The 72,089-nt window shown below is 39.6% G+C and overlaps 3 protein-coding genes across 9 annotated transcripts; 1 reads left to right on the top strand and 2 right to left on the bottom strand.

Annotated features, from left to right (window-relative positions):
* Positions 1-2,536: 2,536 nt before the first annotated feature.
* On the top strand, positions 2,537-10,934 carry LOC104606429 (phragmoplastin DRP1E-like). Its single transcript, XM_010271618.3, has 15 exons — positions 2,537-3,023; positions 3,134-3,197; positions 3,311-3,418; positions 4,183-4,284; positions 5,618-5,668; positions 5,775-5,836; positions 7,032-7,122; positions 7,210-7,274; positions 7,503-7,697; positions 7,783-7,902; positions 7,990-8,060; positions 8,515-8,740; positions 8,922-8,972; positions 9,215-9,583; positions 10,644-10,934. The coding sequence occupies exons 1-15, from the start codon at positions 2,886-2,888 to the stop codon at positions 10,770-10,772; spliced, it is 1,842 nt and encodes a 613-aa protein (XP_010269920.1). The 5' UTR covers positions 2,537-2,885; the 3' UTR covers positions 10,773-10,934.
* Positions 10,935-16,138: 5,204 nt separating this feature from the next.
* Positions 16,139-18,712, bottom strand: LOC104606428 (2-deoxyglucose-6-phosphatase-like). 6 transcript variants are annotated; one of them, XM_010271616.3, is made up of 6 exons: positions 18,521-18,712; positions 18,298-18,430; positions 17,162-17,273; positions 16,928-17,082; positions 16,575-16,836; positions 16,139-16,467 (listed from the first exon to the last, which is right to left on the bottom strand). In XM_010271616.3, the coding sequence occupies exons 2-6, from the start codon at positions 18,330-18,332 to the stop codon at positions 16,276-16,278; spliced, it is 756 nt and encodes a 251-aa protein (XP_010269918.1). In that variant the 5' UTR covers positions 18,333-18,430; positions 18,521-18,712; the 3' UTR covers positions 16,139-16,275. The 6 variants fall into 6 exon arrangements, with proteins under 6 accessions (XP_010269918.1, XP_010269917.1, XP_088745407.1 ...); XM_010271615.3 differs by having other exon boundaries at positions 18,531-18,712; XM_088889281.1 differs by having other exon boundaries at positions 17,162-18,187; positions 18,298-18,524.
* A 20,908-nt stretch (positions 18,713-39,620) lies between these two features.
* On the bottom strand, positions 39,621-71,657 carry LOC104606427 (zinc finger protein BRUTUS-like). Of its 2 annotated transcripts, XM_010271613.3 has the most exons (14): positions 71,149-71,657; positions 55,138-55,347; positions 52,181-52,375; positions 51,733-52,097; positions 48,080-48,305; positions 47,642-47,810; positions 46,325-47,536; positions 45,976-46,147; positions 45,648-45,869; positions 45,433-45,570; positions 42,164-42,398; positions 41,953-42,012; positions 39,993-40,064; positions 39,621-39,896 (listed from the first exon to the last, which is right to left on the bottom strand). In XM_010271613.3, exons 1-14 carry the CDS (start codon positions 71,440-71,442, stop codon positions 39,756-39,758), a joined length of 3,711 nt encoding a protein of 1,236 aa, XP_010269915.1. In that variant the 5' UTR covers positions 71,443-71,657; the 3' UTR covers positions 39,621-39,755. The 2 variants fall into 2 exon arrangements, with proteins under 2 accessions (XP_010269915.1, XP_088746725.1); XM_088890599.1 differs by lacking the exons at positions 39,621-39,896; positions 39,993-40,064; positions 41,953-42,012; positions 42,164-42,398 and adding an exon at positions 42,581-42,720.
* Between the last annotated feature and the right edge of the window lie 432 nt (positions 71,658-72,089).

Raw genomic sequence — 72,089 nt, 5'->3', positions numbered from 1 at the left:
ACCTTCTCTTTCCTTGGCGTTACTAACTTAACCATTAGAGTCTATGCCCCTGGGATATCACCTGGGGCCTCTGATGTTTCTTCTAGTTGTAGGTCTCCCTTAGTATCTGAGGTGACAAGTTGCCTAGTTGAGGTGACACTCTAAGACAACGTAACACCCTACTCCAACAACTTTCCATCTTCACCCTTGTGGCCAATTTTAACATCAACAAGTTTCAAATTAAGGAGAAATGTTGGATCTTTAAGAAAAGTAGACTACAAGCCCTTTCCATTTGAAAATATCTTACCTTTCTCTATAAATAGAGACCCAAATTAAGTAAGAGAGGACCTTGAAATATTCCCAACCTTTATAGAGTTTCCATTTGCATTTTCTCACAAGAAATCTCCTAGCCTTGAGCCTTGAGCTTCAAATCCACTCTACTGTGTTCCACTTACCCTCTATTGACAATTTCAAAAATCTCTTGACATTGAGGGGATATACATCACTTTCCTAGTTCACTTGAAAGGTTGACTAAAAGCACACCACACACTCAAGAGCTTGTTCAAACACCATTTCAATTTGGTTCAACTACTAGTAATTCCTTGTCAAGGTTACATATGAGAGGTAAGCTTCTCATTCTATCTTTTGGCTCACCAAGTTTGTAGTTCTTTGGTTTATTCCAATTCCGAGTTGCTTGAAGTTCCAAAAACTTGGGGAAGTTGCATTCCTAACTTCTTCCAAACCTAGATAAAGAGGTAGAGAGGCAACGGTCTTAAGGAGCCAACCATGAGCTTCTTGGAGCTCACAATATGTATATATGATATTTTGTTTATTATATATTTTATATATAAAATATTATGTAAGCCTAGAACCCAAGCCAAGATTGGGCCTAGGTAATAGCCCTTATCATAGGTGTAAAAGCTCAACCCATGATCAATTAATCCCTAGATAATAGATGTCAAGTTATTGGCCTAATCAAGTTCGGGTATTGTCTCTCCCAGCTAAATTTGCTTTAACACACAAGGTGCCCACTAGTTAGTTGATGGATTCGAGCTGAGCTGAGCTCGAATAACTAAAAATCCATGAGGCTCAAGCTTGATTCGAGCTAGAGACTTGAGCTCGACTATGAGCCAAGCTTCCTATAAAAAAGTTATACATATAAAAAAAATTTATTTTCCATACAAAAAAATTAAGAATTATAAAAATTATTTAATATCATACATATAAAAAATAAAAATATTATTTTACATATAATAAAAATTATTCATTATTAATATGTATGTATGTATTGTAAGTGAGGTCGATTAAACTCATGAGCCTAATGAGCCAAGCCTTATTGGGCTTGAGCCTGGCTCGATTAGCAAATGAGGCTATATATTGGGCTTAGGCTCAACTTAAGCTCAGTTTAGACTAGGGGTGGAGCTAGGGGGACTTGGGGGGCCGTGCCCCCTGGCTTGAAAAACAACACACTAATATACCTTTGTGCCAAGTGAAATTGAGGAGAGATAAGGTTTGCCCCCCCCTCTCCCGCCCTATGGTTTGGGTAAGTATAATAATTTATTATTTATATAGATATATTTTTGCATACTTTTGGATTATCAAGGGTCAAACGGGTGGAGCTCTCTTGATTTTTAAATATCTTCCATTTTTAATGTTTTTTATATAATTGATTAATTAGAGGAATTCAAGAGTATTTTTATTTTAGTTTTTCTAATTTTTATTGTCATTTTGTCATTGTGTTCAAATTGAAATTGATTCAGTAAATTAGAAGTTGGAACACCAAAAGGAAAAAGTTTTACATTTGAGGTACTAAGTATACAACTTACAAATTCTTGTTTTTTATTTTTGAATTTTTTGTTTTATTTATATATAGTTGCCTTTTTTTTCATTATATTTCCTTTATATGATCACTTAGATGAGAATGAATAGGAATGAGGGTGGGGCATTTTTAATTAATGGGTCCCATGTGATCAACAAAAGTCTCAAATGGGATTGACACAGAAAAACATACCATTCCCTCACGAGCTTATGCACCTCTTGCGCTAGGTGGGCAATTTTCCCACCTATCGCACTATGCATCTGTCCCTATCTTATTGCTTAGTGCCCATTTGTTAGGGATGATAATTTCAATCCGACCTACATAATCCTGGTTTGAAAATTCTAGTCTTGGCCTAAGTTTTGTGTTCAGGCCTAGCCCTAGTTTAGGCTCGTGGTATGTGGCTATGAGTCTGAATTTGTTTCTCACACTGCGCGCCTCACACCAATCTCATAGCATGTTTTGGCTGTATATCGGAACATCTGCCATCTTTTAATTTATTATTCATGCGGATGGGGAGATGTTTCCGTGGGATGTGGCTATTTTATGACAGTGATATATTATATATTTTATATTAATCATTATAATTGTTAATATTTTATGAATATGCTATTTTAATTGCTAAAATTTTTACTATGAAAATTTTATTAGCTTTTGACCCAAAAAATATCTCAACTCTATTCCTGATTTTTCACAAGTCGATTCAAAATTGGGATGGGGCTACGCCGCTAGGATACTCCGTTGTCGTGTAGCTGTATGATGCATGGAGCAAAAATTCTCTCTTACATACTAATACCAAATCCAACGGTCAAAAAACGGCTTCACTTTCAAAATTTCAAATTCAACCCGAAGAAAACGCGAGAAGATATCATATAGGGCAGCTGGAACACTGCTCGCGTGGCGCATTGTAGACGGCCGATATACATTTTTTGTTTTTCTCCAAAACAAACGGGTAAGAACGAACCTTCCGGTTTTCGTCTTCGTCCTAGTCCTCTCTCTTTCTCTCGCTTGCTTGTTCTGTTGTTCGCATTCCATCTTCCGCTTGAATCACAGATTTTGCAGACAAGAAGTTAGGATTAGGGTTTCGAAGATGACCACCATGGAGAGCTTGATCGGCTTGGTGAACAGAATCCAGAGGGCTTGTACAGTCCTCGGCGACCATGGTGGTGATAATGCTTTGCCAACTCTTTGGGAAGCTCTTCCTTCAGTTGCCGTTGTCGGAGGACAGGTTTTCTTCTTGGCCGATCTTAGTTCGGCACCCGATCTATTTCATTGTCGGTCTTGGTTTTATCCATCAGTTCTAATTTTGATTTTGATTGTGATTCCATCTGAGAGCAGAGTTCTGGAAAATCTTCAGTTCTTGAGAGCATCGTTGGGCGTGATTTTCTTCCCAGGGGATCTGGTGAAGATTCTGAAACTTTGATTTCATTTCTTCTGTATATGTGTTTTTTCTCCGATGTTCTGGTATTAAGTGGTTGTTTCTGATTTGATTTGGTAATGTTGTGGTGTTTGCAGGAATCGTGACGAGGCGCCCTTTGGTCTTGCAGCTACACAAGACGGAGGAGGGGCAGGTGGAGTACGCTGAATTTCTTCACTTGCCAAAGAGGAGATTTACAGATTTTTGTACGTTGTTCTGATGATTATTGCACTCAGTATTATTGGTATATTTGTATACCTTTCGGTGTGTTATCTCCTATGAGTTTGTAGTGGCTATTAGTATTTTTTTTGGCTATGGATTAAGGGGATTTTGCTCCATTTTTTTTTTAATTAAAGAATATTTTCTTAAATAAAGTAGGAAGTGTGATCATCATCATCATCATCATCATATCCCAACTATATAGGGTGGGCTACATGAATCCTGTCAGTCCATTCTGCTTAAAGCCATATTCATTGTTAAATTCTTAGCTAAAAATCATTTTTTACTACTACTACTACTACCCATGTCCTTTTGGGTCTACCCCTTGCCCTTCTAGTCCTTTCAACTTGTAACAAATGGCCTCTTTTTCAGGGTGCTGTTGATGGTCTTCTAGGCACATGAGTGATGACCTAAGTTCTTCCTATGAATGACTTTATTTCTGATCCTACACTTTCTAGTTTTTTCCACTCATCAATCTCAGTATAGGCATTTCTGTTACACTCATTTTCTGGAAGATAAGCTTGTTGGAGTAGATGAAGATCCTACAGTACATGGCAAAAAAAGATGCCAGCATGTTGTACTTGTAAAAGTTGTATGGGTTGCATCTCTACATGTGTCTTGGCAGCAATTGCTACAAAGTATTTTAAGTTTGCTTATCTTGTCATTTGAGGGACTGGTCCAAGCTTACCGTTTTCACACTGATATTGTAACAGGGTTGAATTAAGCTTTGACATCCTGTTTACTATTGCAGCCATGGTTCGCAAGGAAATTCAGGACGAAACTGATCGGATGACTGGGAAGACAAAACAGATTTCTCCAGTTCCTATTCATCTCAGTATTTATTCTCCAAATGGTATGTATATTTTATATGCCAATTTCTTGATGTGATGCCAAGAAATATATAGCTTGGGGACATTTATCATCTCAACCATGTTCATTTTTTATTGTCTAAAGTAATATAATCCAAAACCTTACTATAGTGGACATTTATCATTTCTTTTTGTCTGTAAGAGGATGGTGTTACATAAGTATTCTACTTGAAGGATCAAGTAGAATATTCCAGAATGAGATTAAACATGTGTGCTAATGTGCTAATCAGTTAAGAATATTTCAGAATAAGAGTAAAATGGGAAAGAAAAAGACGATTATGGAATTTGCCTCACCCAAAATATATAAATATTCCATATCCATTTTATGGGATCTTCTTCAACCCATTAGGGAGAGGGAAACCCGCTTATTCTCTCTCCATCTCTTCTCTTTCTCCCTTCTCTCTCCTCCTCTGGTTTCTGACTGCTGTTGCTTTGGATCTTCAGAGTAGACCATCAGTGCCAACTCCACAACTCTTACAGAAGCATTTATTTGTCAATTTTTTCTTGCGGGGTCATACAATAATTTGAGCCTTCATAAATGTCAATTTTTTAACATTTTCAACTGCCAACATCGCAGCTCATGGAGGCCTTTGTGCCTGTTTGGGAGGGCTTTCACACAGCTGACTTCTAGTGTTGTATGAACCAAGAAACCTAGAAAATCATGAAGCCATATTCGGTAAAAATCTGGAAAACTGAAAATAGGCTTACATGGGCCAAATCAATTTTCCAATGAAACCATCATAGGTAGCTTCTCGGAAGTGGCTCTCTAATGCAGCTCAATCAGCAAGTAAACCTCCCAAACTGGCTTTTTAAATACATGAACTTCATGTTTTGCTTTGAACTTCAGTGGGGTCAATTGACCCACTCAAATACACATATCTCTTCCCCTGTTTTACAAAGGTTACCATATTTTGGAATCTAGATTTTATCCAAATTCAGATTCTGATAAGAATCTGAGGTGTTTGGTCCTGATTCTACATCTAGATTCTATAACCTAGTTTGATTCTACAGTCCAGCTGCAACTGGTGTATGGGACTTTGTTAGCAATGGATTTTGGAACAGTGATCAGAAAATAATCCAAGTTTTAGGAAATTTTGAAGGGTTAGACTTTAGATCCCTAAATCCAATCATATTTTAGGCACTATCAAACAGAGGTGACAGAGTTATATACCTAGTTCATAAATACATTGCCTTTAAATTTGTCCAGCTTGTGGACAAAAATCTAATGTGTTTTGTAACCTTCTTTGAGCCATTTTCTTTCCCATAGCATGTCAAGTTCCGCACTTACACTGCTTCGTTGTTAACCTTGTTTGGCAGTGGTCAACTTAACACTAATAGATTTACCGGGATTGACAAAGGTTGCTGTAGGTACGCTCTTTTTCTTATTTAATTGCCTTCTCCTTCCAGTGAAATTCTTCACAATATTAAGCTTCATATTTTACATTTACAAAATTCATAAATTTTCTCTTTGCAGAGGGCCAACCAGAGAGTATTGTTCAAGACATTGAAAACATGGTTCGCTCTTATGTTGAGAAGGTAAAAATTAAAGCACTTTCATTTTGTCGAAGAAGGTGGAAAAGCTATCGTCTTGTAATAATAACTTAATTGATTACATTAAATCTTTGTGTTTGTGTGTTTCCCTTGTCATAAGGTTACCATATGGTCAGGTTAGGTTGTTTCTGCTTTGACACTGATTAATTCACTTCACAAAGCAAGAATGGAAGATCATACATGAATACACACAAAGAGAAAAGGAAAAGATAGGAAGAAAAACCTTAATGCCACTTTTTGTGATGTAACTGATAGAAAACAACCTTATTTGTAGAAATAACCAGTGAATAATTAAACAATGCTTAGAAGGAGATATTCTACTTGGCTGCATCATAGATCTAATTGCTTTCATGTAGATCTTGGCATGAATTGGTTTCTTTATGATTTCTATTTTATACTGAAGTATGAGGATTTTTCTCTATATACAATATTCCATACTCAAATTCTATTTTTGCCATTATATTTCTCAGTGCAATTTCTGTATAAAAATTTGTACATATTGTTCAACAACATGAAAACTCATATCTACTATGATTGCAGTATGTCAAAATAGTGTTGCTGCTGTGCTTTTGTAATATTTAGACTGTGTTTGAATTTCGGTTTAAATAGGAATGCAAAATGAATGGAAAAAAATGTGTATTAGAATGAGTAGCCCCTGTCTCCCTTTTTATTGATTTGAAAATCTGCTAAAATGGAAGAGAAACTGAAGCAAAAGTTCTGCTACTCCTCCAAATTTTTGTGGTCCTTTTTTGTGAGTTAAAAAAATTGGGAAAGTACATTACTTTACCCGTTCCAAAAAAAAAAAAAAAGAAATTGGGAAAATAGTGTGGATTTGCATTTCCTTTTCTATCCTGCATTGCCATTTCAGCCCCAATTTGGTCACACAGTGTTGACTGACTTCCGTTCCATTGGCCATTGGGGCTATCCAGGGCAGGGATATGAACTTGGATGAAGTTTCCTTAATTGGTCATTGATGTGTTTTTGGATATTTGCCCACATGGCAAATGTTTTATATTATTTTGAATACTTTGATAAACTTGGAAATCTCAATCAGATTTTATAGACTGAAAATTTATACTGAGATTTGAGTTCTTTGTCCACATCATTGTTAGACATGTTCAATTCTACAACAGATTTTTGTGCTGCACCTAATTATCAGGCTGTTTTATTTTATTTGTAGCCTAACTCCATCATACTAGCAATATCTCCAGCAAATCAAGATATAGCAACATCTGATGCTATCAAACTTGCTAGAGAAGTTGATCCATCAGGTATTTCTTCTTGCATTTCCAGTAGGATTAATTAACCATTTTTATATCTCTGTTATCAATCATTTCTGGTCTCATCCTTTTACTTAGGTGATAGGACATTTGGGGTTTTGACAAAGCTAGATTTGATGGACAAGGGAACAAATGCATTGGATGTAAGTTCATACATTATATAAAGCTTATTTTAACTTTGAACAAGCAATGCTTGGGACTTAGCATTTTTACTTTTCATCATCAGTAGTTGTTCTAGTTAATGTTTCCAGTCTGTTTTCTCTTAAATGTAGAATTTGCATTCTGTTGGTCCCGGTCCAATTGTTCTAGTTAATGTATCAATGCTCCTGAGTATTGTACTTTTGCTCTAATTCATCCTTTCTTCTTTGAAGGTTCTTGAAGGAAGATCTTATCGCCTACAACAACCTTGGGTTGGAATTGTGAATCGTTCACAAGCTGATATTAATAAAAATGTGGACATGATTGTTGCCCGACGGAAGGAACGCGAATATTTTGCATCTAGCCCTGACTACTCCCACTTGGCGAGTAAGATGGGTTCAGAATATCTTGCAAAGCTCCTCTCAAGGGTACTACTTCTTCTATTTTACTTGAATCTGTATTGCTGATTGTTTCCAATAACAAGTTCATTTTCATATGTGGTTATGGTTTCAGCACTTGGAGTCTGTAATTAGGGCACGCATTCCAAGTATCACATCCTTGATTAACAAAACAATTGACGAACTTGAATCAGAGATGGATCACCTTGGTAGGCCTATTGCCGTTGATGCAGGGGTGAGGAACTTATATCTATCTTATTATGCACAAATAGGATATAATCTGGTCCAAATTCATAACAAGAATCTTTGTTTGTGATTTCAGGCTCAGTTGTATACCATCTTAGAACTTTGTCGTGCATTTGACCGGATATTCAAGGAGCATCTTGATGGAGGGTAAGGAGTTTTATAATTAGATTTCTTGTACAAAGGCAAAATGTTTCAGTTTGGACTTCTACTAGCTAAATATTGGAAATAACCTTTAATTGGTTTCACCTTATGGAGGGTAAGGAGTTCTATAACATAGATGAATGCTGGAATTGGTTCATCAATATTTTTCAATGAAAGATAGTTTTTTCTTATATTGCTAAAATCAATATGGCCTTCTAGTTGGACTTGTTCTTGATGATGTGGATGAACCTACATGGCCTTCTAGAGTAATGAGTGCTTCTCTTGATGCATGGACTCATTTTATTTGCACCTGCACTATTACATGAATTCTTATATTGCTTTCTTGAAGACTCCAGACTAGATGAGGTTCTGGTTTTATTAAGATTAATTTTATGTGGAGATATTTTCAGATAAAACACCGTGAAGATTGATTCTTTGAATTTCATTTTCTTAATTTCAGGCGACCTGGTGGTGATCGAATATATGGAGTTTTTGACAACCAGCTCCCTGCTGCTTTGCGAAAACTTCCATTTGATAGACACTTGTCTCTGCAGAATGTCAAGAAGGTTGTTTCAGAAGCAGATGGTTACCAACCCCACTTAATTGCTCCAGAACAAGGATACCGCCGCCTTATTGAGGGGGCCCTAAATTATTTTAGAGGTCCAGCTGAAGCATCAGTTGATGCTGTAAGTATTAACGTCTTAGTGTTGATGCCTATGTTATCATGATTTTTACTACTGGTTTGCTCTTCTGATTTCTTATGGATCGAAGGCCTGTTGTCTCACTGGATAAGGGTTACATATGCTCTACTGGATTGTTCTTGGAGTCATTGTATGTGGAAGTCATTGTATAAATTGTATTGTGCAGGTCCACTTTGTCTTGAAGGAGCTTGTGAGAAAGTCAATTGGAGAAACTCAGGTGAGATGCTTTTGGGACCTACTAGCTGCAAGTAATTTTTTTTTGACAAGTTACTAGCTGCAAGTAATTTTTTTTGACAAGTTACTAGCTGCAAGTAATTTTTTTTTGACTAGTTACTAGCTGCAAGTAATTTTTTTGACAAGTTACTAGCTGCAAGTAATTTCTTTTGACAAGTTATTACCTGCAAGTAATTAGTATATTAGGGGAACCACTGCTATATGTATGTTTTTTCAATGGGACAGGAATTGAAGCGCTTTCCAACACTTCAAGCTGAAATAGCACATGCTGCCAATGAAGCTCTAGAAAGATTCCGGGATGAGAGTAAGAAGACAACAATAAGATTGGTGGATATGGAGGCATCATACCTAACTGTAGATTTCTTTCGAAAACTCCCCCAAGAAGTGGAGAAGGGAGGAAATCCAGCTGCTTCAACTATGGACCGGTATACAGAGGGCCACTTCAGGAGAATAGGGTCAAATGTTTCCTCCTATGTAAATATGGTGTCTGAGACACTCAGGCACTCCATTCCAAAGGCAGTGGTTCATTGTCAGGTTCGGGAAGCCAAGAGATCATTACTTGATTACTTCTATGCACAAGTGGGGAAGAAAGAGGTACCATTTAGTCACTAAGCCTGCACTCTTTCTCTTGCTAGCTGTCAATATTATATTTAATTTGCTTTTATTTAATTTTAGAGGTGGCAGCCCAATGCATCCAACATGGTTTTGGTATTTGCCTCTCTCCATGTTGGTCACAGTGCCAATGTCCTCCTGCCATCTTTCATACTCGTCCTTGTTTATTTTTTAAGGTCTGGATCTATAGAATGGAATGGCAAAACAAGATTCATGTAGCTTGACCTCATGTGGGATGGGATTGAGAGTTGAGACTCGAGAGCCTGTGGTGTTGGAAATATGTAGAGGGCAGTCTCATGGTTTATACAAGATACATGTTGGAACTATATGTGTTCTAGATCTTGTCGTCATGGCAGAAAATGATATTGGAGCAGGGTTCAGACAAGATACCTTTCTCATTATAGATGACCTTGTAGCTATCTGAAAGCAGGTCCAGGCCTCCAGGAGTAATCACAACATTACTCCATGTTCCTTGAAATTCAAGCAACGATAGAGGATTAGAGATTCTCCAGAAAACCTTGGATTGGTTCAATCATGGTTTAAAGTATCGATCATGGTTTAACATATCGGGCGTATCGTATCGTATCTTTTGAAAAAGATACGCTTCGAAACGCCTGTTTCCAGGTGTTTTGGAACCCTAACTTTTTTTAATAATAAAAAACATGTTTTTAGCTTCCCAAAAAACTAAAATTTGAAAAAAAAAACTAAAAAAAATAGTGTTTCGGGCGTTTCTAAGTACTGACACGATACTGCCGTACGTATCATATTGATACTTTGAACCTTGCTATCGATATGATGTCTTGTGATACGTGACCCCAATTTATCCATTTAGAGTTGTAACTATTGACCTAACCTACCTGGACCCACCTGCTCAGATTTTTCAGATTTCTGACAGTTTTACCAGTTGCATCATTTGGGAATTTCAATTTCTGTTCCTTTGTATTGTCTGAACCTAGCCTAAGAGTAGTCTGGATTGGGTTGGACAAAGTCTGGATTCCATTTCGATTCTCCTTGTATCTTTAAGACCTCGTTTCTTTTGCAGGGCAAGCAGCTTTCACAATTGTTGGATGAAGACCCAGCATTGATGGAGCGGAGACAGCAATGTGGCAAGAGGCTTGAGTTGTACAAGTCTGCAAGGGATGAAATTGATTCTGTTTCCTGGGCTCGATGAGATCTTTAGATGTTTATAGATGCCTTGTATGCAATTTTGTATGAAATTTTGTTTGGACTGGAGCACTAGGTTTGCTGTCATTTTATTCCATTTATAGGCTTGTATATTGTGAAATTTATTTCTCTTATAGTATATATTAGATAGGTTTGCATATTTGTGAAATTTATTTCTCTTAATAGTATATATTAGATGGCATCAACTAAGCATTAGATTTTTGTTTCTATTTACAAGGCTGGAAGGCACGAAAAATGGGTTGATATGATATCAGATTGAAGTCCCACGGAGCGCACCCAACGTTCCCAATACTCGGCTGGGGTGGTCTGTGGGGTGCTGATGCGAATTCGGTTGATTCGAGTTTATCACATTTTATTTTTTGGTTTTTCTCATTACACAAGTTACACCTTTTCCGGCACTGGTATAAATGCCAATGCGTCCCCACAAAATTCCCATCTCCGTTTTCATTAAGGCTCTGTTTGGTTTGTGGAATGATTTAGGTGGGATGGGAAAAGATGGGATGGAATGGGATGAAAAAGTGTGAAGTTCTCATTTTCCATTATTTGGTTTATGAGAAAATTATTGAAAGATAACACGACAAATCAGAGTTGAAAATAAAACCATTTAGCTCCAAAAAAGTAATTGTCCCTCTAAAAAGTTTCAAACTCATTGAATCCATAATTTTTCACATGACAACGGACCATTGTTATCCATGAAATGGCATTTGTGAGAAGGCACTTTAACCCACTTTGTCCTATAGTATCATGATTCATAAATTCTTTTTCTTCCTGTAATGATTTCAAGTGCCCATAGGCTCCAAATTAGATGATAGGGGAGCGAAGGTGTTTGACAGGGAATTTGGTCGAACATATGGTGGGTGATTGCAATTTTTCATGTTTAGAGGAGATTTAAAGCTGGGCTTCAACACTATGCCAAAGTTGGGATTCGTTTATTGGTTTCTGGGCCTTGAACATTGTATCTGTTACAGTTGAAGGGCATCTATTTGTTCTATAGTTGGATAAATTCTGAAAATAATTATCAGAATGAGTTGAGTGCATTTGGAAATAATTTATGAAAATCACAATTTTAATCGAAGGGATGATAGTGGTGTTTGGAAACATTTGGTGGAAATCATTGTATTAGGAGAAGTAAAATGGAAGAAGGAAATCAAACGCTGAAGAGAGAGAGAGAGAGAGAGAGAGAGAGCATTGGCATTGGTTGTCGGAAACCATGGCAGCCAAGCCCACTGTGATTGCAGCATAGGAAGCGGAGACAACCATCTATCTGAAAATGTCACCGGAAGCTTGGACGTTGCTATTGGGCATAGGAGGTGGAGAAGACAGACAACAAACTCTTTTAACAAGCAAGCCCTATAGTCTTTCCCTTTATTTTTTCAGTGCGACCTCAAATCCCAGTTTTTGAGAAAGTACATCCCCCTATTTTCCCATCCCATTTTCGTGTCTCACAAAACAAAATATTCCACTTTCCCACTTCTCTCTAGCAAATCAAAAAGAGCCTAAGGTCCTAAAGACTGAGTTTACATCCCCACCTTATATTGGGAATATCTCCTGACCTGATAACAAGTACTGGAGATGATGATACATCATTATGAGATGTTCCCAATACAAGGTGGGATGTGCTGTGGGGCATTGTCACTAAAATTCATTTTATTTTTAATTTCTATCTCATTTTAATATTTTTAAATAAAATAGTTACAATTTATATTATCAAGTAGGGATCCATGTGAGGTGGAGATCAAGGACTCCAGGCGGGGAATGTTTTCCCCAAGTCCTTGTCCTCACATGTCCCTGTTGATTGGAATGGAAATTTTTCCATCCCTATCCTTGTGGAATATCAAATCCATGTCTACCCTATTGATTCAGGGGGGATCTGTAAAATGGGGAAAACTTTGATTTTGAGGTGGTGACAACTGACAAGATTGAGATGGGGGATTCTTTGTAAGCAAAAATGTATACATTGTAAAAGCATGGGAATGCAGCCCTACATTGGAAACTTCTTTCCATGAACTTTAATACATACAACGGGAGATATTTCCAATGGATGACTGGTATTTTTTTATTTTTTACTTATTTTTTCTTTTGTTCCAAGAAGTTAGACAATAGGGGTAGCTCATCCCCCAAACCTATAAACCCCCCAATGCAGGTGCAGACAGGATTCGATTCTAAGTCTCCACTACAACCAGCAGAAGACCTTACCAACAAGTCAGTTGGTACCTTGCAATGTGTGACTGTATAGAGTTTTTGCTTGTAAGAGATCCAGTCTCCCTTGTGTTGGTTTTGGGTTGACAGTCCTAATTCCACTATCTATTTCCAATCCTTGATACACCGTTTAGGGGTGCAATTTAGGCGTGGGTTGGGCTTTTGTCAAAATACGAATGGACCTGGCCCAACCCCGAAGCAGTGTAAAATATTAACTCCATCGTTTAGAAAATCAGATCAGATTGGTTGATCAGACCGGTTGAACCATAACTCAGTTCCCATGCAGTTTGGTCATACCCCCAAAATTAGAAAATTAGTTAATTTTTATTTTTTATGCATAAATCCAAACTTTAGGAGGCCATAGCTTTATGCCCGATTATGATGAATTTTTTATTTTGAGTAACTTTTTAAGATTTACGTGTTCAAAAGCACCTTGTCTCACTATTTTTGTCAAAAAAATGTCTTTTTTGGCCTTAAATCTTAATTTTTATTGCAGAAAGTCTTTTTTGGCCTCACTATTTTGTTCCAAGGCACCAATTATCGTTATCAAGGGATTTTTGCTATTGCCATTCTTGCTTTCCTAGATAGTTGGATCCTTGCTCTTTGGTGACTTGGAGACTCTTCCAAGGGTTGAATGGATAGGGTTTCGTTCAAATCTTCTAACTTAACCCTGTATCTGAATTACATATAAAATTAGACATTTAATTTAATTTAATTTAATTTATTATATTATATTGTATTCATTCAAGACAGTCAAAACCAATCCCAATCCAATAATAATTGGAACAAAACTTAAAACCAGAAGAATTGACCCGACAAGACAGAACATGGAACCAGAACCAAAATAATCGATTTGGTTTTGTCTAGTAGACCCGACACATTGACAACCCACAGCTTAATTCATTCTAGAAAACTCCTTAAGAACTAACTTTCCCTAAACTCGATTTGGTTTTGAGTAATGCCACATCAGTAAGCTTATTATTTTATTATTTGTCTAATAAAACCATTAACAACATCTCTAATGTTATCTGATTTTTCCTTAAAGTGGACTAATCATCATAATTTGAGGGCAAAATTAGCATTTTTTAAGGGATTTTTAAACTGCACTCTATCTCAGAATTTTGATTTGAATTGCAGAACTATAGTAATTCAAAATTATAAACACCTCCACCTATAACCACCCATATCCGCCTGTGAATTGACATCAATTCCGAACTGGCACCTACCCCCAACTGTACGGTGGAGCTAGGATTTATGGGGTGGACTGAACAATAAAAACCCATTTTTTCAATTATTTAGGATCTAAAGTGGTTTTCTTTCAAAATTAAAGGGTTGTTAGAGCCAAAAAAAATCATTTCAAAAAGCTGTTAAGTGTTAAGGCATCACATCTGGGTGAATGGAGCACATCCATTTTAAAAACCGACCCATAGGCCAAACCAATTTTGCCTCTAGGTCACGGGTCACCACTTCGACCAAATGGGTTAGATGGGTCAGACTGACATGTCAGCCTATATATATATATATGTGTGTAGGTATGTACAAACATGCATTTATCAATACATAATATATAATTATATTTTATATGTAATATATGAAATATTTTATATTTAATTTATGTATTTTAATTAAGTTTTAAATTTTTTTATTTGTAAAAAATATTAAAAATTGTAATTTGAAGCCAAAAAAAGGTATTTTTTGGAAAAAATAACAGGAGAAGGAGCCTATGGCTTCTTATGACACAGGTTTTGAAAAGTTACCCAAAATGAAAAAAAAAATCACCTTAGTCCAACATCCGAGTGCAAACTTATAGCCTCCTGAAATTTGTATAAACAGTAGTATGCAAACTGCGACCAAGTCACCAGGTTGAATGGGGCAATAGTCCAACCATCCGGGTCAGACAATTTTTTGACCAAGTCAACAGTTTTTGACATTCTCTAGGTTTTACTCAAACTAGACCCTAAATCTTGATTAAATGACGGTTCAAGCGGTTCAACCAGCCGGGTCAACTACAGGTTGAAAAGATTGTCTTACACTACTGATTCTAAGCCCGAATAAGGGTCATAAGGAGGGTTGTATGTATCAGGTTAGCAGTTGGCATTAAAACTTTAAACTCTTATAAACAAAACCCTAATTTGTCATGGTGAAACAGGGTTCATGTAGCCAGCCCATATAGTTGGAACAAGGCTCAGGTGATGATTTTAATCTATTAGAAATATAGTGAATAAGGTATCTTGTGAAAAAATGATGGAAGAAAATCTGTAAGTCTTTCAAGTATGCAAGATGGCAGAGTATAATGAGAAGCATATAATAAAATAATGAAAAGATGGAAGGGAAATACCCGGAAGTATCAAATGTCTTCTAGCTATTGCATCTTATGCAAGAAACTGGAAATTTTTAGGTGGTTTCGGATCAACTCCACTCTGTAGAATCAGTATTTGAAGGCTGACTTCTTTGAGTAAAACATGCTTCTTTTGCCAAGCCAACTTCCATTTAGCTCCAAAGGATCAATTCAAAGGGCAAGTTTTCAGCAGAAAAAGAAAAAAAAAAAAAGAGAGGAGAAAGTAATCTTATCAATTCTTTCATACCCAAATTTGAGTCTCAGTCTCAGGAGTCAGGAGCACAAAAGTCACCAGAATTGTTTCTCAAGCATGTCAAACAATGCCTTAGTTTGCCCTAGCTAGGTCGTTCAAATGCAAATTCTATTGCTTAACTGCCAGTCTCTTGGCTGAAATACAGAAAACTATAATGGATGACAATATTGTCCCATTGGTTCCAAAGATAAGAGGACAGATTGGCAACCAACATGAGATCAACTTTAAACACTCAACCACAATGAGTGTAACACTACAATAGCATAGAGAAAGTTTCGGGGAAACATACCTCACCACATTCAAAGCTTATATTCTATTTTCCCCTGTTTTCTCTTCTGTATTTGTTGTTGTCGTCTTTCTTGTTATAATTAATATTAATATTATTATGATAATAAAATTGTTATTATTATCATCAAAATTAACATAATATATTTATTACCACTAATATTATTGTTTTCTTTTGGGGAAGATGGACAGGGTATTTTATACCTGTAAGCCACCCATACCCCCCAAAACAAGCAGAATCACTATAATCAAATGTCAAATCTTTCAACCTAAATCAGGATGTGAATAACTAATCTTTTAGAATCATCTGGAGTAGAAAAAACTAAGACCTCATTTCCAGCTTAGTCATTGGTTTAAACTAATTAGGTTTTCTGTAAGATACTATGACATAGTTTTACACTGACCATATCCCTTTCATGCAGTAATATCTGCTCCTATTACCTCTCTCTCCAAATCCGACAGTGCAGACCACAATTTTGGGTCCTCAAAATCCTTAATAAGAAAAGTCGCCCATGCTTTGCTCAGTAACTCTTCAGGATTTCTGGTAGTTAAGCCAACAACTGGCATCCCTGCTGCAACCCCAGCTTTTATACCTGAGACAGAATCCTTGAAAAAAGAAAGACAAAAAACATAGAGGGTCAAGGAACCAAAGAAATGAGGGATCCCAAGAAACATGAACTTCTGAAAATTTTTTAACCTTACGCAGAACAAACCTCAAACACAAAACTGTGGTTGGGTGATGCTTTGAGTGCTTTGAGAGCCTCCAGGTAAGGATCAGGAAATGGTTTTGCTCGTTCACATTCACTTCCAACCACAAGAGTTTCAAAGAAATCAGACAGGCCCAGAATTGAGATCATGAGCTCAGCATTTGGTCTTGGAGCATTAGTCACTGCCGCCCGCTTCAAACCACGATCTTTAATCCATTTGCAAAGCTTGTTAAGGCCACTTACAGGCTTTAATTGTTCTGACGCCAATCTTCAACATTTATAATTTATGAGCATTGGAATCCAAAGTTACAATAACAGACGAAGGAGAAATTAGTAACTGTATGATAAAATATGGTTACCGGCGAAACATTGCTTCCTTATCATCCATAAATTTTAGACTCTTCTTGAGATCCCAATCAGGGAAGAGAATGTGACAGATATCCTCATTATGTTTGCCACTGATATTCTCAATGAAGAACTCCTCACTGATGGGGACACCATCATTAAAACCTACCTGTCAGACACTCACAATATTATTTCTAGCATAAGATGAAAAGTACAAGTTTACATCAGAAATCATGCAGGGACTGTACCTCTTGCAGCATTTCACGAAAAGCAAAGTAATGAAGAGGATCTGAATCACATAATGTTCCATCAATATCAAATAGTATTGCTTTAAGAGGAGCAACACTGGGGAGAGAGCATCTGTTTTTCCCACATGAGAATAATATCTGATATTTACAAGTTTTCTGTTCTATATGGAGTGGTTAATCAGATAATAGAACATGATATTTTGATCGATAATACTGACAGATGTTGCAGAGGCTGTGTATATATAGTTGGACGAAAAACAAACTCGGCAAAAAAATTCTCATGTGCCAGCCTAAGGCTAGAAGCAGGTAAACTCATAAGAAGGGTAGAGTCCAAATTTTAGTTGAGTTTTCCCAATAAAAACCTGAAATGAAATGATTAAGATCAAATGAGGTGCACAGACCTCTATCCCCTCTTATGATGGTAAGCCAACATATTATGCTTGTAATGGATGGAAAACCAGAAAAATTCAAACTGATCAACCTGGACCTGAATCGTCCTCCAATGATCCAATCCACCTTGAGTTCAGTTTAAAAATAGAATGTACATTACTCAGTCATTAAGAAAAGAAAATGTCTCGGAATCCAAAGGTTTGTCCAATGTCCCAACCACCTCATAACTCAATTTAGAAAGATTAGATGATTTAACCTCTAAGGTTACGCTTTCCATCAAAAGAGCCCCAGCAACGAGTGAATCACAGAATAGAATTAATAAAAAAAGGCAAAAAAGGAATGACAAAGTTTCCACAGACAAGCCACCATCTCTCAGAAACAGAATACAGATTGGTTTGATTCAGGACGGAACAAAGGGATTTTGGTTTACTTAGCTGAAAACAGAAGAAACACAACATGTTGCATTTCTTTTCTAAACTAATGGCTTGTAAGAGAAGTACACAGAAAAAATAGAGCATGCAAAAGAGGAAATTTCAAGAAAATAAGTCCAATGATGGAAGCTCAAATGGATTTTGTCCAGACACAGAGACAAACGTAGGATTTTCAGAACAAAATCCATCAAAGGGCAGAAATGAGCTGCAATTCAACATTAGCAATAAAAATTATTCTTGAGAGGAGATCAAGTTTATAATTCAACCACCAATTAAGAGTAAAAGAAAGAACAACAAGCGAAGAAAGAAGGTTACTTGTCTGCTTGGTGAGAATCTGTTGAAATGGTCATTTTAGGCACCGAGATTTTGTCTGCAAATTTGTGTCCTCTGAATGGGTTCTTGAGAGGAGATCAAGGGAATGACGATAATGACGGAGACGAATACAAGACTGAGTGCATATTAAGAGAAGAACAGAATTATAGATATAAAGAAAGCGAATCTAAAAAAGTAAGAAGTGTGAGATTCGTGGAACCTTAACTCAAACTCACACTGTCTTTCTTCATTTAATATTCGAATTTCTTTTCTTTTGATGTGTGGAATTGAATTTTATCCTGGAAAATGGAAATTGTTGGGCTCGTGTCGCATGGCTTTTCCTCTGTCGTACACACCCACTGTCATTTGAAGAAAGCGCTTTCAAGCCCACTTCCCACAAATGGAAACTCCAAAGTAGTAGGAAAAGAAGGAAAAGACTTGGGTGTTGGAGTGATATATAGATTTCGGAAAAATACGGACAGGTGCAGTGCAGATTTTTAAATTCCACTGCAGAGCTATAAATATTTAAAATGTCAAAATCCTCCCACTTTATATATCAATGCGCGCCCCTAAATTAGCATCAAATTCCAAACAGGCATCTACCTCAACAATACTTTGGGCCTAAAAATTCTAACCCTGGGCTGAACATTATTCTCTTAAAGATTTTCCCTTTTTCTTTGAGAAAAGTATGGACAGGCCCAATGTAGATTTCTAATTTCCACTACAGATCTATAAACATTCAAAATGTCAACAACCCACAATCTATGTATTAATGCCGCCTGTGAATTGGCATCAATTCTGAGCTAGCACCTACCCCAGCAGTCCTTTAAGCCTAAAAATTCTGACCCTGGGCTGAACCGTCATTCTCCCTTTTTCTTTTAAAAAACAAAGTCCTTTAAGCCTAAAAATTCTGACCCTGGGCTGAACCGTCATTCTCCCTTTTTCTTTTAAAAAACAAAAGATTATCATATAAATCATGTGATTGATACACTACAAGTTGTCAATCCTCGCTGTCAACAAGTTTCAAAAATAAAATAAATGTTCTTGAAAAGTGCACCGTTAAGTTTTAATGTAAGGGATAACTGTAATCCACCTCAGAAATTTGAAATTGCAGCCCCTTCCTAGTCTATTAGTACCCTCCCCTCCTATAAACCGCATCTTGACCATGGATTTGACATCAATTCACAGTCAGATTCAGTCCACCTTTAGAAATCTTAGTTCCACCCTAGGGGTGGATTGAATGGTAAAACCCCTTAATGTAATGGGCAAACTTGGTTCCGTTTAATTAAAAAAATGTCACCACAACAGTGCTACATAGTGCTTGCAATTTTGCTTACGAAACCATTCTTTAGTTTCAATGTTTATGAAAAAATGCCTTGATTTATGTGTAGGGTAGAGTCAGGAATTTTTATGAGGGGAACAGTGGACTTGGGTGGGAGGGGGGAGAGTAAATATGGATGAGCTATTGGGGGAGCCAATCGTTAGGGTCGAGAGTGGAAGAGGGGGGAAATATACTTGTAAAGTGGGGATTTCTAGGCCATAAGGGGGTCCATGGATCCCCTAGGTCCTCGTGGCTCCAATCCTATTTACGTGCATGAGGGAGTTTGCCCAACGCTTGGGCATTTATTGAAAAGAAATGCTTATGTGGTGCACTTTAAGCTAAGGTGGAAAGTAATTTTATAGGGTTTTATTTGAAAGTATACAACCAAATAACAAAAGTAATAAATGTTTAAGTAGAGTTTTTCAAATAAACACTTAGTTAATAAACACCCCATCAACAAATGCCCACAAAATCAATCACATACAATATTTACACCACATAAAAGGATACTTGGTCGAATTAGGATCACCCCTATCCAATCCACTATATGTAATATATAGCGGTTCAACCATTCGGATTGAACGGTTCAACCTGTGACATCAGAAATAAATTAAAAATAAAAAAATATTTATACATAATAAAAAATAGCATAAAATTAACTAAAATAAAAAAATACAGAAAATAAAATTATCTAAATACAAAAATCTGTTTTGTATTTTTAAACGAACCAGGGAGTTGATGAAGAAGCTCTTCTCAAAGGCCTACCATGGATCTCCGCAGAGAGATCAAGCGCCACCTCTGCTTGGACCTTATTCGACGAGTCAGTATCAATTGTATCTTATATATGGTTTTATCTTTTATGTTATTGAATTTTAATCTGTCTGACTTGAAAGAAAAACAGGTGCCACTGTTTGACCAGATGGACGAGCGGATTCTAGATGCGATATGTGAGAGGTTGAAGCCTGCCCTGTGCACCGATGGGACGTGCCTAGCGCGAGAGGGTGACCTAGTGAATGAGATGCTCTTCATCATCCGAGGCTCCCTGAGTCTAATAATACCAATGGTGGTCGTACGGGGTTGTTCAATTCATGTCGCATTGGCCCCGGTGACTTCTGTGGCGAGGAACTGCTGACATGGGCGCTTGATCCACGCCCAAGTGTCATCCTTTCTTCGTCCACACGCACCATCAAGGCCATTTCCGAAGTCGAGGCATTCGCACTCGTTGCCGATGACTTGAAGCTTGTGGCGTTGCAATTCTGTAGGCTTCGTAGCAAGCAACTTAGACACAAGTTCTGGTTCTATTCGCACCAATGGCACATATGTGTCATGGGGCTAATCGGCGAGGCCCCGTGGGTTGAATAAGACTAAGAAAGCAAGTAAATACACACAATAGGCAACATAAATGGCACACGAATTAGTAAAAAGGCACTTTATATTGTAATAAATGGCAAGTACAAACACACAAGTCTGTGTCGAGGGGACCTCGTGCTTAACCTTTACATGGTTTTGACACCTCTCAACTACCTACCTCCCCTCTAAGAATAGCTTAAGCTTTTGGTGCTCTGACAAAAGATTATATGGAAATACTGGAAAATCATACTACATAATTACAATAATGCCAGGCAATCCCCCCTTACAAAATACACATGTAGCCCCACCCCAGACGCACTAGACGACACTCTGATGGCATGTCGTGGGCATGGCAAAAGCACTTGATGTCGCGAAAAAGTGGTCACTTGTGACAGTCTCCCCCACTCAATTCAAGCTTCGTCCTTGAAGACTATCTCTTGTATGCTCTGCTTGAGTCTGCTACTGGTGAAGGAGGGTTCTTCAGATGATCCATGAACTTCTTCACTTCCAAGGCCTAAGAAACTGCTTTGGGAATAGGTTTGCTATTGCTGAGTGTGATGGGGAAACCTATGGCTAGGTCCTAAGTTGAGTCCTTGGCTAGCGGCTTGAAAGTAAGTGAAGTGTGGCTTAGTTTGGTTTGCACTACTAGCTAAGGTAGGGATTGGAGCAAAAGATGAATCTAAGTCAAAAGGATGTTGGGTATTAAGGGATGTTCCCCAAGGTTCTCTCCTCATAGGTCTACTACGTGGGCGTAATTGAGGTCGAATGTTGGGATGGTTCCTAGAGCATGTGGGTGGCACTCTCTTCCCAAGATGGTAGGTATGGCTGATGTTGGAGTTGGCCTTGGGTCTTCTCTTCGGCCCGTTGGTGAAGGGTGCTGGTGTCTTATGTTGCGGATGCGACTTCTGTTGACACTGAGATGGCGGTGGCACTGTCTTCTTACTGAAGATGTCACGATCAGTTCTTGTTGTAGTGACTGCGGTTGCTACTGCTGTGCTCCTCCGAGACTCTTGATATGCGGATGGAAGTTGGAGTTGCAAGGCCGAAACTTGTTTCTTCTTCGTATCAATAGATGTAATCATGTCGACCATGCAAGGTGACCGCTCGTCCATGATCAACAAGGTGTTGAGGTGAGGTGCTGGTGCAGCTTTAGCCTATGTCAAGAAGTCCATGCCAAGGACGATAGCGAAGTTATCCAATTGTGCAAAGGAGAGGTCAATCTCCTGATTCCAGGTGCCGACTCGGAGTCCAACTCGACGAGCCATCCCTTCGATGGGCTTTGCACCTGTATTGACAGCTTCGAGCCAACCTGGCTCTCTTGAAATGGCCAAGTTGAGTCTCTCGGCCTCTGCAATGGATATAAAATTGTGAGTGGCCCCTATGTCAACTAGGGCCCGGGTTGGCTTCTCGCCAAGGTAAATGTTGACGTACCTCAGTCCTCTCTTGACTGAGGCGGGCTGTTTGGAGGTAGCCCATTTTTTCACCATGGCATTGAAAAGTTGTAGGGCTCCCACTCTTGGCGCCTGTCTACTCCGCTCCCCATCGCTTCATTCATCATCACTCAACTTGGCAATGAGGGCATTTAGTTTCTCCCGTTTTGGGCAGTGCTTGGTCAAGTGCTCCTCCCCACAAATGTAGCAAGTGGGAGGATGGGTGGGTCTCCCCTGATATCTCCTGTTGTAGGAGTTTCAGCTTCCTTGTGGCTGCTTCCCTTTGTGGTACTCAACTAGCTTGTGGTGGAATGGTTGTTTCTCCTTCGGGGGATGGGATTATCCACCTCCCCCACTCAAATTGCTGGCACGCGGGCTGGTTGGCTTGCTTCCTTCATCATCGGATAGCCTTAGTTCACCAAGTTGTTATGGCACAGCCATGGCAGAGGCAAGATCCTAGACATTACGTCGCTGGAGCTCGAGCTCGGCACAAGGCTTTAGGCCATCCATGAAGTTAAACAACAAGTCTTTGTCCGACATGTCGGTGACTTCCAGGGTAAGAGTTGAAAATTCTTTGACATATTCATGGAGCGAGTCGCCCTGCTTGAGTGTCTTCATCTTGCGACGGGTGAGATACTCCACGTTCTTTGGATAAAACTACCTCTTCAGCTCCCGCTTGAAGTCGGCCCAGGTTTGGATGGTGCATGTACCACGTTCTATATCAACACATCTTCTGCGCCACCACAACATACAGACATCAGTCAAATACATGGTAGCCGTATGCACCTTAGCTGGTTCATCATTCACTCTGGCTATGGCAAGGTACTGGTCCATTTGCCATAGGAAGTTGTCGAGCTCCTGGGCATTGTGTGCGTCTGAATAGGGAGTTGGCTCCCTAATCGTTATGTGGGAAGGACTGTGCACAAAGGAGGTGCTGGCTGGATTGGCAATGGCCCTCTTCAAGATTGCACACTCGGCCTTGAATTCATCTAGTTGAGCTTGGGAGTTGGAGGAACATGCGACTGCCTTCATGGCTGCCCATTCTGCTTTCATCTCATTCAATTGGGCCTGGATGGCCATTGGGGAGGACATGGCTCTCCTCCATGTTGCCCACTCGTTTCTCATTTCGTCGAGTTGGGCTTGAAAGCTATCTAGCTTGTCTTGAATGTTGGAGTGGGATGAGCTTCCTTCTTGTAGGCGTGCGGTGCTGTAGACTTCCTTGAGTGTCCCATTAAGCATGTCACGGACCTCATCAACAAATACCATTCATGCGGCCTTCCACCTCTACCACCGCACTCTCTATGGCTTCAACGTTTTGGTGGAGCTCATCTACTCGGTCACGCATCTCACCCATAGTGGCTTCACAACTTAGCACTCGTAGGTTGATAGCAGAATGCTTGTCTGTGGATTTCTCACACTTGCTTGCCTTTGATGTGTGGGTCTTCGGTGCTTTGTCCTTGACTGTGTCATCGGCGGGTGCATCGTCCACCTCATGGGAAGGGGAGAGTCCATGCTTGATCTCCTCCATGATGTCCCTGTTATGCTTCATGGTGTGCTCACGTCGCGGGTCAAATGGCTAGGAATGAGAACCTGCTCTGATACCAACTGTCATGGGGCTAATCGGCGAGGTCTCGTGTGGCACTCGAGCGGGTTGAGTAAGCCTAAGAAAGCAAGCAAACACACACAAAAGGCAACAAAGATGGCACATGAATTAGTAAAAAGGCATTTTATATTGCAATAGATGGCAAGCACAAGCACACAAGTCTGTGTCGAGGGGACCTCGTGCTTAACCTTTACACGGTCTTGGCACCTCTCAACTACCTACCTCCCCTCCAAGAGTAGCTTAAGCTTTTGGTGCTCTAACAAAAGATTACATGGAAATACTGGAAAATCATACTACATAATTACAATAATGCCATCGGAAATCCCCCTTTACAAAATACACATGTAGCCCCACCCCAAACACACTAGGCGATACTCTGATGGCATGTCGTGGGCATGGCAAAAGCACTTGATGTTGCAAAAAAATGATCACTTGTGACACATGGGCTGCATGTTTCATTTAAGTAGCTTTTGAACACAAGCAACTTAGACACCACTGGTTCAAAAGAAGGAAGGATGCGGCTGAACTCAAGTCTCGGGAGAGCCTCAAGACCGCCTTGCTTGCCCCAGCTTTTGAACGAACCATCCGAGTCGAACGACCGCCGGTGGATTGGCCCGACGATGGTGTGACAATGGGCTCACCGGTAATGGTGGTGTGATGGTGGGCTCGGGCTTGGTTGTAGGTGATTGCCGCTACAAGTGCTAATGCAAGCTTGCAACTGTTATTGGCACTAGAAACCCTTGCCCGTCACTGCAAAATCACCCACTGCTGCAAAATCGTCGGTCGCCGCTACAAGTCAATCGTTAGGCTTGTTACTGCTGGACGGCTGGACTTGGTGCAAAATCAACATTGGCCGCCGTAGACGAAGCTCATCGCCATCGCCGGTCGCTATGTATCACTGTCGGACGCCGTAGATCGTGGTTGTCGTAGGTGGTCAGTTGGGTGTGAAGGCTGAGAGGAGAGAAGGATTAGAACGAAAATGGGGGTCGTTCTAACCCTAACCATTAGTAAGATTTGGGGTGGGGATATGAAAGCCATTTTATTTTTTATTTTTTCTATTTTATTTAAATCAGCAAAAATAAAAATATAACCCGCAAACCGCTGCCCGGATCGAACGGTTTAGCGGTCCAATCGCCCAGGTTAGCGATTTACTAATTTATAGTATAACCGGACCCTGGGGGCTGACCGATTACCAGTTTTTCCGATCCGACCGTCTGGTCTGGTCTGATTTTGAAATCAGTGATATATATATGTTATGTATTTATTTACAAATATATGATTTATATTGTATTTTTATGAATTTGTTATATTATTTATTTTTTTATAAGAAACATGTATATATATGATGAAAATCATTAAAAAATACTTGCATTTTTTGTTTTTTCTTTATTTAAATTGGTATATTTTATTTTTTTAATAATTTATTAATTTTTAAAGAAAACAAGTCAGATTGAATCAGATCCAAAGATCCCACTTACCGATAGAATTCAAATTCAAATCGAGGCCTATTAGATCCAATTGGATCTTTGGATCGGATCAGATCTGACATGAATAGTGTCAGATTGGATTTGGATATATCCCTGATTCAAATCTGATCCAATCCGTTTGCATCCCTAGAAAAAAGTTAAATCAAAGTATTGGAATGCATATATGATTGTTTTCACCCTATTAATCTTACACGGGTATAACAAGTACTCTTACACTAGTTAATATTAGAGTAAATCTATGATGCAGAAAAGAATAAGACAAAATAGCTTTGATCAATAAAATTCTTCCCAATGCCACCTGATTGGTTACCACTTTTGTATCAGTCTTATAAAAACGTTTAGAAACGTCAACAACCCCACAAATAGGTATTTGGCACGAAAGCATTTTACAAGCATTTGGTTTTACAAGTGTTTCTTTTCACCTGTTTTTTTTTTTATTTGAAAAACACAAATTGTATTGAAAGAAATGTTGGCAAACTACGTTTAAAATGTTTTGACTTATGTAATTAATGCTATTTTCTTCAATTTTTATGACTTTCTATTTTTTGTAAATTTTCTATGTATTTCTTTGTTTTTTATAATTTATATTATTTTCTTCATTTTATCTTTTTTTCATAATTATTTTGCAATAATATATATATATATATTGGGAAAATATAAAGTTGAGGGTAAAGTTGAAAAGTAAAATTAGAGTATTTTGACCAAACCAATTGCACCATTCTCATTTTTTAGTATGATATATAAGTTTCTATGATTTTCTACATTTTCTTTTGTAAATTTTCAATGTACTTCTTTGTTTTTTGTAATTTATATTGTTTTCTTCATTTTATATTTTTCGTAATTATTTTGTAGTGACAATATATATAATGGAAAAAATAGAAAGTTGAGGGTAAAGTTGGAAAGTAAAATTAGGGTGTTTTGACCAAACCAATTGCAACATTCTCATTTTTTAGTATATAATATTATATTGTTTTCTTCATTTTATGTTTTTCATAATTATTTTGTAGTGACAATATATATAATGGAAAAAATTGAAAGTTGAGGGCATAGTTGGAAAGTAAATTTAGGGTGTTTTGACCAAACCAATTGCAACATTCTCATTTTTTTGTGTATATATATATATGGTATAGAAATTTTTATGATTTTCTTTTTTTTTTTTTAAATGCTTTTGTGTATTTCTTTGTTTTTTTGTAATTTATATTGTTTTCTTTATTTTGAGGAGAAAGGTGCATAGGATAAAGAGACACCATTTCTATTTCCTCCTTCCTATTGTGAAGTAGGGGGAATGGATAAAATATACACTATACAGAGAGGGATTTAAAGGAAAGAACTGGGGTTTTAGAATTTATTTCTTCGCTTCATGTGTGCATGATAATATTTGGCCTTTTGCCTCATGTCATTCTACTCGTCAATGGTGGGACCTGATGAAGGAAGATTTGGCCCGACCTCGCAATCACTCCACGTGGCAAAAACAAATAGCTCGACACTTAAAACAGCGTACCCAGGGTGCAAGCACCAAAGGGAAGAAACCAGCAGTCTGAACTCCCTTCGAGGAGCCCGAACTCCATACGAGGAGCCCGACCTACCTACGAGGAGCCCGACCTCCCTACTAAGAGCTTGAACTCCCTACGAGGAGCTCGACCTCCCTACTAAGAGCTCGAACTCCCTACGAGGAGCCCGACCTCCCTGCGAGGAGGCCGAACTCTTCCTTGGGCCCCAAGCCACACAAGGCAATGACCCGAACTGGCCCGCCTCATGGTAGTTCGGGACACTCCCCTATCCGAACTCAAGACTTCACCTCGTTCGCCACTCCAGCACTTCGCCTCCGAGATGCCGAACTGAACAAACATACCATACCTGACACCGAGGAGGTCTGTATCCAAGGGGCGGCGCATCTGACTGACTTGGGATCTGACGCTTAATAGCCGCACTTCAACGGTCACCTACCACCGCCACCTGCCACCGTCATCGCCAGTCGCAGAGACGGCTCCGACAAAAGGAAGTAGTGGCGGTTCTAACCAGCAGCGGGGATGATACCCGAACTAGCAGGAGACCAGAGGTAACCGTACCCGACCTGATAGAAGCTTAGGAGTGAGTGCACGAGGTGGCTATAAAAGGCCCCCTACCCCCAAAAAAAGGTATGCAAACTTTGCGCTATCTAGTTTTATCTTGCCTTTGAAGGATTCTAACTTGAGCTTCGGAGCCTCCACACCGGGTTCCCCCCGGAGCTTTCTCATCTTCTCCGTTTCAGGTTCCCCGCAATTCCGTTCAGAGGCAAGGTCGTTGACAGCTAAGACTGGCCAGATTGCGCACCATCAATTGGCGCCGTCTGTGGGAACGCTTCAAAAAGCCTCCCTCCAAACTCACATAACCTCTTTTCCTCAAAAAAACCAACACTCATGGCTTCTTCTAGCAACGCCGGACGTGACACGGAGACAAACACCACCGGGGAACAACTTCAAGTCCCCGTGGTGTGCGTCGGACAGTTCACCATCCCCCTTTCGGTGGATGGGATCCCCAGCTTGAATGCGCCACAAGCAGTGGCGCCCATAAACCTTCCTGCCATGAGCATCCCCTTTCCTCCCCCTATCGAGACAACCTTTACTGAACCAACTGCTGTCCCCCTGGCAGCCAGCCAAAACCGGTTGGACGACCTGATGCAGTGCATGCGAGCAATGCAAGCCCAAATGCAACAGTTCCAGCAACACCAGCTCCATCAGCACCAAGTACTGCACAACATCTCCCAGTATCACTATCAACAGCAGTTCCCCCAACTGTCGTTGAACCAACCACTACTTCCACCTCGGCACCCTGCTCCGAGGCCGGTTAAGGCCTCCCCACAGGATGGACGCCCCCACCAGGGAAAGGCCTCCCGGCCCCAGAACCCCCCTAACAGCCAGGCCTCGTCCCCAGGCCGAAGAGAGAGAAAAATCATCCTCGCCTCGCAGCTCGCAGGCGGGTCAGGAACCTCGCCCGCAAGGTCGGCACCTCGGCGCTCCAGCCCCGAGTTCCCGCTCACGGAAAACCAATTCGGTGCCCTGGCAGCAGACTACCAACATTCCGGGCCCATCGAGCTCGGCAACACAGAGGCCAGTACCAGGCCCACTCAACAACGAAAGCGCCGGCGAAGTCGCCGAACTGCCACCCGTGTCCTACCAGAGCTCAGAGGCAAGGAAGAGACGAGCTCGGACGAGGTAGGAGCTGCCCCGATTCTCTCAGTTCCTTCCCCCCTCGCATCAGAACTCCTGGCGGTCCCCTTGCCCAGAGATTTCAAGCTCCCACCTTTGGACAAGTATGATGGGTCCTTCGACCCCAACGACCACGTTGACGCTTTTTAGTCCCAAATGCACCTCGCCAGGGCCAGTGAATCGTGCATGTGCGTGGTCTTCACCACCACCTTCAGGGGGGTAACCCGCACTTGGTACAGGAACCTGGCCCCCGGGTCGATAAAATGCTGGGCCCAGTTCGTGCAGGTCTTCCCCGCACACTTTGTCACTAGCAAGCGGTGCCCCAGAACAGAGGAAAGTATCTTCGGATTAGTCCAGAGGGAAGGAGAATCCATCCGGGGCTACATCAAGCGGTTCAATGAAGCATGCTTACAGATACCGCGGTTAGACCCCGCGGTGCAGCTCGCGGCGACCAAGAGAGGAGTAACGCACAAAGAGTTCAAATGGCACATGGTAGCTAACTAGCCCACAACCGTGGCCGAATTCCTCAAGCTCGCGGATAAGTTCATGAGAACAGAGGAATAAATCAACCAACGAACCAAAAGCGGGAACGAGAAAAGAAAGAGGGAAGGCGAGCCCTCCAACCCAGTCGACAGGAAAAACCCGGCTCGAGAGCCGAAGCCGAACCAGTCGTTCCGAGCTCCCCTAGCAGTTCGGACGGATTACACGCCGTTAAACACGAGGCGGACTGAGATCTTAATGACAATCAAGGACGCCCCATACGTAAAGTGGCCACCTCGCTTAAAGGGAAATCCAAACGAGAGAAATAAGAATTTGTACTATAGTTTCCATAGAGACCACGGTCATAGTACTGAACAGTGTAATAATCTCCGGGACGAGATAAAGGGAATCATCCATCGCGGATACTTAAGAAATTTTGTTCAACAAGACAATAATAACAATAAGGCAAGTCGGCAAGGGGAGCACGGAAAGGATGCCCCCGAATCTAGCAGCAGACCAGTCGAATCGTTGCAGCGACAGCCTCCGGAAGAGAGGCTAGTTCGGGGAACCATCCATGTAATTGTGGGAGGTTCGGTGGTAGCAGGGTGTACCTAGGCAGCAACCCAGACGTTAGTTCGCGAAGCGACCCTCGAGGAACAGAACCCCCCAAAAAGACCAAAGACTGAAGAACCGATCTTCTTGACGGAAGACGATGCGCAAGGGGTCCACTACCCCCACGATGACGCGCTTGTCATTAAACTAAGGATCAGCGACTTCGAGGTCAGGCGCGTACTCGTAGATTCGGGCAGCTTAGCGGACATCCTCTTCAAGTCAGCATTTGACCAGCTACAGTTACAGAGGAGCGAGCTGAAGCCCGCGAACACTCCTCTGGTGGGTTTCAGCGAAGAGGAAGTCAGGCCCCTCGGAAAAATAACAGTACCTGTGGAAGTCGACACATGGCCATATGCGGTCAGACTCAACCATGATTTCCTGGTGGTCGCGACCTCCTCCCCATACAATGCCATAATAGGGCGACCAATTACGCATATCCTGCGGGCAGTGGTCTCCACATACTATTTGGCAATGAAGTTCCCTACAGACTTCGGTGTGGGGGTAGCGTGGGGCGAGGTCTTAGAACTGTACCTCTCGGCAAGCGACGAGGTGGTCAGTTCGGTACTAATAAAAGAAGCAGACCGGCTCCAGCGACCCATCTATTATGTTAGTAAAATTTTGCAGGGAGCAGAGACAAGGTACCCACAGATAGAAAAGCTAGCATACACACTGGTGATAGCAGCTCGGAAACTCCGCCCGTACTTCCAGGCTCACACCGTCATCGTCCTGACTGACAAACCTCTGAGGCAAGTTTTACTCAAGCCCGAGGTTTCCGGTCGACTGACGAAATGGGCCATCGAACTCAGCGAGTACGACCTCCAGTACAAGCCAAGAACTGCTATTAAGGCCCATGCCTTGGCAGATTTTATCGTCGAGTGCACGTTTAGCCTCGAAGCCCCTGAGCCGGTCGAGCCCGAGATCCCCAGTTCGGGCGAGCTCGGAGCTCCCAAGCCAATAGAGTTCGAACCCCGTGAAGTAGCAGCCAATGTAGCATCTCTCCTGGTTAGGCCAAACGCGAACTGGGATGAGGAGCCCTGGATCCTTCATGTAGATGGCTCCTCGAACCAGTAGGGCAGCGGGGCTGGAATAGTGTTACGCAGCCCGAGCGGAACAAAATTGGAATACGCACTACGCTTTGAGTTCGCAGCATCCAACAACGAGGCGGAGTACGAGGCACTGATAGTCGGGTTGAACTTAGCGCACAAGTTCGGAGCAAAGCACGTAGTTATCTGTAATGACTCCCAGCTCGTGGTCAACCAACTTACAGGCGAGTACGAAGCACGTGAGCTCACTATGATTGCATACTTGGCAAAAGTAAATGAGGCTCTTCTTAACTTCCAGTCACACTTCATCAGGCAAATCCCGAGGTCAGAGAACACTGAGGCCGACGCCCTGTCTCGGTTAGCCAGCACAAGTCACAACGCCATGAGAACCGTGTACGTAGAGGACTTACCTCGGCCTAACATTCTCGATGGGGCAGAAGAGGTCGCTCCCGTTCTTGAAGCAGACCCGAGCTGGATCGACCCACTCGCGAGCTTCCTGCTAGATGGAACCCTCCTTGCGGACCGCAATGCAGCCAAATACGTCATAATAGACGAACGATTGTACCGACGATTCTACACGCTCCCCTACCTGCGTTGCTTGCGACCTGTCGAAGCTGAGCTCGTACTCCGCGACACTCATGAAGGTCTGTGCGGCGGACACCTGGGGGTAGAGCCCTCGCTCAAAAGGCACTTCGACAAGGATACTACTGGCTAACGATGAAGGCAGAAGCCGTCGAGCTCGTCAGAAAATGCGACAAGTGTCAGAAGAATGCCAATATCCACCATCAGCCTGCTGCCAACCTCAAGTACCTCACCAGTCCATGGCCCTTTGCACAATGGGACATCGACCTTCTGGGGCCATTCCCGCCAGCAACAGGTGGGAGAAAGTTCCTAGTGGTGGTAGTAGATTACTTCACAAAGTGGATAGAAGCTGAACCTCTAGCAACAGTTACAGCCCGAAACATACAGAACTTCTTTTGGAAGAACATAGTATATCGCTTCGGGCTACCTCGGGTACTGATCTCCGGCAACGGCAAACAGTTTGAGGATATCAAGTTCCAAGAATGGTGCCAAAATATGGGAATTTGTCAGAACTTCACGTCGGTCGCACACCCGCAGGAAAACGGTCAGACAGAAGTAATGAACAGAGCCATCCTCCGCGGACTGAAAGCACGACTAGACTGAGCTAAAGGGTTGTGGGCGGACGAGCTACCAAGTGTCCTGTGGGCTCACCGAACCACGAAAAAAACCGCTACGGGAGAGACCCCCTTTAACCTCACCTACGGCACCGAAGCGGTAATCCCGACGGAAATCGAAATACCCACACTGCGACTAGAAGCATACGACGACCAGACAAACGGAGACGAGTTACGCACCAACCTCGACCTACTGGATGAGGTAAGAGACCTCGCGCACATCCAAACAGCGGCCTACCAGCAAAAAGTAGCTCGGTACTATAACGCCAGAGTAAAGAAGAGGAGATTCCGCGTCGGTGACCTGGTTCTCCGTAAGATCATGGTACCCGAACCCGGCGTGGGCAAACTCGGACCAAATTGGGAAGGACCCTACAGAGTAAAGAAAGCACTCGAGGGGGCATACGAGCTCAAAACCTTAGAGGGTAAGCAAGTACCCCGAGCATGGAACATCATCAACCTAAGGCGATACTACCTATAGACCACCAAGCAAAGTGGATAAAATCACCACCAAAACAGGCCGCGCGAGTGCGGTAGCCCGGACAGTAAACAGATCGGTCGTATGGTTAGTTCGGAAAATATGCTCAGTTCGGGAGAAAGAACAACCAACACTTAACCAAAAGAAAGTCATTCCATTTCAAAAGTAAGGTAGTACATTTAAAAAAAAAAATTTACAAGCCTGGAGCTACTTCTTCATTATCGGAAGGCACTTCAACAATACCCAAAGGCCCCGCCTCGCCATCGGAGTCTGGCTCACCATCGGCAGCATTGGCCATCTCCTAAGTTATGCGCGAAGTGGATATGGCGCTAATATCGAGCTCAGGGTACGTATTCTAGATCATCCACCGGCTTAGTTTAAAACCCCTCCTATATGAATCCACCATCAGATCCAGCCTCAAGTCCGCCATGTGCTTCACCACCACTCTCATGGCCTCAGCATCTCTCTGAGACCTCGCCTGCCTGATCCGTGAAAAACGAGCAGCCTCCTCGGTAGCACGAACAGCCACTTTAGTAGCTCGCGAAGTCGTCTCAGCAGTGCGAAGAGCCTCTTCGGCAGCTTGCGCCTGCCTCGAGCTCCTCTCCACCTGGGCCGCCAAGGCGTGAATAGAAGAGTTCACCTACCAAAAAGAACCGAGTGATCAAAAGAACCAACAAAACAAAAGCCAAAGAGCTCTAAAAAAGGGAGATCACTTACCACCATGGCATGGGTAACGGCACGACAAGCCACTTGATGCAGAGGGAGATCAGTCCACGTCGCGACCTCCTCGGGGAAAATGGCCTCCTTACTCTTTTGAAGAGCACGGGTCGGCGACAGCACACTCCTGAAATCCCCCGGGGCCCCCGAGCCTAAGGGCCCAGCTCGCGTATGAGCAGACCCAGAGTTAGCAGGAGCACCAGAGTATGTAGGAGCCCCTGTGTAAGTAGTCTCAGCATAAGGGACCTCTGCCGGCTCCTGCATTGGAGGAACCATCTCGGGCTCCCTGGGCAGATCTTCTAACGGATAGTCCGGCACCTCGGGCTCCACATCCCGGGGCAGCTCGGCGTGAGTTCGCTTGGCAACCCGCTTCCTCCTCTTCATGCCTTGGAACAAGTGCCCACCACGGGTCCCTCGAGAGTCCATCACACCTACGAAAAGAAGTTCGCCATTAGTAAAAAGCAAAAAAGACAACAAGACAGAATCCCCAAGTGAAGAACCTACCCGAGCTCAGGCCGACCACAATGAGCTTGGCCTCCGTCAGATACTGTTGACACTTCAACCCAAGTCGTGCCCATTGCCGGAGGCCCTTCGCCGTCTCTTTGTCAAGCGTGACCCCGGAGTCGGGAGCGGTCATCCCCCACCCGGTCTGAAACGGCCACCCCAGCACACTTCGCACCCCGAAATAGTCCCGCTTCCACGCCGGGACCTTGTTGGGGAGTTCATGTAAAAGCTTAAAGCCCGGGCGAGGAGACAGGAAATATGCCCGCCTACGCCCAGGGAGGGGATGGAAAGGCAATCGCAGCCCCGCGGCGAGCTGCTCCCGGAATATCACGATCTCATCAGGACCGTGTTCCCAAGGAAAGCTACCCGAAGGTATGAAATAAGCGTACTCCCCGGGCAAGTTATAGTAGGTAATGAGGGATTGGAGCCCCTCAGGCGTCATGGTCGAAGGGCCAAACTTGTCTAACATCCGACCCCGATGAGAGGTGGACGCCAAACTACCCGAAGCGCCTCGGCCTACGAGTTCGAAGTCTTCCTCGAGCTCTACCTCTGGCTCGCTAGGGCTATCAGGAGATGCAACTCGATTCGTAGAACCTACATCAGACCCACTAGAAGGACTATCTGAGCTATCCAAGCTAGACATTGGGGAGTAAGATGGATTCCAGGAAAGTACTCACCCGGAAAAAAGCTATAGACCACGGGAGCTCGGACGAGCAAAAGACCTTGAACGCGAACTGAAAAAACCTGGACGCGAATTGAAAAAACCTAGATGCGAGCTGAAACTCGGACATGAGCTCGAGAGAAATACAGAAGTGAGCGACTGGGGTCCCCCCCCCCCCCCCCGCTATTTATACTCACAGTGATCGAAAAGCGACGGCTTAGATCAAAGCCAATCCGACGGCCCACAGTCGCACTGACCACACGTCCCCTAAGACCGAGACGTGATTGGCGCACGTCTTTCTGAAATTGACAGAGCGCCAACGCACGTCTTCCTGAAACTGACATAGCGCCGGCGCACGTCTTTTCGAAACTAACGGAATGCCAGCGCACGTCTCCTCACAATAAAAGCAGCAGCAACACGTTTTCAAATTTGAAAAGATGCATGCTGTCGCGCCTCCCAAGTGGCGCGCTTTTTTGAAATTTCGAAATAAAGCGCGCGTCCTTGCATCTATCACCGTTTAGGCAGGTTGGCACGTTTCCCGCCTTTTGGGCGCTTGAAGGAACTCAAGGAACCCTGACAACGCACCTCACGCCATCAGAACCAAGATTCAAAGTACAGGGCAAATCCACCTGACACCTTGCGAACTCCCCGCGCCAGGGCAAGACCCTTAATGCGAGGAGTGGGGGGCAATTGATGAAGGAAGATTTGGCCCGACCTCGCAATCACTCCATGTGGCAAAAACAAATGGCTCGGCACTTAAAATAGCGTACCCAGGGCGCAAGCACCAAAGGGAAGAAACCAGTAGTCTGAACTCTCTTCGAGGAGCCCGAACTCCCTACGAGGAGCCCGACCTACCTACGAGGAGCCCGACCTCCCTACTAAGAGCTCGACCTCCCTACTAAGAGCTCGAACTCCCTACGAGGAGCCCGACCTCCCTACGAGGAGCCCAAACTCTCCCTTGGGCCCCGAGCCACACAAGGCAGTGACCCGAATTGGCCCACCTCATGGTAGTTCGGGACACTCCCCTATCCGAACTCAAGACTTCACCTCGTTCGCCACTCCAGCACTTCGCCTCCGAGACGCCAAACTGAACAAACGTACCATACCTGACACCGAGGAGGTCCGTATCCAAGGGGCGGCGCATCTGAATGACTTGGGATCTGACGCTTGACAACCGCACTTCAACGGTCACCTACCACCGCCACCTGCCACCGTCATCTCCAGTCGCAGAGACGGCTCCGACAAAAGGAAGTAGTGGCGGTTCTGACCAGCAGCGGGGATGACACCCGAACTGGCAGGAGACCAAAGGTGACCGTACCCGACCTAACAGAAGCTTAGGAGTGAGTGCACGAGGTGGCTATAAAAGGCCTCCTACCCCCAAGAACAAGGTATGCAAACTTTGCGCTATCTGGTTTTATCTTGCCTTTAAAGGATTCTAACTTGAGCTTCGGAGCCTCCACACCGGGTTCCCCCCGGAGCTTTCTCATCTTCTTCATTTTAGGTTCCCCGCAATTCCGTTCAGAGGCAAGGTCGTTGACAGCTAAGACCAGCCGGATTGCGCACCATCAGGACCATTATTTGCATATCTAACAGCTAGCGTTTGGATATAGGTTGATCTTGATTCGTTTATATTTGGATTCGAATTGAACATCCATTTGATTTTTGTAGAAGAGTGTAGATCTCTTGCCAACAAAACACATTCCAAACCCCTATGACCCTACCAAGTACCAAATCCCTATGGTATTATGTTGGTAGGGTGTTAGATTCTTGGACTGGCCTGATGATCATTGAGAAAAAACACCCTAAAATAGATCAATATAATGAACCTGAAAGCATTCCCCGATCCAATACAACTTATTATGTTAACGGAAACAATCGAAATAGAGGGAAAATCGGAAAAAATACCTGAAAAATAGGAAGAAAACCAAAAAATGCTTCATTTAATCATCTAATTGATTGTTCGATGATGAAAACAGAGAGGTTGAAAAAATCCATTCCTCCCTTCAATTTGAATTCATGGGTTTTGGGCAAACCATTCGATACTTGACACATGTTGGCTCTAATCAATAAAGAAGTTCATCAAGTAGGCCTGATGGGAGCAGGCCTGTCAAAGATACCCGAAAATCCGAGGCCCAATTCGAGATCCAATCTGGTTATCTTGGATTTAGAATATGTATTTATGTAATCGGATCAAATTCGAACGTTACAGTCTACATCCAATTAATAATCAGACCGGATTTGGATTTGACCCAATGTGATTTGATTAAAATTTGAATATGATTATATTATAATATTTAATATTTTTAATATATAAATTCTATATAATTATATTAAAATTTATAAATATATATTTTAAACATTATATTATATATGAATTTATATATAATAAATTTAGTATGTTATATTTATATTAATTTATTATATACAAAAGTTGAAAAATAAATAAATTTTTAATTTTACTAGTATTTTAGAGAATTTAAAGTTGAGTTAGATTAAATCCGAATCCAATATGAGTTTGTTAGGATTCGAATTCAAATCCGAGTCTTTAAATCCAATTGAATTTCAGATCAAATTTGAACGTAGGTTCTTAATATTCGGATCAGATGCGGATTTTCCTACATCCAATTAGAATCCGATCCGATTGCAGCCCTATTGGGGAGAAGATCAGATGAGGCCTAAGAGGAGTAAGTTCCATAGTGGTTTTATTATTATTTTATTTGTTACAAGCATGAACCATTAATTAAATAAATTTGGAAAAATAAAACTATTATTATTTTATTTGCTTTATCCAATTACAAGTGTTAACCATTAATTAAATAAAATTAGAAAACTAAAAAAGGGTAAAAATGAAAAGTGAAAATCAGGCTTTTTCACGAAACATTGTCACCATCCTCATTTTTATAAATGGTACAGACAACATTCTCATTTTTTAGTATGGTATAGAAATTTTTATGATTTTCTATATTTTTGTATTTTTTTTGCATATTTTCTTGTTTTTTCTATAATTTATATTGTTTTCTTCATTTTGAGGAGAAAGGTGCGTAGGATAAGAGAGATGCCATTTCTGCTTCCTCTTTCCTACTATAAAGTAAGGGGAGTGGATAAGATATACAATATGTAGAGAATGGTTTAAAGGAGAGAATTGGGGTTTTAGGATTTATGTCTTCGCTTCATGTGTGAATGACGACATTTGGCCTTTTTCCTCCTGCCATTCTGCTCATCAATGGTGGGGCCGTTATTTGCATATCTAATGGCTAGCATTAGGATATAGGTTAATCCTGTTTCATTTATATTCAGATTTGAATCGAATAACCTTTCGATTTATATAGAAGAATCTGGATCTCCTGCCAACAAAATGCATTCCAAACCCCTATGGCCCTGCCAAGTACAATCTCTATGATATTATGTTGGTAGGGTGTCAGATTACCAAATTGGCCCGATGATCATCAAGAAAAAACACCTAAAATGAATCAATATAATGAACCTAAGAGAATTTCCTAATCCAATACAACTTATTACGTTAACAGAGACAATTGAAAAAAAAAATAGGGAGAAAAAAAAACTTCATTTAATTATCTGATTGTTCCCTGATGAAAAGAGAGAGGTTGAAAAAATTCATTCTTCCCTTCAATTCAAATTTGTGGTTTGGGTAAACCATCCAATACTTGACACGTGTTGGCTCTAATCAATGAAGATGTTCGTTAAGTAGTTGCTTCGGGAGAAGATCAGATAAGGCGAGGAATAGGTTCCACAGTAGTCTTATTGTTATTTTATTTGTTTTATCCAATTACAAGTGTTAACCGTTAATTAAATAAAATTAAAAAATAAAATAAAAGCATAACGAAGGGTAAAAATGGAAAGTGAAAATCAAGCTTTAAAATAAAAAAAAATGATAAAGGGTAAAAATGAAAAATGAAAATTATGCTTTTTTAACACATGTTGGCTCTAATCAATGAAGAAGTTCGTTAAGTAGGTGCTTCGGGAGAAAATCAGATAAGGCGAGGCATAGGTTCCATAGTAGTCTTGTTGTTATTTTATTTGTTTTACCCAATTACAAGTGTTAACCGTTAATTAAATAAAATTGAAAAAATAAAAAACATAACAAAGAGTAAAAATGGAAAATGAAAATCAAGCTTTGAAATAAAAAAACATGATAAAGGGTAAAAATGGAACATGAAAATTAGGCTTTTTGACGAAACATTGTCACCCTCCTCATTTTTATAAATGAGAAAATGATGAGATACAAAGATTATCCAATTAAGTGTTAACCGTTAATTAAATAAAATTGGAAAAATAAAAAACATAATAAAGGGTAAAAATGAAAAGTGAAAATCAAGATTTAAAATAAAAACATGATAAAAGGTAAAAATGGAAAGTACCATTTTTATAAATGGTACAGATACATATATTTATATTATATTATATATATAATTCAAGGAGACGTAGGATTAGAAATATAAAATCAGCATTTTAAGAGGGGATAGGATTGAAAATATAAATCAGAATGTTGGATGATGGACGCTCATCTATTTCTCTTTTTTATAAATGGGTAAGATATACTTATAATCACAATTCTACGACTTCTCAAAATAGATTGTCACTTTTTTAAATTTTAGTGTCACATGCCAACATCACCTTAATAATTCAACATCACCAAGCACACACCTTTCTGAATCTCAAAGTTGATCGTTGCAATATTTTTTTTGAAAAGTGGATTGCTAAACACAATGTCTTTGGGGCCATGGGCATTTATAGATGAGGGTGTTTATTGCTTTAATCGCTTATTTGAAAAACTCTACTCTAAACATTTCTTGCTTTTGTTGTTTGATGGGAGATTGGGCATTACTTCAAATGTTTTACATTCCACCTCATATTAATACCCCATATAGCATGCCATGTAAGCATTTGACTAGATTTGACTTTTCCTCAAATGCCCCGTGCACATAATCCAATGCCTATGTGACACTGATATGGCAGCATTTTTTAAATAAACATAGCCCAAATGCCTCGTGCACATAATCCAATGCCTATGTGACACTGATATGGCAGCATTTTTTAAATAAACATAGCCAATTATTTAGTGTTTCTGTTTTCTTTCTGATGCGAAATGGAGCACTTGTAAAACTCTCCGGTGCCAAACAACCACCCAATCAGCAGAAGCCGTGGCGGTATCAAATACAAAAACTGCTTGGAGCAATATCCTGGGCTGTTTTGAGGGGATAATGACCAATTCCTTGGCACCGTAGTAAAAAAAAATTGGGGGCAAAAATGAATTGACTATAATAGTGTAATGTAACTTTACAAACTCAGCCGCATGGAACTGGCGCTAGGAACAATATTTACACACCTGAACCTGAACTAACCCGGAAAGCTCAAATGCTCCTTCCCTATTCCCTAACATGACGTTGAACAATTGGAATTTGCTGAATCGCTCTTTATCACCCGGGTGTTATACGATCCACAAAATCCACACTTGTGGTACAACCAGTGGAAGCGTGCACTTCCCTTTTTATCGCAGTCATTGCAAAGAATGTCCTGGATTTACCAATATCAGTAATTTGTTGTTTACCACACAGAAGTTCAGAAGATCTCAAAATGATGATGAGAAAAATAAGTAAATAGGAAGTGTACCTGACACCGATCCCTGTACTCTTCTGGAAGTTCCTCAGCAGCCAGCAAAGCATCGAGCATGCCAAAGTAGACCTGATGGTTTGCATTTCTTTTAGAAAAACTTCAAGATAAATTAAAAATTAAACAAAAAAACTTTGGCATATTATTATTATGTCCCAATAATTTTCTTTTGCTGCAAGTATAAGCTCAGATGGATTCAATTTCCTGGGACACAAGAGACAAGACTACCTACCAGCCAGTCTTAATTCTTGAACCAATAACTAGAAAAGGGGAAAGTGGAAAAATAAATGAGATTGAGAGCATGATCAATCTCAACCCACCAAAACAAGTTATAATTAAAGACAGCTAGTGAAAGCTTCAACTACACTAGATTCCAATTGTTTGACACAATTTGGCAGTTCTATATAAGGTCATGATTCCAGTATAATACTACCAATGCATACACACACACACACACCATGAAGACTTTCAATGGTGTAGGTCGGTAGGTCCCACATTTTAGATAAAATAGATTACAAACTAAACATAATTTGATTTCCTAAATTATATAGAAACCTAATTCAGATTTATCACAATGAGTAGATCTCAAACAAAATACATGTAGCTTCCCAATACTTGAATTCAGAGTGGTCATTACCTGAAGTCCATTTTAAATTGTGATCCCTCAAATCATTTCTCATTAACTCAGGTCCTCAGCCCATCTCTTTGGCTTCCTCCTAGTTCTTTATGGAACTTTAGACTTGCACCAGATCACTTTTTTCTTGCTAGTGATTTTCTATGTACATGGGAAACCATCTTAGTCTACTTTTCCTCATTTCATCACCTACCAGGGCACTTCTTTTAACTCCCATGAATATGCACATTTCTAATCCCTATCCATTTCAGTTTTTCCACTCATCCATCCCTACATCCACATCTCCACTACACTCATTTTTTGGACATGTTTGTTGACTGCCCAACTCTCTAATCCATTCAATATTGTCAGTCTTAAAGCTTTCTAAATATACGAGACTATTATAAAAGTTGATAATAAAATTATCTATAAAGAAAAAAAAAACATAGAATATGTGAAGGGGAAATTTTTTGATTGACCACTCAGATTAAGTAGCAAGTACTAGCCACTGGACCAAAGCATCATCAGATGGTGTCAACTCTCCCACTTCTGAGTTTGAACCAAGACTCAGGCAGTATTTTTTTTATTTTTTGGAAAAGGTAAAGTAATTTTATTCAGCTCAAAAAAACATACAAGCTGGGTTCAGACCCAGAAGGGCAGCCTGAAAACCACAGCAGTTACACTCTCCACCAGGAATTAGAACAAGAGAAAGAAGACTCGGGCAGTATTTGAAGCTTCAAACTCAGGCAATGCTGAATGAAGCCACAGCAGGAGTGCACCTTCAAATGGAGCAGTCAAGATCAATAACTTGGTGGGTAACATGTGGAAAGAAGTCCATTGATGAAGTTAGAAATACAAATTTATGGCATATGTCCATATCGAGGCATGTGAATATATGATATACTACAATCAAGTCTAAAAGGAAACTAACAATTTCTACCCTACAGCAAACATACAGTCATCAGCAATTCAGTAAAAATGTGTAATCCAAAAAGAATTAAGGCTTAGTTTGGAAAATTGGAAGGGGTGCAAATACAAATATGTAGAGTGCAAAACCTTGTATTTTATATTATTTTACATGTATTTGTACTTTATATATTTGTATTTGTACTGTTTCCAAGTTAAGCCTATAGAGTGAAAACTACGAAATCAGGTAGAAAATCTTTTCTTGACAGTAAAATATTAACACGTTAAACTTTTTTCTTTCAGTTGGGATCATATCAAACTTTCCATTTCTCATTAAACTTCAGAATTAGAAGCTCCATTTAAGTGTCATAAATCAATGAATCTTGGACAAGAAGAGTTGGAACTAATAATGTAATAGAGGAAAAGATGCAGTCCTCTTACCGCCATATCTCCCAAGGATTTGCTACATATTGGGCAGGTATAGTGACTGCAGGTGTACGCCTAAACATAACAGAAATTGAATAAGATTTAAGTATAAATGTCTTCCCAAAAACCCTTTCCTTACAACCAATTGAAAAAGGAACCATTTCCATAAAAAGAGGGAAAAGACAAGAGATCTTAAATGAAAGCTAAATGGTAACAAAGGACAGACCTGAAAGCAAGCTGAATGCATGAAATGGCCACAAGGAAGACCTCGGACTGCCGCACTTGATGTGAATAAGAAGTCGCAACAGATAGGGCAGTTTGTTTCCAGGCCTTTCTCCCGACACTTGTGGTCCACTAATTTCTTTCCCATACAACAATTGCATGTCATGCAATGGAAGAAATCAACACCAAGTCCCTTCCCAAGGCGGCACAAATTGCAAAATGGGCAATGGTACACAGTCCTGAAGTTTAATAATAAATAAAATATAATATATAGGAGAGAAAATGCAAAGAACTCTATATTTTAACAGCAACCATCCAACAATACATTAGGATTATCTAACTTCATAAGTAATTCTCATTTTTTAAATAAAAGCCCCAAGTGGAAAAGTATGTATGCTACTTCCATATAAACTAAATCAAGCAGAACAAATTAATTGTTTTCTGACATGGCATCACTTCAAGAGACAGATTAGAATAGAAGCTTACTTTCTACTCAGAAAGTCAGGTGCCAGGGGAAACTAGCAGAGATCAGCAATTCAAAAAACGCATTGAGCACAAATTCTGCACAATATATAGCAATCCCCTAGTACTAAGTATTATATTGTAACTTGTAAGTTAACTACACCATTCACACTGCACAAGAAATTTTTATTCTAACCAAGAAAAGAAATGATGGAAGATAGCAACTTGACTTAAAGTCAACAAACAGAAATGAATGCCGTTAGTGTATGACAGCAACAACACAAATAATCTTGGCATTTTTTTTCTTTTTGTTGAACTGGTAAAACAACCTATGCATCATATTAAGAATTACACAATTCTGTTGAAATTTGCTTTAAATAATCATGCAATGTGCAATCAGTTGACATATTTATTCATTAGAAGTTCTAATGCATATAAAAAACTTTAAACCCCCTCCAGAAAAAACAACATTGCAGAATAAAGCAGATATTCCTCATGAATAGAAAATATATCACATGAAAGGATAATCTTTAATAAGTTGAAATATAAGGGGGCTTTTTATTTATCAAAAAAACGGGGGACCTTTTCGATGCATAAATGAGTGTTCATTTGAAATGATATCCCAAATTTTATGAATTCACTGCAATAAAGAGAAACCAAAAGCATCATTTTAAGTGAAATTATTACAAAAATGATGGTAAAATTAGAAACGAATCATTTTAGGATAGCAAGAAATGAGCATTCCGTTTTTTATAATGATCTTACATTAACTACTTCATATTTAAAATTGAACTTGTGAATGAAATTTCTTGGAATTAAAAGAGTGTCATTGCAAATGAATTTCCCTTTCATAAGGTATTAATATGAGAACAGGGGATAACCTTACAAGCAGAATATACAAATATAGCTGTCCATATATGTCAACAGCTCAGAAAATTTCCCCTTTTATACCAAAATTTCTGAATTTTAAGGCAATCCAATTTAATATTGTTTCATGAAACAGTTGTAATATCTCTCCATCTTGCTGGGGACCAGAAAGTGCACTGCGAATGTAATTAAAAACTTGGATATTAGATATTAGTGCCACATCAATGCCCATAGAACCACACTAGAATGGGCAAAATGGAGGGGAGCATCCAGAGTCTTATGTGATAGGAGAATGCCACTTAAGTGAAAAGGCAAATTCTTTATAACAGTAGTAAAGCTAGCAATGTTGTATGGAGCAAGGAGTTGGCAAATCAAGAAACATGTATAAGAAATAATGTGTGGCAGAAATGTGAATGTTGAGATGGATGAGCAAGGAGTTGGCAAGTCAAAGCAAATAGAGAAAGCCATTACCACCTTCTAATCTCCTGTTCTTTTGTTGTAGGTATCTGGGAAAAGATTTTTGGTCTTTTTGGTAACAGGTGGAGTGCCCCCCCCCCTCCCCCACACGAATAGGTAGTCTTTTTGACCCTACAACTTTTGGCTAGCCAAAGAGAAGTTATGTAGACATGTGCTTGATCTGCCTTGATTTGGATAGTATGGGAAGAGAGGAATGGCAGAATTTTCAATGATACAGAAAGAAATAAGGAAGCAGTGTGGGAATGTGAAATCTCTAGACCTATTTTTAAATTTCTTTTCTGATGATATTTGGCAAAATTAGGAAGCTATAGCAAGAAGTTCTTCTGTGAAAGAACAAGCCAGCTGCAACTTGGATACCTCCGGAAGAAGGTTTTATCAAGCTAAATTTTGATGGAAGCAGTCTTGGAAACCCAGGGCTGGCTGGCGTAGGAGTATTCGGAGATACTGATGGATACTTTCTTGTGTATATTCAGGTCCCATTGGGGAAGGAGATTCAGTGTATGCTGAACTCCAAGCAGTTTTGTGAGAAGTCAAATTGCTAGAGACCTAAACTATGACAGATTAATAATTGAAGGCCTCTAAACTGAGTAGGGTGGCTGACGGAACCGAAAACAGTGGCTTGAAAATACAGGTAATCAATGAAAGATTTAAATGGTTAATAAGAGATATCACAATTATTATCCAATGGGAGAAGAGGTCAGCAAATAGGATATCTGATTTTTTTTGCAGAACAGGGGGTGTATAAGTCTGAATTATTTGTTGCTCAATTGTAATTCTGATTCTGTAATGGAGACCGCACCTCACGCCTCAGTCTGGATGCTATTATTGTAACACTTTTCACTATCCTTAAGAATATTATCATTATTTATCAAAAAAAGAAAAAAAAAACTAGAAGGGACATAATCAGAAATGAAGTCATTTGAAAGAACCTAGGTATAGATCCAATAGGTGATAAAATGAGAGAAAGTAGACTAAGATAGCATGGTTATGTGCATAGAAAACCATCTACAGAACCCTTAAGAAGTGATCAGCTGCAAGTTGAAGGGGCTAGAAGGGCTCAGGGGCTAGGAGCAGACCAAAAAGGACATGGGTTGAAGTAAGAAATGATTTAAGAGCTTGTAATGGAACAATTGATATCTATTTCAATAAAAGTGCTGCTATTGATCAAAAGAAAATGGAACAATTGATGTGTAAACAGAATGGAATTCAAAATAGGATTCATCTGGCTAAACCCATGTAGAAGGGACAAGGCTTAAATGATGATGATGACAAGTACAACATCAACGCTCCAAATGCTGCCATAGTATCTAAATAAATAAATAACCAAAATCGAAACATAATATATAAATAAATAAATAAACTCTAGGTTTCAAATAAGTGTTCTACTGCCCAGCATGTACATCCTTTTTCTAGATAAGATCATTACACCCCTGAAATAAGAAGGTTCTGAAATCAGAAACACCATACCTTTCATCATCAAAAAATTTGCAGATGTTGCAATAATATTTTGCCATCAAAAATCCGTTGCAGGAAGGTGTAGTGCAACTTGGTCCCACTGCTTGAATCTTCAGGCACCGCATACACATCATTTCTGTTGTTGCTTTCCTGCAAAGAATAAAAATGTAAAACAAATATGCAAACACTGTACTTTGAATTATCCTCAGTGAATGCCAGAAATTTACCTATCCATTGAGTGATCGCTCACTTTATCATGGCAGAACCTACATGTGAATAACTTCCCACAGCAAGCAGCAACAAGTTTGCAGTTTCTTTTGTAGTGTTCACACCCAAATACTTGTTTCTCTGAATCTCGAAATGATGGTGACCATACAATTATTGCTTCACCATTCATAGTTTCCTCTGTTCTTGCTTGAGGTAACTTCTGTTGAGCAGCTAACCACCGACTAATATAAACATAACCCATCTAACAATAAGATTATGCAGTACCTCATGATTAAGATGATTGCATGTTTAGAAGGTTCCTAAAATAAGTGTATCACAGAAACAAACCTAGTCATAAGATTTTGAATAAGATATGCTTTCCTCCTTGGGTCAAGGGTCGAGTCCCGAGAAACCTTTCTTATCTCTGCCTCAAGCTCACTCTGATTCATCCGGAAAATATCCTTCCATCCAGGCTTGAACATTTGATCGCTCTGGTCAAGGCTTTCTTGGATACTGGATCCTGGAAAGGCATAAAAATCTAAATGCATTAAGAGAAACTTTTCCAATATAAACCCAAAATATTACAATTAATAAATATTGGATTTTGCACTTTACTTTAGACACAAATAAGAAAATAAGACAACATAGATAAACTGTAATAATAATGTTACAACAAATTGGAAAAGCATTTTCAGACCTTCATGAGAAATACTACTCTCTGGGTTTGCATCTGGTGAAGATGCTTCAGGAGTCCCTTCCCACCATTCGCTAAGCCATTCGCTGAACATTGTATTTTTGGTTGCCTGCTTCCACGTATCCATCATTTTGTTCTGTTCCTCCTGAGTAAGTACAGAAGTCACCCAAGGTAACATTGATTGGAGCACCTCTGCACCAGTAGTCCCAATTATGCGGCCAACAATTTTTTCTTGCTCCTCCACAGAAAAATGTATGTCAAACAATGGCCATAACTCAAGCTCTTCCCTAAAAACATGTTGATCCAATGTAACTCTCATAGATTTGCACATGCCCTGAAGCTTTGTAGCAAGTTCATTGTACTTCCTATTAAAATCAAAACTGTCAGTGCAAGAATCAACATCATCTCTAGTTGAATCTTCAGATATACTAATCTGCTTCTCATGAAGCTGTGAAAGCTCAGAAAGAGAAGATGAAATATCTGCAAACAGCTTCTCTTCCTGCTTGTGGTCCAGGGTATATGAGTGGCTGACATTATGAAGAGTCTCTTTTGATTCTAATGCTGGAAAGACAATCTCATCTTCAGCATTGCTATGAGCTTTGTACAAGCCCCGTAACAAACGGAATCTTCCACTGAATTGCCTAAGGAATGTCTGATCACAACCAATAAGCTTCCCAGATTCAACATCTAAATACTCAACATCCTTTCTGATAGCTTTATGAAATTTGAATATGTTATCAATGGGTCGTGATGGACAAGCCATGTCAGAAGAGCTAAAATCTGCTTCCCATATAAAAAGACTGGACTTGAAGGAAGGAGCGGATGCAATAAAAGACAGGGAGCGCAAAGACTTTGCTGCAGCAAGTGAACTTATTCCAAGGTTATTACTATTAACTCCTAATCCAGGGACACAGCAAGGCTGATCACTGAAAGATGGATTACATGTATTGACAGTAACATTGCCAGTTTTGCAAGATTCCAAGAAGTTGCCACGTTTAATTGGTCTTCTGTCATCATTTGCTATAATTGGCATTGGTTTTTCCTTATTAGACAATAGAGAGGCACATGCACAGAATGATTGACCATCATCATCTCCAATCTCAATTAACTTTTTCACCGCAAAGCATAAACCAGAAGAGAGACATACATCCTGAGAACGACCCTTAAGTGCCCAGCCAGAGAAAAGAGTAACCAGAGCAGCATCAGATTTTGGAGCTGTATCACATAAATCTGATAAGTGAAATTGAAGATAAAACATGAAAGGAATATGCTGTATGCAGCTTCTGAAGCTAAAAGCTAAAATAAGGACATATGTTAAACCTGCCAAATGCATGTTTCGGAGAAAAGACTTTGCTTCTTCATCACTTAGTGATCTCACCAACCATGGCAAGACACGCTCCACCAATTTCAAAGGCATCACACATAAGCTCTGATACAGTAATTCACGTTGTCTTTTGGGGCTAAAATGCTTCCGTGCAAGTGGAAGAACCTGGAATAATTACAAGGTACTTATTAACTGATTCTTAGAGATGAGAAGGTTTCTTTGACTGTGCAGACTTGAAGCCAATAAGATGATAATGTGTTATTAAATTTCTTCCAATAGGTTAGGGCATGACTATCTTGTTTCCCACTCTCCCCCTTTTGTGAATATTCAAAGGTAAGTAACTTCCAAAACAGGGATGGTTCATTATCATGCAAGTTGAAAGTCCTTGCAGACCAATCTTGGAATTCTTTATTGCATCAAGAAATGGAGCTAACCTGGACTTCCTCATCATGGAAGTGCTTCTGTATGGTTTCCATTATTAGATCAGCATGTGAGTACAGTTTTGCATAAAATGCAACTGGAGTAGAGTTGGCTCCAGCAGTTTGTATACTTTCTATCAGGCATCTAAATTTATTAAATTGACTCTCTTCTTCAGCATGCTCCTGCACAAAAGAGAGTTCTTTATCTACCGCAGGGAATATAACCTTGTCCTCAGCAATGCTGCATCCAGAGAAAGAAATGTACATTTACTAAGGCTGAGATAAATATAAGAAATACATAACTTTAGCAACATGACAATCTTAATATGGAAAAAGAATGAGGTTGTAATTCTTTCTCTGGAAAAGGCAGAATGAACCATAAAATGAAATTCATTTTTCTTTCAATGTTCTGAAAGTGTATAAAAAATGAAAGTTTCACATACTGGTAGACAAAGTGAGGAGTTTTCAGTTTTCAGGATGATGAGATAGCCATTTTATGCTCTATGATAAGGGTGCAAGTCAGCTTATTTCCCAGAATCTTAAGCGTTCATGTTAATTCAATATTAGCATTATTATGTGTGAAAGAACATGGTTATCATGTTTTAGAAAAAGAAATGCCTTTGAACTTAAAATTTTTGTTTTACAACATACATGCATACATTAATATGTATATACCTAAATACTTGCAGAGAAAAAAACTACATAAATATATAGATATATACATTTGTGGATGCACAATTGATAACGCATACATGCATGAGTAGTGAATACACATATACATAAGTACTTACATGCATAAAAACATAATTTTATAAAATCCTCAACCCTAACCCTACCCAAAGTACATCAGGTTCATACTTTTCAACCCTAAACCAAACTTCAATCCAACCCAACCCTAGTTTTTTGGAATGGGTTCGGGCTAACCAAGGATTAAAATGTCGATGCGGTACACCCCATATGGAGTGTATCATATCAGTATCGTGAGGGGGATATGTGGCACACTACAATTAGGCATGGTAACCACCCATTTGTTAATATTGATACAATAAACCCATGTATCAGCCAGTATCATGTTGTATCAACCAATAGGGAAGCCTGGTGTGTTGTCTCTCTATTAAGAAGCTTACAACTAGCATGATTTGAGCCTAGGTTGTCCAACACCCAAATCTAAATGCAGTCATAAACCGCTAAGCCATCTTTCGTCTTGTAATAATAAATGAAATAAAATAACTTTTATGTCTGCATGCAATCCAAGCAAATAGCATGTTGAGCAACTCCAACTGGAAATTAAAAAGAATAATATTCAAAAGGGCAAATTTCTTAAACTACCCCTAAGGTTTAGGAAATTAACTAACTATACCCATACTGTTTCAGTATTGTATTAAAGTACCCCTACTGTTTCTGATAATTGTCGCTATCGTTAAGAAAAAAATAAAATGTCGAAGTTGCCCTCCACTGTTTCTCAAATTTTCAAAATAAAACCCAACTGCTAAAAAAATTTCTCCAGCCACCGTAGCTGGTATGCAGCATCCCTTTCTTCTGCATCATCAGACCATGGTCTCTGCCGTTAATTCAGTTGTTTCCTATTTCCTTCTGATATACTTCTGATGAAACATTTGCCACAAAGAAGAAGAATAATGTCTTAGCGTTTATGCACTGTTTAATTGAATATTCGAAGTGAGTTCCGTTGTTCTTCAGACATTTGTTTTATGGTTATTTTGGTTGGGTGCTTAGGAAATTTAATAAGACCAATAGGAATTGCAAAGATGGAGTGGTTGGTGGTGGGAGCAGGAAAATGGCTAAATATCTCTTACCAAAATACTGCTGGACAGGGGAAGGCACTTTGCCCTTTTGTGTTTATGGAGACAGGTAGGAAATACTGCTCAAAACAGTTGGTTTGAATTACAGAAGACTCAAAGTTCTGGGTTGATTGAATGGGGTGGAACATTACGGAAAAAAAAATGTTAATGAAAGGAAATCAAAATCAACAGGACCGTCTCCTGCCTGATATTCCCACTCTTCACATAGAGACGGGTACACCCAAAAACGAAAGGGTAGGGTTTCCTACTCAAAAACGGAAGTAGTCAGATCTTCATAGCCAAATCCCATTAACAGTTCACATCTGTTATTATCTACACCGGAAAGGCCAAGGTTCCGGTTGCCGGTAGGCTTCATTTGGCATAGGTCTGAACAGATCCGCTCTGAGAGCTAACAAACAGAATGGATGTGCTCTGAGAGCTTTATTGCTCTTTGATATACACGGATGATAATCATCCAGAGGAAGAAGGGTATTTTAGGAATTTTAAAAAATATATTAATCAGGTGATGTCACATGTGACAGAGTGTGACGAAAAGTTAATGGCAGTGGAGGTTTTAGACAATTGTCAGAAAACTTAGGGGATACTTTAAGACAATATGTAAACAGTAAGGGTAGAGTTAGTTAATTTCCTAAACCTTAGGGGTACTTTAAGAAATTTGTCCTTTTCAAAATTAGTATTTTGCAAATGTTAATGGGATAAATAAACTATCAAACCAAAATTTATATCAAGAAATTTATACCAATAAAAATACTGTTTACAAAATATTCAAGAATATAATATTGAATTCAATCTATCAAATCCACTAATCTACATTTACATCAAAAAATGATTTTTTTTTACTTCAGAAAATTTATAAAAATAAAAATGTTAGTAAATTACGAATTTACATATGATATATACCTTAGAAATTTTAATAGATTTCATATATTTTAAGTTAAGATCATATATTTTTATAAATTATTAATTGATATTTTAATTTAAATTTTATAATGAAATATTTATTGTTTACAAAAATAAAAATATTGTTTACCAAACATTTGAGCATTTAATATTTAGTTGACTTTTTGTTATGTTAAAAAGTAAAAATAGAAAATAGAAAATAATTGATATAATAATTGCATTTTTTTGTGTCTTGGACTCTTGATCAATTCATTATCAATAAAATTACATGACATCTATGCATCCTGTAATATTAATTGTAATATATTTCTTCATATATACCATTAAAATATACATTTTTATGTGTTTATACCTTATTTGTGGCTATATTGATATTAAATTTAGTATTATTAACGTATTTATGGGATTTGTATGTGTTCCACTAATGTATCCAAGTGTTTCCATATCTTTCGTCCATATACATGTGTTTCCAAAGCATATCTGTATCTGTATATGTATCCAAGCTGTCCAATATGACACACGATATTATTAATACTTTAACCCTTGGGGCTAAGCCAGCCCAAGTTGTAGGTATGGACTACATACTAATCAAGCAGAGGCAAGGACCCTTCTGGAAGTGTTGATCAAATCCAAATTTCTTGTATACACTAGAGGGAATGGGTTATCCTTCGAATAGAAGGAACATATGGGGAGATTAACGAGAATACTCCAAAATTAACCCTTTCTGCTTTTCTTTTCCATGATATCAGACCAAACAAGAAAAATAGGAAAAGAAAAACTTTACCCTGAAGAATAGAAAAAACAAGAAAATGTTAGAAATTTCAAATGCCAAGCTCTGCAAAGCAGAAAATGCTGTTTGAAGGAGCTCATAATCATATTTTGAGACTAAGGTATCAACGTTCAATAGAAAAGGCACTGCAAGGAAAACAATGATGATAAAATAGATACCTGTGAAAGATGTAAACTTCAGCAATAAACTGCAGCTTCTCATTGAATGCTGATAAATCAGAAAAATCTCCAGAAAGTTGTATCTTCCTAGCCTCCTCAGTTATATCAGTCAACTCCCTTTTTATAGCACTATGCCAGTGCAGGATTTCATTTATAGGATGTACCCCAGTGGAATCAGTTATATCATACTTTGACTCCACATATTTCCTTTTCCGAGTTCTGAAATGGTCACATGCACATTGCACATTCTCAGTTTGATCGAATGATGTGTCAACCTCAGAATCTACATGACACTGGAGTTTATGATCTTCCTCAGTTTTACTCATGGTAGGTATACTTTTACTTTCTGTCCATGTGAATATAACCTTTACAGGATACAAGATTTAGTCAGCTACCATATAATAAGAAAAACACAATCAAAAAAAATTATGCCCAGGGTGGAAATTACCTTCTGAAGAAGCTTTTCTGCTGGGACTATCTTGCATAAGCATTTAAGCATATCCTGATGTTCATCAGATGAAATAGATGAAGCTAACCAGGGAAGGAACTCTGTCATCATATCTACAGGAATGCTGCATAAAAACTGCCAAACCAATGATGCCTGCTCGTCAAATGAGAATTTCTCTATAAGCAAGGGAAAGACCTGCCAAGATCAAAGACAAACTGGAATGATTCAAAAATATATTCTTTTTTTTTTATAATTGATTCAAAAATATATTCTTCTAACACCAAACATCAAATAATCATAGTTGTCAAGGCGACGCCTAGGCGGCAAGGCACCCTTGGAGGCTTACCTCACCTAATCGCCAAGAAGTTTTCTATAGCGTTTTATGAAAAACCTTTATATTCTTAAATTTTTTATGTTATAATTATAAAACAGACATTTTTAAACTAAAACATTTATTTTGTGTGTTTATATACTAATTTCTTTTATTATTTTCTTATTTGTTAGGGTTTAATCAACACAAACATTGCTAAATGCTGTATTGAACCCTCAAACACTTCAAAACCTGAACCAATAAGCAAGGAAGAACATAAAATGCTGTCCAATCAACACATTTTCTATAACAGAAATAGGGGTTCAGCCCTTATATTTTTTTAATTTTCTTTTATTTCTTTTTCTTCTCATGAATATGTTGGAATATGTTGATTTTCTATACTTTAATGAAGTTTATACTTTTCTTATGAAAATTATGCATAAGTATTAAGGAAATATGATTATGGAACCTAGGGAACTACCCTAGGATACATGTTTTTACTTAAAAAAAACCATCGCCTTAGGCGACAAGCCACCCCCCTGTCGCCTAGCCTCACCTTGGCGCCTTGAAAACTATGCAAATAATATTTCTTCAAATGAATATGTCTATTAGTGGCAGGATTAGTTTAGGGGCAGAAAAGACTGTCATAGACAGAAACAAATATTCTATGCTTACATATAGAACTACTCTACTGATGGTCAAGAGATGTGCACAATATAATAGAGAAATAGGGCTGTCAATGGACCAGATATTGGTCCAATATGACTCCATTACAAAGGACCAGGTCCAATCCAATCCAATGAATACTTTGGACCATTTTGGACTGGTCCAATTCAATGTCTGGACTGTCCAATCTGTTCAAATTGGTTTCAACCCAGACCTGGTCCATTGACACCTGTATTCTTGTCTTCTATCAAGGGACCAGATATTGGTTCAATTGGACCCAATTCAACATAAATCCATTACGGATGGACCCGGTCAAATCCAATCCAATAAATACTTTGGACCATTAAGTCTGGACTGGTCTAATTCAATATGTCTTATTGGTCCGTCCAAATTGATTTTGATTTGGATAGGGTCCAAACCAAAACCAGTCTGTTGACACCATAATACTATGGTGAATACAGCTCATTGGGTGCTCATCACCAAGGAGTCCTAAGGCCTAATAGCAGATGATATACTATAAAGATGAGCCACAGTGGCTAGATTTTCCGTTACAAAGAACTATATCAAGTTTTCCAGAGATGGGGAAGCTGAAACTCAATTTTGATAGGTGCAGTCTTGGGAACCTAGGACCTTCAGGCATAGGAGTTGTGGAAAGAGACTATCATAGAAATAGAAGAGGATGCCACTCATATAATTAGACAAATGTGCAATTAAGATTTTATGATCAAGGCCTCAAGCCAACCAGTTCCGCTATGTCTTGTGTAATCCAGGAATACCAAAAAGACTGAAAGGGAAGTTGTAAAAAATGGGCAAATGGCCTTTTGATGGCACTAGTATAAAAAGATCAGCAATATTATATAGTATTGGGCAAAGAAGAAACATCATATCAAGAAAATGAGAATTGTTAAGATGTGGATGCTAAGATGGATGGGAAGCTGCAACACTAATAGAGAATTAGAAAGAAGCATATTGGAAGTGACTTACGATTAGCATCAATATGGTTTTGCATTTACATAAATGATTGAGTGCACAAATGAGCACTAACTTGTTGCAAGAGGAAGGCCAAATAAGACATGGAGTCAAGTAATTAGAATCAAGAAATGAGACGAGGGCTTAATGACATAATTCAATAGAAGAGATGGCTCTCGAAAAGTGCAATGGAGAAACAGGAGTCATCTAACGGATGCCAAATAGTTGGAACTGAGACTCTTTTAAGGTGACCCAAGACTGTTGGCTGAAAATCCAGAATCCCTTTTGACAAAGGCAAGAAGAAAATTTAAGGACTATTAGCATATTCACCTTTTTAGAATACCTTCTTTATAATGATTCTTTTTGTCTCAACTTCTACACTTTCCCAAGTTGATCTCAAAAGAGAATGAGAAATAAAAAAATCTTGGGATACTTTATAAGATTGCCAAGATGCTTATCATAAATAGGAAGATAATTTTAGAAAGATATAAACAGAGCAGAAAGTTGACACTCTTCAATTAGATCCTTTTGTAAAAGTCAAGCATTAACAGAGGCAAGTCATTTATTTGAATAATCTGGCCGTATCTGATTCATGACAAAGTATATTCTTGGCTGCAGAAATCATCATTCACCAAAGGTTGAAAAATCAGCCAGTGATAATAAAAAATAATGGAAAAACAAGACATAACATCTAAAGACTGAAGCACTATAGCTTCCAAGAATTAGAGTTGAAACACAAACAATGAAGAAGATTATTGCTCTTATAAATAAAATCTTGAAGAAGTTAGCATATATGTTCATATGTGAGAAACAGTAGTTTCAATTCTCTGTGCAACTTCAACTCCATGAACATCCTAGCCCGTTCAGAGAGATATTGTCTTACCTAGAAAGTATATAATTGATTAAATAGATAATTGGATTACAGAAAGATCATCTCTCTACAGCCCCCATCATTCATTTCCTTTCAAATACAATGTGGAATTCATGCAAACAAGTGAAAGAAAGCAAATACCTGCTCTTCTTCTTTGGACATGTGCTGACTAAGTGATGTTTGAAGAGCTCCTGCGCAAGAAGCTAACTCTCTGCGAGAGCTTTCATCATTTTGTTTATTTGAATTCAACAGCTCAAACAACTGATCAAAGAGATCACTTTCTCCCTTGTGCTCAAGGGAGTATGTCCGTGCTACATTTTTCACACGTATATCAAGAGCTGGAAAGATAACCTGCATTTTCAAAGGTGTCATTACAAGGTCTGGGTAATGAACCTAAGAATATCATTCCAAGGACATAGCAATAGTATATATGAAAGGGTCCAAAAGGAATGGTTTACTTTGAAAAAATGGGAACACACATCTGGGAAAAGAAGATAAATTAAACCTTAAAAGATGTTAACAAAGAGATTGCATTCAACAGTTTGATTTTTTGGGGAAATAGTGCTTGCAAAGAGGTTGAGAGACATCCAAATCTTACAAAGGGATTCGTAAAAGGAATATGGATCAGGTACATGAAAAGCTATTAACAGGGTTTCAACATAGTTGTCAAAAGCCTTACAATTTATGATACAATTCACAATATCTTACATATGAATTCTTAAAAAAGTTCAAAAAACTCTATGATTATAGTTTGAATCTCATTATTCAACTCATGAATTTTATGATTTATACAATTCATGTGATTTCAATAAGCTCAATCAGGTTCTCTACTTGATCAATCCTTTGTTTTAATTTTTTAACGGGCTTCTGTTTTAAAATTTTACTAGAATAAGATTTATAGAGCTGCAATGGTATTTGGACCAAATCAGATATACCTAGATCAAAATTTGGTTCATTAATATTCAGATTCAAATTGAATCTTATCCATTGGATTTATATCAAGTTCTGTTTGAATTTGGATGTTAATCAAATATTGAATAGCATTATTAAGTTAAAGTAAATAAGCATATATAAAGTAATATATTGAATTCAAATCATCCCTACCCAGATCAAATTCAAATTCAGACAAAAAGATACCATTTGCAGCCTTAAAGATTTTTTTATTGTTACTTAATGGGCTATTTAGAAAGTTTATTAAGTTTATATTCCGTCCCACATAGGTAAAAGAGCCATTTATGTGGGTTAATTAATTTTCATGCTGAACTCAATTGTATCATTTTTACTTTTTGTATAAATGTGGTAAACTTTGTTATATTAAGATGACTAGGTCACTTCTAGTCATTTGGGTTGCCAAGTCAGCTGATACTTGTTGCCTGGGCAAAAAACAAAATGATTGAATAAATACATACATGTTTTATAATGTATTTACTTAACCATTATAAGTATTGTAAATAAATAAATATATTATATTTCACAAATTCCACTCAATAGGTAAGCATCAAAATTAGATACTCAAATTCTGACAGCTACTTAATTTCTCCTATTTTTTTGCCATTCCCAATTCACATTTCATAGAGTAACACTTTCAAATGGTTAACTATTGCAGCTAAAGTAGTCAAAAAATAGGCTGCATCTTGAAAAATATGACATCACACTATCATACAGCCTAAACCTAATTAAGGATATGCCTGAGGGTGCAACAACCAATGTTAAAACACCTAGAGAGAGACATCAAGTTTTATGATTACAATGGATCTTCATCAAGGTTCAACACTTAACCCTTATCTATTTGCATGTATCATAGATGAATTGACTAAACATATTTGAGAGGAGGTCCCAATGTCCAATTTCCAATGATGTATGTTATTTGATGATGACATCACATTGATCAAAAAACAATGACGGCATCATTTTAATTGATGAAACTAATGAAGGATTAAATGCAAAATTATGTTTATGGACAAATACCTAAGAAACAAAAGGCTTTAAAATAAGTAAGAATAAAATAGAATCTACGATATGCAAATTTAATAATAATAGGAGTGAGAATTAGGGTACACTTAGGATTGGAGACCAAGAGATCATACAATGTGACCTTTTCTGATACTTTTTTTTGATAGATAATGATAATTTTATTAATTAGAATAAAAACACAGTATACATCATACAACTCCCCACAAAGAGGCGCAAGGTGCAGCCTCCAAACTACATCATAAAGCTTACAATTGATCCCAAAAGAGCTGATTCCTATGTACCCCTTGTTTGGCTAGGAAAACTGCCAGCCCATTTTCCGATCTTCTTTCCCATTGAACTGTGACTGAGATATTTGAATTTATCCACTTAAATCTTCTCAAGGCCCCCCTGTAAGGCCAGGCTGCCATCTCTGGCTCTTTTAGCCATCCAATAACCAATTTGGAGTCGCCTTCAATCATTAAATGCTTCACTGCCAACTCTTTTGCAATTTCTGCTCCTTGTATCACAGCTTGGAGTTCTGCATTGACTGAATCTCCCATCCCTATAGGACCAGAAAATAGAGCTACAATCTGGCCCTCAGCATTTCTAAAGACTCCCCCTATTCCAGATGGTCCCAGGTTGCCCAAACTACTGCCATCAAAATTTAATTTAATGAAACCTACATCAGGAGGCTTCCAATCCACCGAAGACTTGCTTCTGACTGCAGAACTTTTGGCTAGTTGTTCCAATTCCTACTTATATCATCAAAAGAGTAGGATGAGAATAGGTCCAAGGATTTGACCCAGCTTATGGCCCTACATAAAATACTTTCTAACACACATGTCTGATCCCTGTACTTGTCATTAAAGACTAGCATTTTGTTCCTCGCACACAGCCCACACCAAAGCAGCTCTAGCACACCTCCACAAAACTCTTCCTCTTCTCTTTGGCCTCCTGAAAGTTGTAGGTCAAAAAGATTGCAAATCTGCTCCAGTTCTGTCCACCTGCACCCAAAAAGATCAAAAAACTTTTCCCAAAGGCCTACAACAAAAGGGCAAGTGATTTTATATGGTAGCAACTTTCTTCATTTGCTTTGCATAGGGTACACCAGTTAGGAGAGATACAAAGACTGGGTCTTCTTTTTTGCAAAACATCCAAAGTGTTGATTTTTCCAAGGGAGACTTCCCAACAAAGGGCTCCTGCTTTTGGAGGGACAGGTTTGGACCAAACTTCCTTGTTATGAAAAGGTTGAGGCAGCAGAGAGGAGCACAAGGAAGCAAAGAAAGAAGCACAAGAAAAGGATCCCAAGGGCAAAGGCTTCCAAATACGGGTATCTAGAGAAGGGTCCAAGCAAACAGGATCAATAGTTTTAAGGAGCAAAGCAACCTGGTCAAGCTCAGAATCTCTCAAATCTCTTCTAAAACCCAGGTTCCAGTTTATACTAGAAGAAAAGGAGGAGGGCACAAACCTTTGAAAATTTGAATTGGCTCGTTTTTAAAACATGAGATGGAATACAAGGAGGGAAAGAGGTCCTTGAGGGTGAAGTCACCAATCCAAACATCCTCCCAAAACAAAACCCCATCTCCAGTACAAGCGGCATACCTAATCAGGTTTAAGAAAACATGAAGAATACTATGAATAGCCTTCCAAGGAGATTTCAGCATAGCCCGCTGAGATACACCAGCATCCCAACCATTGCTTGCAACATCATGCACACTCCTTACAACTTTATGCCAAAGTCTTTCCCTTTCTAGAGGCCACCTCCATAGCCATTTGCCTAGCAAGGCTGTATTTTTCCTCCTTAAATTGCCTAATCCCAAACCCCCTACTCCTTCCTACTACACACTATTTCCCACCTAACCACATGATCCTTCCTCCCTTCCCCTCACTCCCATAAGAAATCCCTCATGAATTTCTCTACCTTCAAAGTGCCATTCTAAAGGCCGAGAGAAGGTAAGTTGGCAAGTTTGCAAGAGTAGCTCTTATTAAAGTGATACAATCCCCAAGGGAAATGTAGTTTCTCTTCCAAATTGCCAGCTTCTTTGTGCATTTTTCTACAATCGAATTCCAAAATCTTCCTTCTCTTGGACCATCTCCTAAAGGCATACCCAAGTACTTCAAAGGATAGCTAGAAGTAAGGCAACCTAGGGACTTTGCTACCTCATTCAACTCCTCCATCTCCAAGTTTACCCCCACTAGACAACTCTTTTCAAAATTGACCTTCAACTTCAACACGCATTCAAACAACTTTATTACTCGTTTCAAGTTCCTAGCCTTTAAGGGATCTCCAGTCTCACAAAAAATGATTGTATCATCCACAAATTGCAAATGTGTTACCACAATACCCTCTCTTCCTACCCTCCATCCTCTAAACATGTCCAAACCATCAGCTCTCGAAATGAGCCTACTAAACACATCAGCTACCAGAGTGAAAAGGAAAAGAGAAAGGGGATCCCCTTGTTGGCTGGAAAGGAAGTTGATCCCTGGACTTATAAAGTGAACATCTGCAAACTCCACAAATACTGCCAACAAATCTAACTTGATGATATCCCGACAATACTGAAAGAAAGCCACAGTGAAACCGTCAAGTCCAGGTGCTTTAGATCTATCCATTGAAAACACAACTCCCTTTATTTCTTCCAAGTCAAAATCCTTTTCCAGTAAATTTGCCACCTTAGGGTCCAATTAGGCCACTCTAACCCTTCCACTCTAAGCCTCACATCCCCCTATCTTTTGTAGATTGCCCTGAAATGATTCATGAAACCATTGGCAATCTCCTCTTGATTATCCACAACTTCACCATTGATCTCTAACTTTTCCACGAAGTTCTTTCTCCTTCCATTAGCGATTGCATGGAAAAATTTAGTATTGCCATCCCCTTCCTTAATCCATTGATGCCTTGATTTCTGTCTCCAACAAATCTCTTCCCCAAGCACTATTTCTTCCAACTCCTTTAGGGTCCATCTTAAGTTCATTTCTTCTTCTAAGAAAGAACCATGTCCTTCTTTTTCATCCAAGAGTTCAATTTGCGAGATAACACTTAATTTCTTCTCCTCCACTCTCTCGAAATGCTCCATGTTCCACTCTTTAATTTTACCTTTTAGCCTCTGAATTTTCCTATGGAATTTGACACCCATCCCAAGGGTTCCCACCACTTCTTCACTCCACCACTCTTTAACCTTACGAGTAAAGTCTGGATGTGTTAGCTACATATTTTCAAATTTGAAAGGTTTAGGCCCACTTCAAAAGTTCCTAGTTCCAATGCTTATCGGCTAATGATCTGAAGTGACTCTTGGCAAGGCCCTAGCTAGCAGCCTTAACCAATGTTCTCCCCAATCTGAACTAAAGATGAACCTATCCAACTTAGAGCATCTCGAGGGGGGGGATTGTAGGTTGGACCAAGTGAAGACAAACTATTGGAGGGTGATTTCTAATAGTTCACACTCGTTAATAAATTCATTGAATCTCCTCGTGCTGGTTGTGATCGCTTGATTGGGATTATTGGTCTCATTTGTAAACCTAATCACATTAGAGTCCCCACCTAAACACCACGGACCCTCCCACAAACCCCTTATATCAAAGAGCTCTTCCACATTTCGCCTCTCTCTCCATATCTATTCGGACCATAGACATTCGTCATCACCCAAGTAAACTCTTCTCCCACACTCTCAAATTTCAAAGAGACTGAAAACTGACCTATTAGCTCTTCCATTGGCTCCACTACCTCTTTCCTCCACATTGTCACTATACCTCCTGAAGCCCCGCATGAAGGCATAGAAGACCATCCTAATCCTCTAGAGCACCACACACTTCTCGCCCATTTCCTATCCCAATCTGCCACTTTTGTTTCTTGAAGCAAAACTATATCCGAGTTTTCCTTTCTAATCATATCCTTTATTACCCTCATTTTCCTAGCACTACCCAACCCTCTTACATTCCAACTCAGTATCTTCATAGAATCACTTAAAGTCCCACCCTGGAAACAACCATTCTTTACTTGAACCCTTTCCTTCTTTCCCCCCTAGCATTAAATTCTAAGTCTGCTGCAACTTCTGATTTAATCTTTCTACCTCTGATAGCTTCCTCTTTCTTGGACAATCTTTTTCCTTCTTCCCCTTGTTTTTAGCATACATTATAACACTCTCTACTCCTTTCAATTTCAGACCCATTTCTTCTACCACTTGATAAATCGGTTGCTTCCCCATTCCCTCACCCTCATCCCCTTCTTTCCCTTTTCTCTAGCTATCATCCTGTAGATTCATACAAGGTTCAAAAAATCGTTACGTATCGAACCATATGGCTGATACGTATCGTATCGAGCCCTTCCCGATACACCCCTATAGGGGTTGTATCGGGTCAGGACCTGGTTCAGAGGGTAGTCGGGACTTAAACCGGCCCCTCTGAACCAAAATTGAAAAAAAATAAGTGTAAGTTAAAAAAAAGGGGTGTATCAGCCAATATCGATACTTTGAACCTTGGATTCAAATCTTCCTCAATGTTTCCATCTTCTGCCACCCTCCTTATCAGCTCTTCAAAGGATTCACAAACCAAATCCCAGATTTTTTCACCTTATGTCTTCCATTCGGCCTCCTTACTCCTTCCTTTAAACCCTTCTTCCACTTCTCTAACCATAACCTGCTAGATTGTGGCAGACAATGGTTGGGAATGGACAAAATCTGTTGCACTCATAGAAAGCTCATTAGTAATCTTAAAATCTAAGACTAACACACCTGAAGAGGAGGGTTTTGTTGAAGGACTTTCGCAGAAGAATTTTGTCATAGAACTAGACCTACAAAAACCAATTTCCAAAGGTTTGGTATTAAACTGAGGCTGAAAGGGTGGTTGAGCTTGAGAATTCGACACTCCCCTGCTAGTTACACCCCTGCTTTGCACTGATGGGCAGTTAGAAACCAAAACCACAGCACCTTGCACCTATTGAAACCTCGAGATAGCTTCAAGGTCCCCCCAAGCGGTGTCCATTACCCAGGCCGGTTGGCATCTCTTCTTCGCTACCCGCCTCCATAACGACTTTAGAGGAAATGGTAACAGTCTCACCATCATCTTTTTTGCCTTTGTCTTCCTCCAAGAAAAGTCGCTCTATGTCAAAGCTCTCATCCCCTTGAAATCCAAAGGTTTTCACCGGCCTAACACTCCCAATACTTAAGGTATCAAACTTGTCCAAATCAGAATCTTTCTCACTAAGTTCCACTAAATCTTCCTCTTCTGCTACACCCCCTGTTAGACCTCCTCTCTTATTTCTAGGATTGTGCCTCTCTAGCGAGTCATGCTCCTACGCTGACACTGGTCTCCACTGCAACAAACTACCACGATCAAAACCATTCTTCCCTGAGAGCCTTCGAGTTGGGGACAATGATGGACTAGAATTTGTGTCCACCATCGGTCCCTTTAGTCGACCCACGTGACCACTTAAAAGGTCACAAGGGAGAAACTAAGAAGGATATCACCACAAAATTAGAGAAGGATGGGCAAAATTGAAGACAAAGAAGGGAAAGGAGAATTGAGGAAAAAAGAAATTGTGGAGGTTTGGAGAAGAGAGAGATAGAGAAAGGAGGGTTCATCAAGGCAACAAGTTGGAGAAGGTCTTTGAAAGTTGAGGCTAAGAAATTTCTTTTTGAAAGCTTTAGGGTGAAAGGGAAGAAAGCCTTGAAAATCAGAGAACTAAACATGGCCATGGTCTTATTGGTCGGGAAATGATTATTGAACCAAGGTATGAGAGAAGGGACCCTTCTTAGGGAGAAGTAGTAAGAAATGATTTAAGTGCTAATGATTTAACAATGGATATGGCATGGCAAAGCAGGATTCATGTAGACAACTCCATATAGTTGGGATAAGGCTTGCATGATGATGATGATGATGATGGCACTATTGTATCTTATGTTGGCTCATATTAATTATTCTTAATAAATCACTTTATTACTTATCAAAAAAAAGATGAAGATGATGACACTATTGTACAACCTATTTATGGATAGTAGCAGCTAAGGGAGCATTTGGAGATTTACTTTTCGTTAGAAGATGTTGAAGGAAGTGACACTGTGACCGTGTATCCGGATAAAGAAGTTAAAGATCGACTCAGGCTGCTCAATCGTAGTTTAGTCGGTTGTTTCGTAAATTCCGACCTAGATGTGGAGAAGAGTGAAGAGTGGGTCGTTGCTAAGTGGCAACCTGAGAAACCTTTTCACGTGAGGAAGCTAAATGCTGGTTTCTTCTTGTTCATATTCAAAAGCAAGGAGGAGGCAAGCAACACCCTGATGAGTGAACAAAGTTTCAAGAACCTGATCTCAGAATTGGGAGATGGAATTCTTTAGTCGGAGCAATCAAGGATATGTGTCCTCTAAATATGGTGTGGATTACTGTTTTCGGGATACCGTTGCACGCGTGGAGCTTTCAAACTTTTAAGATAGTGGGAGATGCATGTGGAAGATTTAGATTCGTTGATCCTAGAACAATTTCGTGGAGAAACCTCTCTGCTGCTCATATCTTAATTGAAGTTGAAGAGATCCACCTTGTTCCTACTTGCCTATCCCTCTGTTTTGCCAATGAATCTTTCGACTTGAGACTAATCGTAGAAGAATCTTACCCAACGAGATGGATCGGAAATATGGAATTGTGGAGTGAAGAGACCCCGAAGATCAGCTTGGGTTCTAGCGATGATGGAGGGTAGATGAATAGTCAGACCAAAGGGGAAGGGCACAAGGTTGAAGACAAGGGTATTTTAGGAAGCAAAAATATTTATGGTTCGGTTGGGGTCTTTACTTTGGGCTGCATAATGAATAGTGAAAGTAGAGTTACAAAGAGAAATAAAAGTGATGGGGCCCATGTGAACTTAAGTGGTAAGGCGAATCGGCTGGGACATGTGGACGAAGAAAGAAAGGAGAGAAATGGGGAGACGACAAAAAAGGAAAAAGTTGGAAAAGAACGACAAGGAAGGAATGTTAGGCAGGGCTGGCTATGGAAGGGACAGTGCTAAGAGTGCAACTACTAAACATGGCGATGAGGTTGTGAGAGAGGCTTTGGACAAGAACGACAAAACTAACTCATCTTTGGACTGCGACAATTATCAAAAGTTTGAAATTTCAGCTGGCAGGATTGGAGTACACATAGGGCAGAGAAGAGATGTGGACAAGGAAGGTGCCATAGGACCTATAGAAGGAGTGAATAAAACCAGAGAGACAAGCAAGTGTCGCCTTGTACATGTGTCTAAGGTTTTCTCGAGGCTAAAAGACAGTTTGATTGGGGCAAGTCCTTCCAACAAATATAAGAGGTTGTACAAAATTGTTAGAGCTAGCCAAATAAGGGTAGATTAGTCATTTTATTTCTTTTAAGTTATGTGCTTATGTGGCAGTTTTAATAGACTTTTTGTCCCATACTTAAGTGGGGGCAGTTTAGTATTTATACAACTAATTAGAGGCTAATGTAAAATATGGTCGACTGATAGGGTTTACCCATCAGAATCGACTGTTCTTCTTCTTCCTCCCTTCTCTCTACTGGTTCGAACTCCTTAGCACAATGCTAAACATGGTATCAGAGCCATAAACGAAGGAGAAGAAGGCTGCGACTTCAAGGTTTCCATCCTGCGATGGTGGTACTTGTGGTGTTTACCCTCTACTAAACCATTTCAAGAGGGTTTGTGTGTGGTTGCTCGAGTGGTTACATTGCTGTTATGGTGACTACTATTTCTGGGTTGTTAGTAGTGGTGTGAACAGAATTTTTGTGTGGTTGCTTGAGTGTTGTGTTATTGTAATGGTGCCTAATATTTCAGGGGTGTCAGTAGTGGTGTGAGCAGAAAAAAAAATATTGTGCTGAAAGAAGTGGCTGAATAGCCTTCATCAATGCTCAAATCTGGATGGTAGCCAAATCTGGTTAAAACATCCAGTTCTTAACCTGAATGTTACTCTACATCAAGTGTTGATTGTGACTAGTTGTGAGATTGTTATCAGTGTGTTGTAGTGTTGCCTTGACGGCAGTATTTGGTTAGTGTTTGAGAGTTCAGCATTAGAGATAGCAGTGGGGGGACATAATGGCAGCAACGGGAGATGGTTCTAGTGATAAGAAACTGAGTGTGATGATCCCCTCCGACTATCTTGGTGTGCAGATGACTTCCATTAAACTTAATGGTGAGAATTATGTGCCATGGGCCAAGTCAGTGGAAGTTTTCCTCAAGGCAAAGAGGAGAGTGAAACACATGAAGGAAGATAAACCATCAACTGACTCCAGGGTTTGATGACTGGGAACAGGAAGATGCCCAAATTATGACATCATTATGGAATAGTATGGAACCCAAAATAAGTGCCAACTTTATGTTCTTAGATACAGCTAAGGACATATGGGAACATGTCGATAAGCTTTTTCTGGGCAGGATAATACTACAAGGGTATATCAGCTCTATCAGGAGTATTTTGATCTACAGCAAGGGAATAAAACCCTAGATGAGTACTATGCCAGTATGAAGAACCTCAGAAATGAACTCAATGTTTATCATCCCCTCACTCCAGATGTTAAGGTTCAGCAACAACAAAGGGAGCAACTGGATGTCACTAGGTTCTTAGTGGGGTTAAAATCAGAGTATGAACCAGTTAGGGCCCAAATATTGGAAGGCTCTACTCTTCCTACACTTGAGGAAGTTTTTGCACAGCTTCACAGGATTTCTTTGGGATCTACAGAAAATCCCACACCATCTGACAGATCAGCATTTGTGATAGCTAGAGGAGGTGGACGTGGTACTAGAGGGGGAGGACATGCCTCCCGAGGAGGTCATGGTGGTTCCGTATTTGGTTGTGGTGGTGGTCGTGATTCAGGGGAAGGTCGTGGTAAAGGAAAAAGTAACTCTACTAGGAAGTGTACCCATTGTGGCAGGGACGAACATTCGGTAAATTTCTGTTATGATCTCCATGGCCCACCTTCTACATGGGCTAATCATGCAGTAGCTGGTGGGGTTGGTGTCAGTGATAACCAACAGGCAAATCTAACACCTTCCACATCTACATCTGTTTCCGGGAAGGAGATGGTGAGTGTACCACGTGATGAGTATGAGAGGTTCCTCCAGGCTACTTCACAGCATACTACAGCCACCCTTGCACACTCAGGTATAGCTTGTCAGGCATCCAAACCCTCTCCCTGGATTATTAGCCTTTGATCACATGACCAGAACTCCAGGTATGTTCTCTTCCCTCTCTGAAACTTCCACATCTCAAACTGCTACCCTTGCCAACGGTTCCTCTTCTCCCATCTATGGTGTTGGTAATGTTGACACATCTTCTCTTTCTTTATCATTTGTTCTATATGTACCTAAATTTTCATTCAATTTTATGTCTGTCAGTAAATTAACTAAGACTCTTAATTGCTCTATTACATTTTTCCCTTCCTTTTGTGTTTTTCAGGATCACAAGACGGGGAAGAAGATTGGTGGGGGGCATGAGGCCGGTGGATTGTATTACCTTGACGGTGGTGGATCGTCAATTGCACTTCAGACTTCACTCACTCCTCTACAATGGCATTGTCAACTGGAACATACATCTCTCAAGGCACTCAAGATACTGGTTCCGTCTTTGAGTCATTTGTCATCTTTACAATGTGAGTCGTGTCAATATGGGAACATCGTCAGGTTCCCTTCAGTCCCATGGTTGATAGTCGTATGTTGAGTCCTTTTGCTTTGGTTCACTCAGATGTTTGGGGTCCAATTAAAATAGAGTCTTATAATGGTTATGAGTATTTTGTCACTTTTATTGATGATTGTTCAAGGACGACATGGATTTATTTAATGAAAGAAATGAGTGAATTATTTTCCATTTTTCAAAAATTCTATGCTGAAATACGTACACAATTTGGTGTTCTAATCAAAATTCTTCGTTCAGATAATGGTCGTGAATACTTTCTTACTTCCTTTCAACAGTATTTAGAACAGCATGGCATCATTCATCAAACTTCATGTGCATCCACTCCTCAGCAAAATGGGGTGGTTGAACGAAAGAACCATCATCTCCTTGAAACTGCTCGGTCTATTCTTCATCATATGAGTGTTCCTAAACGATTTTGGAGTGATGTTGTACTTACTTCTTGTTTCCTTATTAATCGGATGCCCTCCTTCATTCTTCATGGTCGGTCTCCCTTTTCTATTTTTCTCCCCACCTTGTCTCCCTCTCCCTTAACACCCCGAGTTTTTGGCTGTGTGTGCTTTGTTCACAATCTGAGTCCTGGGATAGACAAGCTGGATGCACGCTCTATTAAGTGTGTCTTTCTTGGCTACTCTCGGACCCAGGAAGGGTATAAGTGCTACAATCCCATTACTCGGAAGTGCTATGTCTGTCCTGATATCACCTTTTTTGAGTCAGTCCCCTTCTTCTTGGGGCCTGAAGTATCAGTATCTCCACCTTTGCTTCCTCTTCCTCTTCCAGTTCGTGATCCCGTTCCAGTTGTTCCAGTTGGGGCTGACCCTTCACCTCCTCCAGTGCAGATCCCTACTAAACGACCACCAATCCGGCACGTGTATACTCATCGACGACACCGGCTCCTCCTCCAGCTTCTACCTTATCTGTGGATCCTGTTGTTGCTCCTGTCCCAACACCTTCAGGACTTGATCTTCCCATTGCTTTACAAAAAAGTAAATGTATTTGTACCCTCCATCCCATTTCCAATTTTGTTTCAGTCTCTCGCCTTTCTGCTTCACATCGCCAATTTGTTTCACTATTGTCATCTATTTCTATACCTAAGAATATCCAAGAGGCTCTTACATCACCTGGGTGGCAGCAGGCAAAGGAAGAGGAACTCTCTGCCCTTCAGCATACTCAAATGTGGGAGCTCACTACTCTTCCTCCCGGTAAGCATGTTGTGGGTTATAAATGGCTGTATACTATTAAATACTTGCCAAATGGTAGTATGGAGCGTCTGAAGGCCAGACTTGTTGCTAAAGGTTATTCACAGTTGTATGGGGTGGACTATATGGAAACCTTCTCTCCAGTGGCTAAGATTGGCTCTATCCGTGTCTTAATTTCCCTGGCCGTTATGTATGATTGGCCCTTGTTTCAACTTGACATTAAAAATGCCTTCCTTCATGGTGACCTTATGGAGGAGGTATATATGGAGCAACCACCTGGGTTTGTTGCTCAGGAGGAGGATGGTAAGGTGTGCAGATTGAAAAGGGCAATTTATGGGTTGAAACAATATCCTCGTGCTTGGTTTGGGAAGTTTAGTGAAGTGGTGAAAAATTTTGGAATGAAACAATGCCAAGTTGACCACTCAGTGTTCAGCTACGATTCAAAAGCAGAAAAGATTTTATTAGTGGTCTATGTGGATGATATTGTTATAACTGGCAGTGACAAATTGAGGATTAATAAACTAAAGGTCTTTCTGCAAATTTTAAAACAAAAGACCTTGGGACATTGAAGTATTTCTTGGGTATAGAAGTTGCTAGATCAAAATAAGGTGTAAACATGTGTCAAAGAAAATATGTTCTTGATCTGTTGGATGAACATGACTGTTAGGTGCAAAACCGGCTGAAACTTCCATGAAGCCAAATGCTAAGTTAAGCAATGATACAGGGGAAATATTTGATGATCCTGGAAGATAACAGACGGTTAATGGGGAAGCTGAACTATTTGACTATCACAAGACCAGACATCTCCTTTGCAGTCAGTGTGGTGAGCCAATTTATTCAGAACCCTCGAATACCTCACTGGGATGCAATTCTTAGAATTGTAAGGTACCTGAAGGGAGCTCCAGGCCGTGGGTTATTGTACAAACCAAGAGGAAGACTTGAGGTAATTGGGTATATAAATGCAGATTGGGCAGGCTCAGTGTCAGATAGAAGATCTACTACAGGTTACTGCACATTTCTTGGAGGAAATCTTGTGACATGGAAGAGTAAGAAGCAGACGGTTGTGGCAAGGAGCAGTGCTGAAGCCGAATACAGAGCCATGGCACACACTACATGTGAATTAGTATGGCTAAGGAATCTCCTACAAGAAATCGGGTTCTCCATGGACAGACCTATGAAATTGTACTGTGACAATCAAGCTACACTCCACATCTCATCTAACCCTGTTTTTCATGAGAGAACAAAGCACATAGAGATTGATTGCCACTTTGTGAGGGAGAAAGTCCTTACTGGGGAGATAAGCACAGAACATGTGGGCTCAGGTGATCAATGGGCAAACTTGTTTACAAAAGGTTTAAACTCAGGGAGAGTGAACTATATATGTAACAAGCTGGGATTATATGACATATATTTTCCAACTTGAGGGGGAGTGTTAGAGCTAGCCAAATAAGGGTAGATTAGTCATTTTATTTCTTTTAAGTTATGTGCTTATGTGGCAGATTTAATAGAGACTTTCTGTCCCATACTTAAGTGGGGGCAGTTTAGTCTTTATACAACTAATTAGAGGCTAATGTAAAATATGTTCTTCTTCTTCTTCCTCCCTTCTCTCTACTTGTTCAAACTCCTTAGCACAGATGTTAAACAAAAATGAAGAGATTAAAAGGTTTAGATGCAAAGAAAAAGGGTGATGAAAGGAGGGGGGAGGAGCTTCAAGTTGTCATAGGGAAGATAAATCCAACCCTGACAAAAGAAGGGTCGGAGGTTAGACCAAGATCAGGGGATAATAAGGAAGAGGGAGGTCAAGCTGGTGAGAGTGGTTTTACTTTGTCTCAGCAAGTTGACAAGAAAGGGGGAGAAAGTGGAGATTATGACCTTGGTGGACAAGGAGGTTAGAATTGGCAAGAGTTTAGGGCTATTATTTTTGGGAGGCAAAGAGTTCGCTAGAAGAGCTTCCAAAAAATTGAAATGAGTAAAAGGGAACAGAAATTGAAGATGTTGCGATGGAAAGAAGAAAAAGTTTGGGATAAGGAAGATGATGGGCAGGACGAGTCGTTTGATCCTAAAGACTAGCCAATGTATGTGTGTGTGTGGGTGGGGGGATTTCTCAGTTTTTCTTTTAGTCTTGTGTCATTAAGCCTTGCTGTTGTTTAGTGGGTTTGGGTGTTATCTTAACACCCCTGTCAGTGCTGTAATCTGATTTTTATTTTATCAATAATTTTTTCTTTTATTATTCAAAAAAATAATATAAATTACAAATTGATAATGCTGACTTATTAAGTACTTAATATCACATAAAATGTATTTTCAATCTATAAAACATATTTCACGGTCAATTATGTCCAATATTTTGTTCTTGTGTCAGTTTGAAAACCCAGATTGTATCCTGCAACATAGCATTAGTGCATGACTATTCCACTTCAATGATGCTTTTCAATTTTAACTTGCCTAAATATATATATGGCATTCTATAATATTGGGTGTCTTACGACAATGGGGAACTTTATGTCCTTTACTCCCTAATGGAAGAGTGGTGGTATAACTGGGATCTGCAAGAAATGCTTACTTTTCATTTTTTTGATCGATAACTTACTTTTCATTTCTTCTATTGCTATTTGATCAATTGTTTTACAAGAAGCAGGTGTCAAACATCTAAAAAGATTTTTTTATCCCCTTGAGTTTCAAATATAATGTCCAACAAAATGATGTCTTGTAAGTTGTAATCTAAGAGGTCATTTGATAACAGCTGAGTTGGTTGAACTTAATGACTTATCTTTTGTCTTTTATCAGATAAGTAACCAAATAATAAAATATTTAGGGGTATAGTAATTAAACCAGCATGCCATTGAACCATTAACGAGCTCACAATCAACTTAGTGACTTAAAATACGAAGCAATAGGCATTCAATTCAGCCACTTATCCCTTATCAAACGACCCCTAAATATCCATATTTGTAACAATATCTAGAATCCTATACCCCAAAATAAAACGGTTTCTTACCCCTAAACTATAACTAAGACTATTGTATAAAGCACAACAGAGATCTAGAGGAGACATAAAAATGGGTATACATTACAATTAATCAAAAGATGCATCAGACCAATGTCAAACACGGATGAAGGAAAGAAAGGACAACATCATATGACCACAGCAAGGAGTTTTAGTTTACAATTAGAAGAAGTCAAATCTAATCAAACTTAAGACATAACCGAAAGCTCACAAACTCACAAGATGGCAAAGTATAACGATTAAAGACGAATGACGACAAAATCGAGCCCTAGGGGAATTCCTATTCCAATTCCAATTCTCAATTTATCAATCTCAATCATTTTCTAGACAAGCAAAAGGACGGAATTCAACAACAAACCTCATCCTCCGCATTGCAGTGGTGTTTGTAGATTAACCGAAGAAAATGACACCGCTCGAACAACTGCTGGATATCACCGTTCCGGTCAGTCGCAAACGCTAAGGCAGCTCTATGCAGCCCCTCGAGCTCGGACCGGATGGCTTTATGAAAGAACAGGAAGATAAGAATAGGAGATTTTAGAGCGGAACTCTTCAGGCAAGACTTGGAGGCAGAAGGATCGACCGGATTTACAGGACCAGCCATTAGAGGTAAACCTCCATCCATGTGCTGAAGCCCTGTTAATGGCGTCGCCATTCACCAACAGTATCAATTGTCACTTTCTAAAAAATAATCGAAAAAGACTTCCAGAGCCAGATATTCAAAACCCTAGATTTCACCAAAATTGAACTCTCTCTCGTTCGTTTCGTATTATTTTTCTTCCTTCAAGTCTTCAACGGGGGACGGAGCAAGTAAGCAAAAGAACACAAGAAAAATCACTATGGTTGATTGATAAAGAGGAAGAGTTGAAGACCGGGAAAATGGTTTACTAGCATGTTTTAGCGCAGCGCTAAACAACACCACGTGGAAACATCATCCAGCGTGTATGATCCGTGACAGGTCAGCATGACGAATAACGCGATTGAATGACACGTGTTAGTTACTGTGAGGCGATTCGGTTCTCGTAAACCTTCAATATAATACCTAATTGAACTATTGAAGTGCCTTAAATTATTAAAAAGAGTAGAGATCATTATATCATTTTTAAAATAAAGTAATTACCCTGTTTGGGCGTCATGAGAAATTGAAATCGTCCCACCTCAGTAATCCAGTTTAAAAAACTAATTGCATCCACGGCGTCATCACTAATGAATTCCTTTGGGGAAAGCCCGAAATGACCTCATTCCAATATTTTAATTAGCAACTAGAAATTGATACATGCTTTAGATGATCTTGTGCTCTAA

This window comes from Nelumbo nucifera, chromosome 6, assembly GCF_055504915.1.
Source record: "Nelumbo nucifera cultivar China Antique chromosome 6, China Antique-T2T, whole genome shotgun sequence".
Lineage (NCBI taxonomy): Eukaryota > Viridiplantae > Streptophyta > Magnoliopsida > Proteales > Nelumbonaceae > Nelumbo > Nelumbo nucifera.
Note: the sequence above shows the minus strand (reverse complement) of the source record. Positions and strands in the feature narration are given on the sequence as shown.

Bases quoted from the DNA above. Each gene is read 5' to 3' on its own strand.
- LOC104606428 (XM_010271616.3), bottom strand. From the start codon at position 18,332: ATGACCATTTCAACAGATTCTCACCAAGCAGACAA. The intron at 16,837-16,927 runs GTAACCATATTT...TAAATGTTGAAG, and splicing joins AAGGAAGCAATGTTTCGCCG to ATTGGCGTCAGAACAATTAA. The intron at 16,468-16,574 runs GTTTGTTCTGCG...TCTTTTTTCAAG, and splicing joins ACCACAGTTTTGTGTTTGAG to GATTCTGTCTCAGGTATAAA.
- LOC104606427 (XM_010271613.3), bottom strand. From the start codon at position 71,442: ATGGCGACGCCATTAACAGGGCTTCAGCACATGGATGGAGGTTTACCT. The intron at 55,348-71,148 runs GTTTGTTGTTGA...TTGAAAATGCAG, and splicing joins ACTGCAATGCGGAGGATGAG to GTTATCTTTCCAGCTCTTGA. The intron at 48,306-51,732 runs GTATCTATTTTA...CTCTGGATGCAG, and splicing joins GAAGTTTACATCTTTCACAG to CATTGCTGAGGACAAGGTTA.
- LOC104606429 (XM_010271618.3), top strand. From the start codon at position 2,886: ATGACCACCATGGAGAGCTTGATCGGCTTGGTGAACAGAATCCAGAGG. The intron at 7,123-7,209 runs GTATTTCTTCTT...CCTTTTACTTAG, and splicing joins TAGAGAAGTTGATCCATCAG to GTGATAGGACATTTGGGGTT. The intron at 8,061-8,514 runs GTAAGGAGTTTT...TCTTAATTTCAG, and splicing joins AAGGAGCATCTTGATGGAGG to GCGACCTGGTGGTGATCGAA.